The 60,948-nt window shown below is 41.3% G+C and overlaps 4 protein-coding genes across 4 annotated transcripts; 3 read left to right on the top strand and 1 right to left on the bottom strand.

Moving 5' to 3' along the window:
• Positions 1-205: 205 nt before the first annotated feature.
• On the bottom strand, positions 206-32,143 carry rnf13 (ring finger protein 13). Its single transcript, XM_028403240.1, has 10 exons — positions 31,927-32,143; positions 29,586-29,827; positions 29,341-29,421; positions 22,219-22,341; positions 9,518-9,605; positions 8,913-9,003; positions 8,215-8,320; positions 7,830-7,923; positions 1,736-1,816; positions 206-1,397 (listed from the first exon to the last, which is right to left on the bottom strand). Exons 2-10 carry the CDS (start codon positions 29,697-29,699, stop codon positions 1,021-1,023), a joined length of 1,155 nt encoding a protein of 384 aa, XP_028259041.1. The 5' UTR covers positions 29,700-29,827; positions 31,927-32,143; the 3' UTR covers positions 206-1,020.
• Positions 32,144-33,777: 1,634 nt separating this feature from the next.
• LOC114434616 (protein ANKUB1-like) lies at positions 33,778-36,162 on the top strand. The gene is made up of 6 exons (XM_028403934.1): positions 33,778-33,867; positions 34,083-34,226; positions 34,425-34,641; positions 34,950-35,064; positions 35,162-35,992; positions 36,081-36,162. Exons 1-6 carry the CDS (start codon positions 33,778-33,780, stop codon positions 36,160-36,162), a joined length of 1,479 nt encoding a protein of 492 aa, XP_028259735.1.
• A 2,625-nt stretch (positions 36,163-38,787) lies between these two features.
• On the top strand, positions 38,788-41,337 carry LOC114434709 (hydroxylysine kinase-like). The gene is made up of 5 exons (XM_028404057.1): positions 38,788-39,055; positions 39,370-39,678; positions 39,811-39,953; positions 40,078-40,258; positions 40,352-41,337. Exons 2-5 carry the CDS (start codon positions 39,375-39,377, stop codon positions 40,792-40,794), a joined length of 1,071 nt encoding a protein of 356 aa, XP_028259858.1. The 5' UTR covers positions 38,788-39,055; positions 39,370-39,374; the 3' UTR covers positions 40,795-41,337.
• Positions 41,338-42,135: 798 nt separating this feature from the next.
• Positions 42,136-47,292, top strand: LOC114434825 (hydroxylysine kinase-like). The gene is made up of 5 exons (XM_028404240.1): positions 42,136-42,303; positions 45,265-45,570; positions 45,674-45,816; positions 46,014-46,194; positions 46,502-47,292. The coding sequence occupies exons 1-5, from the start codon at positions 42,300-42,302 to the stop codon at positions 46,939-46,941; spliced, it is 1,074 nt and encodes a 357-aa protein (XP_028260041.1). The 5' UTR covers positions 42,136-42,299; the 3' UTR covers positions 46,942-47,292.
• The last annotated feature ends 13,656 nt before the right edge of the window (positions 47,293-60,948 follow it).

Raw genomic sequence — 60,948 nt, 5'->3', positions numbered from 1 at the left:
GCTGATTTGTATCACATAATAAGGTCAATAAAGCATTAGTTAAGTGTCTGTTTATGTGCAGGCAACAGACACAGTAAATTACAGTTTCCTTGGTAAGTGTCATTTTGATTTTATTGAAGTAAATGCTTACTGAGAACAGATACATGAGCAGGAAAACACAGACAAGACAAAAAAAAATACATCAACTGAGAAGGCAACAGGATTTGTTAACAAAAAAAAAAACAAGCAATGATATGAAAAACAGTTCTGCATACTTACTATAAACAGTATTAAAATGAGATCAGGTCAGTTACATGTGTATTACAAGGCTCACATTAAATGAGGTGACGGGTCTAAAGCAGCCAGAGAAAGTTACCACAGTGTGGAGTGGACGCATTTTTCACTCAAGTGTCAGCTTCATGTGATGCCACATGGAGAGCACATTCTTCTCATTCAGTGTGTCACCGTAACCAGTTTGGCGTCTTTCTTCGTGTGAATCACTTTTAACAGGATGAACTGTGGCACAGAAACACAGGAGCTCCTACAGCGGGGCTCCCTCACCCATCATTGGCAAGAACCATTTCACTGTGGCCTTTCTGGACTCGTTGAGTGTTAAAAGTTTACAGAACAGATGCTGCGTAGCCATTCAAGACTGTATGTACAATAATGTATGTACATCTAAGATAGTAGATGTAACTTAATGGGGTCTATAGTTTATTTATATATACAATGTATTTTTTTACACAAGTTTGTGTCAAGCGTGATTGTGTGTCTGGAATTTCAGGACCTTTCCACATGTGAAATGACTACATTAGGTACAGTATGGCAGTCTACTGTACATCAGATATCACTTTCTCCACAATCGTGTTAAAAACAAAACATTTGTGTTTGAACTTGCATGGAGGATAAAAGGACTGTAAAGCTGTGACAGAAGAACTGAGATGATAAATCTGTTTTGTGACCCCCAACAAAAGTCTCTGCAGCTGTGAGGTTGGGGAATGTGGGGCTTTCGGTGACCAATCAGGCCAGCTGACATGTCAGTCAAGCTCGTGGCAGGTCTTGCTCATGGTCGTGGCCTTCAGAGCATGGCTGCTGCATCTGCACCACCACAGTCTCCACGGTGACTTCCTCCTCGCTGTCGCTGCTGTCCAGCTCGTCGTCCTCATACTCAGAGGAGTCCTGGTCATGCTCCGAGCGGGACGCTCCGGACATTGTGCCAAAGGAGTGGGCGCTGGTGGAGGCCAGGGAGCGCAGCAGGGGGGTGCTCTCAGACACCTCTTCATTCTCATCAGGGCCACTGTCCCCCTCCTCTGAATCAGAGTCAGAGTCGCCCTGTGAGGGGACCACCTTTTGCTTGCACACTGGGCATGTCTTCTTAGTTTTGGTCAGCCAGGGGTCCACACACTTGCTGTGATAGGCTGTGGGGAAAAAAAGGGCATTCTGATTATCCTGAACCCCACATACACCATGTCAAGGAACTGCAGATGTAGCAATGGAGGCTGCAAATAAAATGATTAGTTGGGCTTTTAAAGGGGTACAATGAAATCCTAATAATTGACAGTACCTCTGGTCATTGATGTTTGTCTCTAAACAGCTCAGGTTAAAGCACAAAGTGACACCACAGGACGTTAGTTATCACTAAAAAGGCCATAAGAATCAAAACAAAAATAATTCTTTTCGCATCTGATCTTACATATCAGTCCTTGTGTCAAGGTCTGAAGAAGAAGTCTATCTATTACGTGTGGTGGTGACTCACCATGAGAACATGGCAGGACTCTGAGCTTGTCTCCCTCTTCATATTCGTCCAGGCAGATGGCACATACATCATAGTTATCCCCTGAGTCAAAAAGAGAAGATAAGTTCAACTTTTTACGCAGCAAATTTGCAAAAAGGCGATTTACTGGACACTGCTTCCCCTGTTGATATCACAACCCTGATGGATTAAGCGGTTTAGAAGATGTATGGAGGGATGGTGGACGTGCGTTGTTGTCAGATAGCCGTATACTGGCAGAGCTACACACATTCATTCAGCTGATTTTGGTTTAAACCCAGATACTGAAGTACACAAGCGTTATCATGCATCCAGTGACTATAAGATAAGTGGGATAATCCACTTATTTTTCAAAAACTGCACACATTGTTCCAACAGTTTGGAGATATGTTGTCATGTGTACACAGAAAATGAACTGGTTGTGTTGTCCTCAAGGTTACTGAGGTCCATGATGTTTCAGGACCTCCAGGTGCCTCATGAGCCTGCTTTCCTTCAATTTGCTGTCACTTGTCCAAACACATCCCTACTACCCACCCACCCACCCAGCTCTCAGCCTGCAGGCAGAACAACTCCTAACCTGCCAGCACCTGACAATACAGGAGGTACAAAGTTTCTCTGCATACTTGAAGCTGAGGAATTTATCAGCGCACTCCCCTTTGAGATTCCACAGTGTTCTTCTCTTTTTACTTTCCTGCCCGGGCTTGAGGGAGGTGGAGGGAGCGGTGCTGTGGGCCGGTGTGTTTATGTAAGCTCTAAATGAGCATGTTTTCCCCGCCGACTGGGCTCTGTGTCTGTGCCAGGGCTGCATGTGACCTTATAAGGATGGGAAGTCACATCAACTCCCCCTCCTTCCACCCCTTCCCTCCTTCCTTTTCTCTCTGAGCATCAGCAACTTCAGCCGAAGGCTTCAACTTCAATTGGGCTCCTTCCTCTTTAACGCGTTCAGCTGTTTTTAGCTCAAACATTAATGACACATTATCTTCATCTTTTCTCAGCCAACACACATTGCTCTGACATTGTTCCTGAGCAGCCTCCATCTTTTCCTGTCTCTCTCACTAACAGTGGAGGACAGTCAGAGTGAGGGTGAGGGCGCGTTTGTGCAGGCATGGCTCCAGTATGCAGCCAGGAAATGCTCAACTGTGGCAATAACTGCGCTATTCTGAGTGAAGCAAAAAAAAACTTTCAGTGGCTTTCTGAACTTTGTGTGGTGAACTCTGAGGACTGCTGTGGGGAGAAGATGAACTGGGCTGAAGATGGTTTAAGGATAATATTTTTTGTCATGTAATTTAAATGCTGCTGGCACCATGACTCTTTAAGAAATGTTGTCTCAAAGTGTAAAAAACCTGCACATGCAAGTCCAGGCCTCTATGTATAGTAGTGAGAAACAGACAGAAGGTAAGGGCAGAAGATAACTCACTCTGGTTCTGCTGGACCATTTACCATGTGTTGATCAAAGAGCCTGCTGTGGACTCCTCATTGGGAGAATCTCTACCACCACTGTAATGTCATTACTGTGACCTGCACATGTGAGCTGAGATTCACTCTACACGAGTTGAGTTATGAGTTACTGAGCACGTCTGCAGCACTGTTTGCAGCTGCTGTGTTACAGTTAAAGATAAACACTGTGAAGATGATTACTCTTCATCAGGACCCCAGAAACTACTGCTCTGTTTCACAGCAGGTTTTCCACCAATAGATTTTCCCTCACAGGAGCTCTTTCCAAAGAGAAACCTGGCAGAAGCAACACAAAGATGAGCAGAACAAGAAAGAATCAAGCAAAAGCTGGTTGAATTATTAAAGTGGAGAGACATTGATTTAATAAGTCACCTTGTGAGTGTCGATTGCTGCACTGAATATGGAATGCTTCCTGTACACAATCACACCAGCCTTCAGCTCTTGTGGTGAAAAAACACTGAACATACACCAAAATAAGCATGCATCTGTAGTTATTTTTAAAATGCAGCTGACTTGCCAGCTTGCCCTTTCCACAGCAGTTGAATCCATTCTCACACTACCTTTGCTGCTGGCTCAACGGTGCACTAAAATGCCCCGCTGTTCAGCATCTGTACCTTACTGGACAGAACAGTGAGGTGCAATCAAGATCTAACAGCTCCCCCCCTGAACAGGCTTTGTGGTGGGCTTTTGTAACTGTCTTCAAACCATGGAAAAATATGGAGAATTAAATGACTACTGCAAAGTCATTCCACCTGGGGATGAATGCAGATCGTACCTTTTCCCACTAAAGACAAAAACCAGATGTCAGAAGGTGTTTCTTCCTTCCCAGTGTATCTGCCGTGCTTTAGATTCAGTCAAATTTTTAGTTGGGTGGAAATAAAAGATTTTTCTAGGCCCCACAAAAACGTCTAGCTCCCTTTTGGAAATCTCTCAGACGCTGGGAATCCCTTACATTTACGTTTTGGGGCCAGTAGCACATGTTTAAAGACTCTGGGAGCCAGCACAGCTCCTCTCTGCTCTATTTTTCATTAAGCAGCCAGCCAGCATTCCTGGCTCTCAAAGGAATCATGCTGTCCTACTGAACTTCAGCTGAGCAGTGAATGTGTGCAGCAGAGCTACAGCGCAGTTTGACAGAAAAGTGAGTGAAAAGTTAAAAAAAAAAATGCATCTCCACTGCTTGAGCCAACCAGACAAGAGCAACTTAGAGACAGAGAGAGCTCCTCTTTACTGACATCAACATGCTTTGCACACAGACGGCTGAGACACTGCAGCTGCTCTGTTCAGCGTCAGTGAGTGTGCTTTGCTCCCTGGCTTTGAGTTGGAGCTCTAGGGAGGGGTGGAGTGACTCATCATACGCAAGCAGCAGGTCAGGGGTCAGAGGCTCCTCAGACTCGCTCAGTCCAAAAACAAGGGTCAAAAACAATCTCCTGCTCCTCTAGCTAGTTTAATCAGTGTGTGTGTCTGTTTCTGTCTTCTTGACACTGGCTGCTGGTGAGTCTCACCGTCCAAAGGACCAAAACTCACTGACAAACGTCAGGCTTACAGTCTAAGTGGGATGACGCAAGGCTCTGAAATAAAACCAGAGTATAAGTCAAGTTAATGGCAGAGCGGCGCTGTACGCTGACAGCCGTGGCAGCTGGTATTACATAATGCTGTACATTGACACAGATCTTATGTTGAATGCTCAGACTGGCATTGTGCACCAATTACATGGGTACCGTGGTTTTCATTAGGGTATTGTGCTCTAACTATACAGGCCTCTTTGTATTTGTCTACTGCTCATTTCAGCCTGCGTGGACTCATTTTAATTTCCATACATGCGTGTCTGCTGCTATCACCATTTCAAATCCAAATGTTAAACAAACACAGTCGAGTGGCTCACTGCTATTATCATCAAATATAATAAAAATGAAACAACTAATAAGAGCACACTAATGTGAAATATGACAGGCGGATGTCCACATGTAAGCTTCCCTGCCAGAGACGGTGGATAGTGTGCAGATACTCTGTTTGGACGAAAGGCATCCTGTCAGCAGAGCAGGAGCAGCCAAGGATGTGGCGGACTGGCTGGCTGGCAGGCATCTTCCTCCAAAGACTTCACATGAAGAGGCATTTGCAAAACACACATTGTAAAGTCTACTAACTGGTTTGTGTGTCTATCTGGAAGGTGTGACACAAGGATCCGGGTTTATTGACTGCTGATGTACTGGCGATTACTGCAGCCAGGAGAAAAATCTAATTAGACAAGAAGGACAAATCTAAGGTGGAGCTGAGGTGAGACAAGCACCAATCTATACTACATCACAACCAAACACATACTGCAGTAATATGGTTTCAGTGTGAATACATTCAAATAAAATATAATAAGTTATTGACACCATAATGTTACTGAAAAAATGTAGGTTAAAAAAAACTAAAGACTGATTTGACTTCAGCTCAATTTGTGCAATTATAACTGCATTTCAGAAGAAAACAAATAATTAAAAAAATCCACTCTGTGATCTTCACAGCTTTAAAATCAGCACCAACACAGCACCCTAGCTGATCAAGGCTGCCCAGTGCCTTCAGAGTCCTAGCTCAGCATTATGTGCTGCAACTGAGGCCAAGGGCACCATTAGGCATCCTTCCCACACACACACACTCACACTCACTCACTCCCTCACACATACACACACTGACTCACTGATGTACCCCAAATTTAGGCACGGTGCCCAAAATCTCCAGGATGGGAACTGGAGCAGCAGCAAGTTGTGAGCATCACATTTGTGTGACTTGTGGGGCACGAAGCAATGCCACAGCTAAAAATGCCTCAAGTGTGACAACATAGTTCATAAAAAACAAAACAATCTGCTGCTGTAAACAACCACCACTGGCTGTCTGATAAGCTCTGTGATTCTAGCTCGTCATTGTTAGGACCTACAGTGAGCCTGTTTTTGTTTGTTTTGCCACCGAAGGGCCACGCCAGACCATGTTGAATAATACTGAGATTTAGCATTGCCACATGCGTTCTTACTTTGTCAAATCGTGGCACGTACATTTCCACAGTGTTAGGGCTTGAAAACAAACAGCTGTATCAGTAACACAAACTCAAATGTGTTTTGCTTGCAGCGGCTAAGCCTCAAGCTGTTTTATTATAATATTGGTATTTCTACAGTCTTATCATTTTTGGCTGTCTTAACATGGCTTCATCTGGACACATGACAAATTGATGCTCTTCCCCTTTAAGAGGCTGTAGACACAAAGGATATCAAAAATCAAATGTTCTAAGAGGTTAAATCCTTTTGTTAGAGGTCACACTCTTACATGGAACAAACACTGCCTAACCATACACCCCCCTTAGACAAACGACGCACTGTGCCACTGTTACAGCCTGCCCATGCTCAAAGCAGGGCACCTGGTTGATTGCCAAGCTAGCATTGCTCCAAAGTGCAGGGCTTAAAAGGTGATTAGGTAGAGATTTGGTGTCCCCTTCCTGTGTCGCTGAACGCTCTGACTCAGCTGACAGGAGTGCCAGACATCACCCCAGAGGCTGTTTCCTGGACATCTGAACTCCCCTGCAGCAGCCAAGGTTGACTGTAGCGGTGCCTGGTGGAAACCCTGAGTCAGAGTGGGTGCTGCCATAAGTGCGCACAACCACAGAGCCTGATGTGACAGAAACGGCAATCAGAGCAAACAAGCGCTACTTTAGGCCGTTGCACATCACGTGCATCTGTTACAGCCGGCCAGGGAGGAGCAGCTCAGCCCCCCACCTCAATAATACCATCTTTGCAAAGGGGGATACTTATTATTTATGCACCACCCATTCTCTACACAACTCCCTGGTGTTCCCCCTGCACAGCTGACTGCAGTTAGGGACTTTCCAATCTGCAAAATACAGCTGCTGGAGGAAATACAGCCGGCACAAAAAAAAACTCCAAACACAGAGACACACTTATTTGACCGTAGCACAAAGAGGATTTGCATTTCAAAACAATGCTATAGCCAGCCTGACCCTTGGACACGAGGAAAAGCCAAAAAGGGCTCCAGTAATTTGTAGTCAGCTGCTCAAATTCCCACTAAGCAAAGATTTTTTACTGTATTATCCCATTCTTTTCTTTTCTATTATACAAACCAGCAGCACACATTTCACAGGAAGGTAAAAACAAAAAATACACCCAACCAGGCCTCCTCTGGCATTCCAAACTATCAGTCATGTGTCTACTCTCAACAGAGAGAAGCTCTAATCAGCCACAGTGGGCTTTGTAGGAAAAAAAAAAATCAAGTTCATATTAATCCGATTAGCTCCAAGGTGCAGAGCTCTGAGGAAGAATGATGTGTCATGCAGCATTGATGTCACCTTTGTTCAGGGATGAATCACGTGAGAAATGAATAAAGAGAACAAACAGCATCACTACTGACTCTAATTGGTCAATTCTTAGAGATCTCACTCTCACACTTGAATCCCTACTTATTCTTATTCAAGACCATTAATGCTGCCAGAATGGTACAGATGTGCACAGACCTTAAGGCTTTGAACTGCTACAGATCTACAGCTGAATGCAAGATGCTTATTATTTGTGTGAAATGACTACATTTGTATTGTGACAGTTACTGTATATTTAGAAGTTTTAGACTGCTATCCTACCCTTCTTGTACTTGTGGATGGGAAGTTTCTTCAGCTGATCTTTACGCAGACGGCTTCTCCTAGCCCTGTGTCGATCCTGGACAAACTTGGTGATCTAGTGGCAGTGAAAAAAGAGGAAGACGTCAAAATCTTACTGTAATTCTTACTGTAACGTCTGGATGTTTTTTTTTTCTGGGTGATGTCTGTATAAGGGAAGCTTTAGGAAGAGCGCAGCAACAAGTGCTGGACTGAATATTGCTGTTAACGTTATATTTTCATGATACTGGGCTCACAAACCTGTTGTTTATATGAATTTAACAAGTGGCGATTTAGTGTATACAGTCTTTCAAATATGCCAAGTGGAGCCACAGCGAAATACTTTATGAGCTTAAAAGGAGATGCCTACCATAAAAACCACAATGAGGATGAGGCAGATTCCCACAATGATGAGGAAGGGGATTAGGTAGTACTCCAGTGGCAGGCTGAAGTCTGGCATGAGGACCACGTGTCCCCTGGAAACACAAGCGAACACTGTCAGGTGTGGGACACACGGCAGACATTAACCTTTAGGTGAGGCAGATAGCATGTGAGTGACAGCGACTTACACAGAGGATGCATTAGAGTTCAGTGTGGATTTTCTTTTTGTGGTGTAGTTCGGTGGAGCAGTCACATAAAGGCTCCTCTATCAACCTGATGACATTTGAGGTTGTTCATTAAAACCTCCCTCTACAGCAGTGTATCTGTGCTGCAGTGAAATGGGTCTACATTGACCAATCTCCAATCTCTGCCAATGCCATGTTTGGTGTTCATTCCTCTGGCTGTGTGGATTGGGAATAGCCCTAAAGTATTAGGTTGTTATCTAATACACACACACTCATGCTGCTTTAAAACTGGACAAACGAAATGCTATTGTAAATTTTGAGCCCATATAAAGACATTTATTTACCAAACTATCAGCAGCCCTGGTAATGTATCACAGTTTCTCGATTAGATAGTTACAAAGGAACCAGCTGGATACTAGCACCCAGCTTTTTATGTTAGATTGTAGTGTAGTGTGAGAGTAGCTGAGTGGTTTCTTATTTTGTAAAGGCCTCAAAGACTCACCCCTTATCATACATGTAGTCATCTTTCAGAGAGTTGGCAGTCTCCTCGCCCACAAACACAGAGGGAATAATGATCTGCTTCATTACCTCCACTAAACAAAGCAAACACAAAACAGCAGATTAATCAATCACGTGACCAACTATCAATGATGGACTCACTGAGCAATCAAGACCCAAATAATGAATGAAAGACTGAAGGTCTGATGACTGCTTTGATTTTTCAAGTGGTTTTAACCACCATCTAATTTTGACCAACTTATATTACTACTATAGACTTTTTCAGTTCAAGCCGGTCAACAAATAAATGAAAATAACTGAAGCAGAGTGCTAATTATCACGAGGAGCCAAACAAACCTTGAACTGTAGGGCTGTCCAATCTATCATTTTGAAAATGTCAACTTGTATTTGATGGACACTTTGAAAATTAAAAATTCAACAAATTAAAAAGTATTCATGAGATCCACGAATAAAAAAAAGAACGAGAGAAAAAGTGGCAGATTAGTTCTGACATTTGAACCTTGTCTATTCCTTTAAACAAGTTTTCCATTTGCATCTTTTAAAAGGTGACAAGCACTTGAAATATGCAAATAGCTTTGTGTGTGTTACCATCGTTGGATCCCATGCTGATTAAGTCATCGGAGTCCACATTGTGAACAATGGCTGCCTTGTACCCAGCTTTCTGGGCATTGAGAACCTAAGGGTAGAGAAAACATTTGATGGATCAAATTTACAGAAAATTGCAGTTGTTTCAAAAAAATCAGCTCTTGCCAAAGGGCTGCTGAAATAAAATGTGTGATAACGGAGCATTTGTGTCGGATAATGTAAGCTAATCTCATTTTGTCTATCTGAGGTGGAAACATCAACCACGACATAGCAGCAGAAGCCAGTTGTTGTCAGCAGGGAGAACTCTACAGCTCACTGAGCCAAAATCTGGGTTCAAAATACACAAATCATCCATAAGCAAACTGATAGATATATAATCTGTACTTTAGCACCGGCCTTACAAATGCACCTCTTAAGGTTAAGGATGCTGGATTCCCTCTAGGACAATAAATGTCGCTGAATTTCATTGGTGACCACACAGAAGGGGATTCTGCGGAAAAACACAGTAGCATTCAACATGTTTACAGCCTGTGTGTGCAAGAGAGATGAGGTGTTTTTATCGGCAGGCTCCTGCCCCATAAATACTGACTGCTCAACTAAGCTGACCCAGCTGTAACTGAAGATACAAAACAGGAAGTCTTGACTGAAACAAAGGGAAACATGGCACAAAGAAAGCTACAGGGTCAAAGTTTAAAGGCAGAGGGGGATTAATGTCATAAAGGTTCCTCTGTTATAAGAGTTTAATAACCGCCTGTCAAAAGGTGTTTTTCCACTGCAGGAACTCGCAAGCCATTTTTAAGTATTCTGCACCTTTGTGCATTTTTCTAACTGCTTAATGTTCCCTGTTGGACAACCCATTAAAGTGTGAGTGTTTCTGCAATGGAAAGACTCTAAATACTAGCAAAATAATGCAATTTATATGATGCAAAAAAAAACCTGTGTGTATCCCCTTTTTACTGTGTGTGTGTTAGGGTAGCAGTTACCCTTATTTTATTCCTTATACATAAAATATATTCAAATCCTTAAAATGCAATGATGTCACTGCTTTTTTTAACTTGCTGTAAAAAAGTAAAACAGTAAAATCCGGAACCCAGCAGGAAAGGACCACATGTGCTTCGTCATGGATGTGGGGGGGTGGCTGATGATGATCTTCCATCTGTGAAGCTGTTTTTGAGGCTACAGTATCCTGTACAGCCATTGTTGTGGCTGATGTGGTGAAGGGAAATAGGATGTGACAGTATAACCCTGGAATGAATCATTATGTGTTCTTACACAGAGATAGAAGGACAGTAAATGCTTCCACCGAAACAATGGGGAAAAACATTTAGATGATATAAAATATAGTACACATCAAGATGGCAGCACTGGATGCAGGGCTATCAAATTGCATCCAGAGACATTTCGGTCTGTGCCCACTGATAACAGCCTTTTGGATTTGGACATTTGTTTGGTGATAGCAGGCTACCGCTGCTGTTGTCCAGCCAGAATTTAGACAGAGCTGCTGTTTATTTCCACCACCACCAACACAGAAAGCACAGATTAATAAGATTTAAGTCATTATAAAAGGATGTTGTCCAAAATAAAGACTATACTGGACTGTCTCTGTCACCCGCTCCACACTGTGCTGACCAGCTACAGGAGCTCGTTCAGCAACAGACTCCCATGATGCAAACTATGTAAAGGTTTTTATACAATTCTTCTTTAGATACACCTCAGGGATTTAAATGCTATCTAGGTGTTTAGATATTTATTAAATATTTTTATTTATCTTAATCTTGATTTCTATTTTCTGTAACAAAAAAAGGATTTCCACTCGGGAATAAATAAAGTAATTCTGATTCTGATTCTGATAAAAGGTAACTCCTGGTGTATTTTTTTTTAAATCACCATGGCCTGAAGCCACAGAGGAAATACTGATGCTAATTATTAGTCAAAGCATGTGCCACCTTCCTGAGGTAACACCAAACACCAGGCGAGCAAGGGGGGGGGGGGGGGGGGGGGGGGGGTCAGTGTAGTTCGGGTTAGACTGCTAGCTATATCTGCTGTTAAATAAGAAAAAAGGGGCCACTCCCACTAACCTAAGCTTGTGTGTGTGTGTGAGTCCCACAGCTTGACCAACCAGTCCTCTTTATAAGAGCATTGTGTCTGCTGCAACTCAAGGAAATCTATTTAGTATAGTGAGGGTGAACATTGTGTTAGTGTGTGCACACTGTGGCCTGTATGGGCACTAACACTGAACAGCTCTGTTTTTTTGTCTGTTCCTTGTCATTGTAATTTTATGCACAGGCATACGTGAAGCAGCGTGTATGGCAGCCGCAGCATTGTGATCCCATGTGTTCGCTTCTGAGGGTGTATTGTGTGGATGTATCAATGGCTACTGTGTGCGTCTACAGGCAGACAGTCTGGATAAGTAACAACACAAAAAAACCTGTGTCTGAATGTGTGCGTCTTGAGGAAAGAGAGTCAGACAGGTAATCAATGTGTAATGAAAGTTACAGAATAGATGATAGCAGAAACATGATTCAATCATTTACACAAGATCTGAAAAAATGCCTTTAAAAGGAGTGAGCTCTCAGCAGATGGTTTCTTGCCTCTACTTGCAGCTAGTAAGCCCGAGGCTACATTAGCTGTACACACCTAAATTGCTGTTTGTAGTGGAACTGCATTGTGGGTATTGTAGGTTATGGGTTTTGGCAATGTTTTTTGCAGTGTGGCATAAATGCGTGTATGCACATGTGGTAAAACATACAGCCAATGACCAATATTCATTTGGAGGCCATTCTTCTGAAATTAGCACGATAGCTATCTAGCATGAGCGTGTAGCATCACTGCTGTGCATCATGAGGAAGGTAAGTGGGTCACTAAAGTGTTTCCAGAGCTGAATGACAGTGACCTCCTTTAGAGAGGGGATTCTCACCTCACTCACTGAGCTACAGGTTCAGCTCTGCATCTTCAGGCATATAGGTTAAAGATAAAAGATAAAGTAAGCAGTCATTCATGGCTGTAGGCTGTCTGGATTCCATTGTGCGGTGTTGTCCTGCTTGCCTGGGATCTGCAGAGGAATTCAACCTCTGCTGCCGGCTCACCCTTGTGCTTGCATGGGCAAAGATAAGGACATTCAGAGCATTCCAGAAAGACGAAAGAGAGGGAGGAAACAAGAGAGGCTGGAAAGAGACGGAAGAAAAACCCTCTAGGAATATAACAAATCAATAATGCAAAAGGCCTGTGTGACTAGAAAGACATACAAACACTGACACACCTTCACAAATAATACATCACAATGAGAGAATCTTTGTCTCTCTTCTACCATCTGTGGATCATAGTGCTGAGCTATGGGACAATCTTCCAAGTCAATTTAACAGCCTCCATTAAACCTCTGAATTGCTGCTGTCCCAGAGGAACGACAAATAAAGGACCTTCATCATCAGGTCACACCCAACACACATTTTCACATTTTGGTTTAAGCGCTAAACCTCTTTATTTCATCAAGGTGCAGCCTTGCACACCTACACTGAAAAAAAAAACAGGCTTTGTGCAGTGTTATCGCAACATCTTTCGTGTTCCAGCATGAGTTGGCTCTAGAAACATCAGGCTGTTCATTTTTTTCTCTGTTTTCCAAGCTTCACATCATTTTTTTGGAGAGACAGACAAACCATTCACTAATTTAGTGACCCCAGGTAACACGCATGTCATTGGCATGTGGGAGGAAGCTCGAGCACCTGGAGGAAAAAATGCTGCACCACTGTGCTGCCCAAGCTCTTAATCTAAAGGTAAATCACGCTGTGACATATAATCCCACAGTAAAAGCAGACATTTGCATTGAATTTAATAGAGATTATGAGGTATCCAGAGCCTTAAGTCTTTCCGTGCCCTTCATCATGAAGGTTGTAGCTGCCTGGAACAGCCTGGCTGTGCTTTTGTATCGAGCTGCTTCCTGTAAATGTGTGGAACTGCGTGACTGTGAGGGAAGGTGTTACTGAGGAAAAAAAAAGTATATCGATTCAACTGAAAAATGGAAAAAAAACAGGTATTCCAATGTAGTTTTCAAGAACAGGTCACCTTTGATTTCTGTGCACATTTGTTTGTGTAAGGCAATTGGTCTCAGTTGACTGAAGGTGTGTAAACTGTGCTAGTTCCTGTGTGCATGAATATCTGATCAAATCAAATGAAATAAGAATTTGCTCATGTCACCTGTGAAGAGAAAATGATAATATAATGCCAACACACTTTATGTCTACATTCTTTAATCTCCCACATAAGATTGTGGTGTGGACAGGGATTGCTGATTGCATTACTAACTACTGCTGCATCACCACAGTGTGTATGTGTCAATAACTACTGCATCTTCAGTCCAGGGTGTGTGTATCTGCTGCCAGCAGCACATACTGTATCCTCCCCTAATGCAGTGCAGCAGCTCAAACTTCACTTCCTTACCCCTCCTTTTTTGACCTCTCCTTCATCCCTCTCCAGCCCTCTTTCCTTATTAATCCATTTCCTTCCATGCTTGTGTCCTATCTGTGAAGCTCAGGCAGTATAAATGACTGTGGAGCCTGGTGCAGTGCCTCCTCTGTATTTGCATAAAGCAGACTTGACCTCATCTCTGTGTAAATCAGTTTGTGCAGCCCCTTTTTTCATATTAAGTAATTAAAAATGTGAATCCACACAGGGCCTCCTGAACTTAACAGCAGCTTACAATCAGGTCCTTATTTCCTCCTTTCACTACCCTTTGCCATAATATGCCTCTTTCTCCCCCTAGGTCCTCTCTCGTCCCTGCCTCTCCACAAAGCTTCCTCCTCCCACCAGCTGTACTTCTCTTGCCACACTTCCTTCTTTATTTCTCCTCCCAGTTTCCCTCCCGCCCAAACTCTTTCTCTTCCTCTTTCCTCCTCATCTCTAATTTTAATCTCCTCTTTCTCTCATCTCTTAGTAGCCTTGTCATATCACCCCAACTGCCAACGTGTTCAGAAATCCGCCCAACCCTTTTCCTGATATTTCCACCCTCCTACCTCGACCGTCTCTGTTCTCTCTTACTCAGCTTCCCTGTTCTCTCTCACCCAACCTCCCTCTCTCCTCCCTCCTTTGGTGTTTTGAAGGAATGCTGCACCGAGCAGAGCTAGGGTTTAGTTTCAAGGTCCAGACGGTTGATTAGATAAAGAGTTCAATAAAACTGCAAGAAATTGCAGGGGCCAAATTTACTGATAACACAGAACAGCTGCAATTCATGCAACTCATGTCTATGTGTAAATGAGATATTGTTAATCTACAGGTGCAGTAAAGAACAGCAATGACTTCCTTCCTCCAGTATCTTCTTATTTACGAATGTATTTTTTAAACTATTTGACTGAAATGGTCATAAAGAGTTACGCTGTTGTCATAAAAGTGAGAAAATGTAAATTACTGAGAATGAATAATGAATGAAGGAGGAGAAGGAGAAGCAGATGAAGAAGCTGCAGAAGGAAAAGAAGCAGCAGCTCCGCTTGGGGATTGAACCTTGAAGTTTGCGTGTACTGTTTTCACACGAAATAGGCTGCAATTATAAGACCTTGTGACACTAACAGTGTTACAGTTCCTGTACATGAACATATATATCAGTGTGTGTGTATGTATGTGTATCTGCGGGCCAAAGGGAGCAGGCTGAGCTGTTTGTTGCCACAACAAATTGCAAAAAACATAAGGGTATCTCAGGGAAACGTCACAATCACATTTCATTGCTCTCTCTGTATCTCTCTCTGTCTCTCTTACACACACAGGTCATACATCCAGTCAGCCATAGTCATACCCTGTCATAAGACAGAGTGAGCATGTGCAGGAAGCTAGATCATTGTTTGAATAAGGTCTAAAGTCCTGTGTGTGTACAGCTTGAGGGCTTTGACTACAGCACAAACAAGCCGCGTGGTAAAAAGCATTTACTGTGAGACAGAGGTAGGAAATAGGGTTGGAAGGGAAATTACAAGCCACCAGAATTAATTGCTGACCAAGTACAGCTGTGGCTGATAAGCACAAAGTCACAACTTGCTGACCATTTTGTGACCACTCCCAACTCATTCACAGGTTTCCAGACGTGCATTATGTGTTGAAGATAAGCTGATGTAGAAGGAGCCTGGCACAGCCACGCCTCAAAGTAAGGTAAGGGACTTTAACCCGTCTTATCTTCCCCTAATGGATTTCTTCAACAACATTTTTTACCTGAATAATTCAGTTGTCAATCCAAGGCATCCTTTGTGGCATCTTATGAACACAGACTACATCATACATTCACTTGCATTTCTATTCCTGCGATGATTCTGCAACATTGGATTGTATGAACTCCTCTGGTATTTGTTTCTCAATGAGAGAATTGTTTGCTGTGTGATTTCTAATCTCTCTCACCTACAGCATGCAGATTCCTGACTGGACTAGCTTTCAAGACCAGACTGATCTGTGCTTTGCAAGGCAAGTTTTAGACAGAATCATAGCGTGACTTGAAGTCTCAGATTGGAATTTTTCCATCAGACAACAAAGATGTCAGCTGGGTGCTCTTGCACAGTTGTTACACAAACATTGGCCAAAGAAAGATAAGAGAAAAAAGAGAACATGCACTAAAGTTAAGAAAAGATAGGAAGGGGTAAATCAACAAGAAAACCCCAAAACAATGACAGATAGAGGGCAGCAGAGAGAGACTTAATGATAGGAATACAATTCATATGAGTAAAAGAGAGGAGAACAACGTGGTTACACAGAGCTCCCTATATCTGACTACAGGTTACATAACTAGAACATTATGTCTCAGTGTATATAGGCCTGCTGTCTGTATGTGTTATTGGAGGGTAGCAGAGGGATAGATGGACAGTGTGCAAAGAATTTAGCAAAAAAGGAACAGAGCCACAAGAGGGGAGGGGTGTCCATGGGAGAGGAAATGGGTATAGAGTTTCCTGTCTAACCCCTCCTCCTCTCCGAAAGGTCACAAAGGTCACCAATAAGTTGCTCCCCCACCACCTCAAAGAATCCCAGTGTACCGGAAGCGCTAAGGCCCACTCTCTGGAGATTCATTTTCAAAAAAAGATAGCGGAATGCTTTACCCCCTCTCTCTTTCTCTCTCTCACACACACAAAGAGTGAGTACGCCTATTACAATCCTTTTACTTGATCTCCTTTACCCCTCAACATCTCAAACTCTATGTCGACATTCAACCCCCTTCTCTGTCATTTCTTGTTGCAGCACACACACACTCTCTCTTTGACACGTACCCGCACTCCACCAGGCGATGTGCTAACACTTGACGGAGGGTTAAGTGGGTGAGTGTCTGTTTTATCGCCCATTACAGCCATGGATCCATTAACCTTTTGTATACACGCGGCCCGAGGACGGGACGGTTCATGTTTTCACTGCAATATCTCCGTCTGGGCGCAGCCATTTTGTGCTCTTTGTTGACAACCTACACCTCGTTGGAAAGCCACTTCCCTACTCTATTGATTGACAGCTCGTTTGACCATACAAAAGGATCGAGGGCCTGTCCCTAGCCAAAAGAATCCAATGAGCGACTATATCGAGCGAAGCACCTCCCCCCACTCTTACGCTTGTATTTTCAGCCCATTATATTTGACGCTGAATCTGATGCAATGGACGTATAGCCAATAAGATTTCCGTCACGGGGATGTCCCACATGAAGGGGTTGTGGAAGGAGGGTGGGCTACAGGCCTAAGCGTAAACATGAACAATGGATGCCGGCTGTCCATGCGTAAATGCGTAATAGTGAGAGTGAGCGTATATCTCCATTCCAGTGGTATTTCCAGTGACCAGAGAGATGGCGAAACGCATGGAAAAGAAGAATTACACTGTTGAAGAAGTTATTGAAGAGTGTACGAGACGGGAAAGCGACTTTTCTGACGAGGATGTGTCGGATGCGCAAAGTTATGTGTCGTCTGTTGACTCGGTGGAGGAGGACATGTTCATTGAAGGAGAAGATATTGTCCATGACAAGTAAGTGTAACTTTTATACATGTTGCAGTTTTATAAATAGAATGTAGACGTTTCAAAGAATTAGTGAATACAGTGTTGTGTCCTTTGTTTTGTTTACCTGTGTGGGGGAGGTGTGCGCTTTTACTATTCCTCCAAAAGTAGTTGTGGAGGACTGATTTGTGAGGTGAACAATGAATACAGCTACAGTTGTTCTGTGAATGAATATCTGATATATACATACAACCATACATACATCTATAGTTATTTTGTTTTATATATATTTTGTGCATTTTTAGGCAAACACTGTGTTCTATTTCATTTACCTGTGTGGGTCCTTTGTTCTGTTTACCTGTGTGGGGGAGGTGTGTGCTTTTACTATTCCTCCAAAAGTAGTTGTGGAGGACTGATTTGTGAGGTGAACAATGAATACAGCTACAGTTGTTCTGTGAATGAATATCTGATATATACATACAACCATACATACATCTATAGTTATTTTGTTTTATATATATTTTTTGCATTTTAGGCAAACACTGTTCTATTTTGTTTACCTGTGTGGTGTGCACTTTTACTATTGATTTGTGAGGTGAACAATGAATGCAGATACAGTTGTTCTGTGAATGAAAACCTTATTTTTTGCATTTTAGGCAAACTGATTCAGATACAGAGTGGGAGCCAAGCACCAGAGCCAGAGCAGCCTCCTACTCCCAGTGTACAACATCACAAGCCAGTCTACATCTCTGGTGACAGTAAGACACCCATCAAGCTTTCTAGCTGTGCTTTGTAGCAGCCCGTGACTGTAACAGTGGCATACTGAGAACAACATGTGGCTGTGAAACCTGTGGAATTGTAAACATGTAAACAGTTTGCTGTAAGTAGTTTGGGTATTTGTTTAGATAAAGGTGTTGTTTTTGACCATATCTCTTGTTCTGAGTCTTTTCTTGTGATGCACAATTTCAGTTTCAGTAGAATAATGAGCATTCAATGTGTTTTTGCTTCACTAACATTATTTCAATCATACTAATAGTGAATCTGAATATGGAATGAGGTTCCTCTAAGTGGCACCTTTCATTAGAGCTCTCATTGATGTCTGTATGTTGAAGCATTCCAGAGTTATGCACTTTGGTGCCAAAGTGTCCATTTGGAGACTCCAAATGGCACTTTTTGGAGAGCGCCTGGGAATACCTACAGAAAAACCTGTCCCAAATGGTCATTTCTTGTCCAATTACTATCTACTTTTAACTGGGAATAGGTAAGACTTCAGCCTGTGTCACTATATTGTCATCTAATCAACATCACCATGCTCCAGTTGTCAAGCAGCCTTTTTTTACAAAAAAAATTTAGGCGAGCTACAAAATCTTTTTATTTCTCTATGTTTAGACTTCTCTCACTGTTAACCATTTGCAATTGCAGTAAATCACACAGCTAAAATAAAAATTTCAGAGTGTTACCTTCACAATGAGACCAAGCTTTTGCACATACTCCTAAGGGCTCACAAACAGCTTGTAGTTTAATTTGGGTATGCCTTTGACAGGCGTTTCATCAACTATTGAGGGTGGTGTTAAAGGGTTAAAACGCCATGCTGTTGCTCAGTAGATACTAATGGCTAAATGCAATTGCTACAGGAGGACAGAAAGAGATGGAGGGCAATGGAATGAGACAGCAGGCATGTTGTAGGGTGACAAAAGTGCACCCGCACACACACACACAGAAGAGTGCCTCAGTCAAGATGGAATCTATTATTCCTTTGTTTCCCTGCAGCTTCTGGAGAGAGCTGAACCCAGCTACGAAGAAGAGTGGGGGGAGAGAAAGACTGTGTGTGTGTGTGTGTTAAAGAGAGAGAAAGAGAGAGAGAGAGAGAGAGAGAAAAGGAAAGATGCTGGCCAGACAGCTGCATGCCAGTAACAGCGTGTGTGTGTGTGTGTGTATTTGTGTGCAATGGACAGGGACACAAATGCTAGAATAAAAAAAACAACGGGGAAAATGATAAAGAGACAAAGACTGTCAAAGGAAAAGAGAAAAAGAGATAATATAAGGCAGACAGAGCAACATGTATATGCGTGTCCATGTGATGATATCTGTAGATATGAGTAATGAGGCAGAGGCTAAAGTCAGATCTTACAAACAGACGAAACAGAGAAGGAAAAAGAGAGACTGTAAGAGAAACTGACTCTAACACCCACATATCAGCAATGGTTTCCAGATAATGTTGGCCCAATTTATCAGTTTGATCCATTACCATCACTTGATGAGAAGTGATAAGTGGTTCTAGTATGAGAGAGACTTCTGGCATGTGGAGTTAGCTCCTTCGCAAGTTTATCTGATATGCTGTTCAAAAACAATACCAAAGAACAGTCGGAGTTACTTCTTTTGATACGAGCAAAACATTTGGTTACTATGGCAAAAACCAACACTCCACACTTCACACCTAATGCATGTCACGTATGCATGAGCGGCACTATATACTACAGCTGTAGCCGGCAGTGTGACCTCATCGCGCTTTCTTCGTACTCCGGCTTATGGTGACAGATGTTGAACCTCTGTTAGGAACATGCTGCTCCGCATCATTTAACTGAATACCACTGCCTTCTGCCTTTATTGTTATTGTGGGCTCACATGTGCGCGCTTGCGGGTGATGGTGAGAGTACGTCGCACACAAAAATGCGTCATCATGACGAGGCACTAATCGCCATATTCGATAAGTGGCAAATCGGTGACAGTTTTTCTTTTTCTGACGCATCAGACTATCAAAACAGCGTCAGGCAAAATGGTCTCTATCCCACAAGCTAAGAAACAAACCTGAAAAAGCAGAGACAACATCTGTCTTTGCAATCAGTAGTCCTCTTAAAATCAGAAAAAAAAAATCAAGATATATTCACTGGTAGAAGAATAAAGCCAATAAACACAAAGAGGAAGAAGGTTAAGGATGAATATAATCATATTTTTCAGTAACACGAATCAAGGAAATATTAATTTAATTTCAATTACGGAGCTGTGAAGCTGTGAGAAGCAAAGAAATAAAATCAGACACCCAAATGTCTCAGTCTAACTAGCAGCCAGAGGAGTAAATAATCATGTGATGTGATGTGATGAAAAGAAACTTTTGAGAGGGTATTTTTACCACATAGTCAAGTAATTATTAAGTCAGTGTAAAAATCTACTAAGAAACATGTTGGTGAAGTGAGAAATGCTTCATAATGTGCTTTAACACTTTAACGAGGAGAACAAGTGCTGCAACGCTACACAGAGGGCCCAGCAAGAAGAAAAGCAGTCAGAGCTGCTGGTCTGAGGTAAAAATGGCAAATCTGACACAGATCAGAATGTGTGTATTGTGTATATATTGTGTGTGACTGTCTGACGAGCAGCTATGTGGAGTCTGGTTACACTCCAGCATTGGGAACACCTCGCTGCCTTGTCTGTCAACATGTTTCTGTGTGTGTGGTGCAGTAAGCCCTTATAAGGATATATGACTGCTACAGAGAGCAAACAAAAAACTAGTAAGAGGAAGAGGCATATTGAGAGAATGACAAAATAAAAACAGGAAGTGTGAAATTGAATGAATAGGGGAGAAAAATGGAGAGGAAAAGGTACTGCTAAGAAAGAATGAGACAGAGGGACAGACACAGACGCCAGGAGGCTGCATGCTTTCCTCTCCTTCACTCCATTACTCATCCCTGTTCTCACTCAGCTAATCCCATCTCTCTACCCCCCCCCCTTTCTGCCTCACTTCTTTTTTCTGTTCCTTCCAATTCTGAATCCCAGACCAACAGAAGGTTGAAGACGCATAAAAAATGTGATTACTTCTTGCATTTAGACACATTTTGTTGTATGCATTCATACTAAATTTTTTCTACAGGTGAATTTAAACCCTAATAAATGTGATATTTTGTTGGTATTTTAAGTTGGATTAGAAATTAGATCACACTTTCCATAAAAACTCCCAATGAACCAGTTAGATCCAGCTACAGGGTTAATTTATAATCACTGTGACCTTGCACAGGTTACTTAGTTCAGTGATAACTGAAAAACCTTTTGGGGTTTTTCAAAGTTTTACAGAATCAGCAGACCTTCCTTTCCAGTGTTGAACATGGCTACAGTCCCAGCACACACACACACACTGCTGCCACTTCACCACCCATTCCGCTTTTCTGTCTGTGCTGCACACAGCCGGACGCTTCACTTGACTAATGAAGGCCAGGTCTCTCCATCTTCCAGCTGCTTGGCTGACTTATTCAGCAAACTGAACTTTTAAACTCCATATCCAGCTTCACACAAAAAAGTATGGCAGCAGGAGGAAGAGAAAGACAGGCAGCAAAATGGGATACATGCTCATGCAGGAAATTGTGTTTAGGGAAATGGCGGCTTCCTGTTTTCCTTCCCCACCAAGCTGATCTAAAGGCTTAAGTGAAAAACTAAACTCTGAAACACCACCTGCTGACACAAATGTACTGTAAAGACACACACAATGCACAGAACACTGCACATACGTTGTTAGCAGTACAGCAGCCTGCCGTGAACATCTGTAGAAATAAATTGTGTTTTCAATCACTTCCAGTTGTTGCTAACCATTAAATTAGCATTCACTTGCCACAAACTTTAACAAGCACCTGCTACTTGTTAGTGAAATGCAACAGCCATTATTCATTTAGGTCAGTCAGTTTTATTAAGTTTAACCAGAATAAAACTGATGGTGATCATTACCTTTATTATGTATGAGGATAAAAAGTTTACAAAAGATTCAAAGGGCCTTTGTGTTAGGACTGTACCTTGATGTCAAAGTTGCAGTCAAATCGCTTGATGAGGACAACGAAGGCACCTGTCAGGTTATCCCTCGGAGGGGGCTCGATGGGCTCGCATGCATTTTCTGGTCGAGCACCAATCAGGAAGCCCTGTGGGGATGACATCAATGCACATTGGTGAGAGAAATACATGACTTTCATTCAAATTTAAGCAAATGTCCCTTCTTAAGGAGTCAAATGAGTCCTCTTCAAAAAAAAAAAAAAAAAAACTTGGCTATTACGTAGACACTCAGCTGATTAATGAAAACTCTTCCAGATAAAGGGTCATCTGTATTCGTATTTGTATTTATTTCACAGTTTAAAATAAAAAAATCACACTTTTGTTTCCTGTTAAGAGTGTTATTACTGTGTTTGATGCAGTTTGATGGTGATTAGGAGACATAAGGAAAAAACTTTAAATAACAACAGTGTAGACTGCAGACAGTCCTTTACAGATGCATGTGGCTTTGAAAACCATACGCATGCAGATGTTAAAGATGTTAAGATGTAAAATTTTAAAGGCACAAGTTACAACACACCTCTTCTTACTACATCTACTCAAATTCCCAGTGTAGGTAGTGTTTGCACAGACTTGACACAACAATGAGGTGACATACAGAAGTCTGTTTTGAGTCTTGTGTAACCCTCTGATGAAGGACAATACATCAGACAGATCTTTTTGCACATTCCTGCCTACGTGAGGTGGTGGAAAAGAATTATACAGGACTGGTGGAGGATGTATGCTCAAAGGCTCAAAGCTTTGATGGCACTCAATGACTTTTAACACCTGTGGGGCATCAGAGGTAGTAACAGTGCTGTATGACCACTGTTTGAAAGGACACGCCAGGAAGGTAGAATTCATACAATATAAAAATGGACCCGAGGCACACCTCTTATTGGTCTTTATAGCAAAAATCTCTGTCTGAAAGGGGGGTACTGATTGGTTAACTCCACATCATGGTCACCTTCACCTGGAAGACAACCTGACAGTCAGTGATCAGATTAATTAGATACTCAATTGGAGGTATATTGTTGTAAATCGCAAGCTAAAAATGTTTAAAATCAAAGTAAATTTACAGTTTGATCAAAGAGTGAAGACGAAGGTTGTTTTTCTGATTCTTTTCTTATTTTTTTTAAAACAACAAATAGTCGAGCCTTTCTGGGTCTGCTTAGTGAGTCTATATACTGTTAACAAGACAGAATGGGATCCAATCTCAGTTCACTGACCCAAAGCAACACCATCTTTGTTCAACCATCCAGCTCCGAGATTAGCGACATCCATCACAACCACAGATGAAAAACAAAGCACAGGGAAACAGTTCCAGCAGCACCGCATGTAACCATGGTGAAAACAACACGTATTTAACATTGTAATACATACATAATGAAAACTGAACTTTCCACTAGGATGAGAAATATTTTTGTGTGACAATAACTTGCACATGACCAAAAGAGCATCAAATGACTGCTGACGCAAATTAGATGAATTGAAAGTCAATATACTTTAAAACAAAATGTTTGAAAGTAAGAGAGAAATATTACTGACAGACAAAACAGTGTTTTAACATCTATGTGTAGACTGTTGTTGTCAATTTGTCAGGGGCTCAGTTTGCCCTGAAAGGCTATCTTTCTCTCCCACAGCTGCTTCTTTCTGTCTTTGTCCCATTTCCTCCAACAGCTTTAAAGTAACTGATGAGAGGGAGATAGTGAGAGCAAGAGAGAGGCTGACAGAGTGATAGAGGGAAAAAAAAGAACAAAGGCAGACACAGAAAAAGCCACAAAATATGAAGGCAAAGAGAATTAGATAGCCACAGACATAAGAAGAGAATCAGGAAATAAAAATGAATGGAGAATGACAAAAATAGAAAGGCTAAGAGCAGACAGGGAAGAGGGGATGAAAGGAAAATAAACAAGACGTGAGGAGGGTGTGACCTGATGTTACAGACATTTCAAAAGCTCCACTGGTCTTGTGCAAGTGTAACCCACACCGCTGTGTGTGTGTGTGTCAGAGCCAGGGTGGTAGACAGGAAGTGTGGACTGCTGAGGGACTCTGGGACTCATCTCTCTGTCTCTTCCTCTCTCTCACACACAACTACTGCTTTAAAAAATGCAGCCGTTTATGTCAAAGTCAGCACTTTCTTTTACACACAAACATAAGGTTGATGTCTGCTAGCAGCATCAACACATTTACAGACAGACTGTACAGTACAGAAAGGAAAAAAAGATTACTAAATGGACTGTGCATGTAGGTTAATTATTATTATTGGTTGCCAAGTAAACGGTCAACTTCAGGGATCAGAGGAATTTGTGAAATCTCGCATCAGATGGTAGAAAACGTGAGGAATCACCCACTGTCCTCGTCGTCGTCACCTCTGGGTGCCTCCAGTGCAGTCCAGCCTTGCAGCTAAATGACATCACTGTGCCACTGCCTCACATTCCTGCTCCTCCTGACTTTGAAACTAGTGACAAGTGCGCCCTCTAATGGCTGGGAAAAAACATGTACCCAAAAAAACATGCCAGCACTGCAGAATGCAGAGACAAGAGCAGACTGAGAGACAGGAAATAACTGAGGAAGGAGGAGGGATCCTGAAAACACAGGCTGAGAGGAGATGAAAATTCTGTCTGGAAGAACATATCAATAAAAACCCCAGTACTTGTCCTACATAATTACCCTTCCAAGTTGCTAATTGCTTTTAAGACATTTTTGATGGTCCTGTATTAACATACTATGGTTTTGTGAACCTATTGTTTGTGTGTACTAAGATGAATCTGTGCCCCTTCAAGTGCTGTAAGTACAACCTGTTCCCAAAGAACCATAAATGAGGAAATGCCTGTGCAGTCATGCTTATGTGGTACATAAAGAAGACATTAAGAAAGATATTCATCTTTCTATGATAGCTGTAATTGCACATGGATTTCCCATTGTTGCATAAGGGAAACTTTGGTAGAGGTGTCAAAGTGAGAAAAAACACAGTGAGGACATATCATTCAACAAGGCTAATATGTTGGAAAGTATTGACACAAGGTTGCGCAAGTAGCGCTAAATGCCAGAAAGTAGAGTGAAGAAGAGGAAAGGAACTACAGGCTGATGCAAGCTGCCACAGTCATTTATAGCAACAGCTCCTTTGACTTTTGTGTTTCCACTGCAGTGTAGGATGCACCTGGAAAAACATGACCTAATAAAACAGATTCCAACAAAGCATGCACTTCTCACTTCGCCCATTCCTTACTCATCATTTTATTTCTTATTAGCACCGTATAGCATGGTAATAAGTTCCTTCTTTGTCTTGCTTCTGTCTAGTTTTATAAGATGATATTTTCTTTTGTTGACTGTCAGGTTGTCTTCCAGGTGAAGGTGACCATGATGTGGAGTTAACCAATCAGTACCCCCCTTTCAGACAGAGATTTTTGCTATAAAGACCAATAAGAGGTGTGCCTCGGGTCCATTTTTATATTGTATGAATTCTACCTTCCTGGCGTGTCCTTTCAAACAGTGGTCATACAGCACTGTTACTACCTCTGATGCAGGTTCAGAATGTATATAAACCAACATTTCATCATTTCATCTTACTGTCGGTGTTGTATTGCTGCTGGCACCCTAATTTCCCTGAGGGACCTTCCCTGCTATTGTATTATTGGGAAAGTTGGGAAATGCTCTGAAATACATACAATAATGCCCGAGCATAACCTGTTTTTGAATAGTTTCAACAAAAGAAATAATAAAACTGTTCATAATCATTATCAAATAAAATTAAAAAAAAATTGAGCAGAAAGTATGCTGCAATTCTTCCCCAGAGGGGGTGAGGGTAGTCATGAGGGTGTTTTAGTTATAAAAGTAGCAGAAGAAAAGAGAAAGAAGAGGGATGTCCTCTGTTGAACTACTTCAAATTATTTCACAGTGATTTCATTTAATCCTGTCAGTGAAAATCTCACTATACGGCTTGTTTGCAGCTTTGCTCTGGGTTGAAATGGAGAAAAAAAACAAAAGGAATTAATAACTCACTGTAGCCTGACTGAGGCTTCCTGTAAGCTGATTAAAGCCTGTGTGACTCCTCACTCAGATTCACTAAAGCTCAGATTCCCCAGTTGAACCAGCCTTAACCACTTCAAAAAACCCTGAACTCATGTTTGACCAAAACAGGAAGCAGGTGAAGCGACAGAGCCTGGTTTCACACTAACATACACAGCATAACAGCACATTTTACCATTACAGTATAACTGACAATATTTACTGAATTGAGTAGCCGAATTGCTGTGGCACTGACCCTTCACCTTCTTACAGAGGCTTATCACATTATTGCATTCAGTCTGGACACAAATGCCACAAAATGAGATGCTTGAAGTTTAAAATTCATTCTGCTGCAGAAATGTGGGTGGAGAAAGCGGACAGTCAAAATGAAACTTGAGAAAGACAGTTGAGCAGCCAATAAGACTATTTAAACCTCATTTTATTAACAAATTGCTGCATTGTGATGTCCGGGAGGAAGTTTAAAAGACGTATCGTTCAGGTCAGAAAGCTATACATCATATAAATCACATAAAACTAGTAAAGATAGAACAGTAGTAAAGATTACAACACTGCCTGGCTGCTCTCTCATCTGCACATGTTTGTTGAATCACAGGATGAAGTCATTGTAAATGTCTTGTAACAGACATCAGGGAAGTGTGGAAGGAAGTTATTGTGAAAAGCCCTTCTTCCAAAAAGCAGTTTGAATGGCTGCATAAGTCATCAGGACAGTGACAGGAATTAGTATCATCTGCTGCGAAACTGCTAAAATTAGTTAATTGCTTTCCATTTACCAGACACAAGACAGATGAGTCAGGCATTAAATGTATTGGTCCTTCATCTACATGACTACATGAAGTCAGAATTACACTGAGATCATCCCTTATAAAGTTGCTATTGCTGCATTTCCCATCACTCCTGTTGACTGACAGCACAGACCAGGCAAGTAGCCAGTAAACACTGACATACAAGCATTCGCTAACATTAACAGCTCCTACACAACCTCCATGTCTCAGTAGTCTGTAGGATAGAACTAGAAAAACAGGAGAGGAAGCAAAAAACCATGATGTATCAGGTGGATGTGAGAACGTGTTAACTAACCATGATTGATTATTGACTTCCTGTGTTGTTTGTGTCCACCTGTCATACTCCAAACAAGCTGAACCACGTATGCCCACCTCATTCCTCTGACAAACAAAATCCTCAGTTTCTGTATTTAGAACTATGAAGGAAAGAACTGTTTCACTTTCCAAACCGCAGATGTTCCAAAGGAAACTCAGGCATCTCATCTACAGATCAGCCTATAATTGTGGAAATGAAAGTGGGTACAAAAATGAAATAAAAAAAACTAGAACAAAAAAACAAAAGCCTGAGAGGTCAACATCCAAGAACATTACTGCAACTTATTGCACTTATTCCATTTAGTTAAACATTATCATCAGTTAAAACCACTGTGTATTCACAACTAAAACACACAGGCAATACAGGCAAATCCTGAATGCTGCTGTCATGTCACATTGGCTTTTAACATTAAATTAGTAAACTGAGGTTGTTGTGTACAGTGGGTGTACATTGGGTGTAGAGTGGCCTTTCCAAGGCAACAGTAAACAGTCTGGGTAGTGCAACTGGGAACAGCAAAAGCTCTGTTTGAAGCCTGCTGCCCGGCGGGGAATCCTCCAGAGACAAGCAGGCTTGTGCTGCCATGTGATGGCAGAGATTCGTCTAGAGGTTTTACAGCTGCAGTACTGGTAAACTTGTATTACAGACAAACTATTTTTAACTTATGCATGCCAGGTGCGTTCCACCAATAATATGTAAGGACCCGGTACGTTCAGTGATGTGTAACATTGTATTAACTATGACTAACTACATAAATCAGAGCCAAACACATCCTTAGTCCTTAGTTATGAAAAACAAAAGTTACCCTCTACTGCAGCCTCTCTCTGTGATATTGCTGCTGATAACATGGTGATATTTTATATTGAAAAGCAATTAGTGCAGCTGGAAATTGCAAACCCACATCGAGAAGGACAGCATGTCCACATGGCACTCGGTCTCTCTCTGCTCTGGCTGCTCAGCAGCAGGAAAAGCCAAATTAAAACAGGTAACGCCTTTTTTAAAGCCGAGGTAAGTAATAAATAAAAAAAAAAAGACACATATTTTATCAATTATCCTAATCCCTGCTTTTGTCAAAACATGGTTAGGAATGTACATATGAATAAATCAATCAATAAATGAACTATCTATTAACATGAGTTATGCAACAAAGTCGATTTATTTTTGGAAACTTGGTGTGTGTGTGTTGGCCAGCAGCCCTCAAATTAAAAAGTGCAATGAAAATGTGGCCACACTTCAATGTTTGTTTAATACAAATGATAGCGCACACTGCAGAGCTTTCTCATACTGCGTATGGTGACAGCACAGAGCAAAGCTTTAGCTAGGAATGAAAGTTATTACTAAGGCTAGCCAGCAGCAAACATTTACAGTGATCACATGATGATCAATACCATTACAAAATACCTTGCAAAAATATTAAAAACTTGTGTTTAAAGCTCAAAGTGTGAGAAGCTACTAAGCATCTCAATTCCTAAAATACACTCTGGTGCCAGCACTCGTGCAACATTAGCAAAGTTATGTCACAACATCTGAATGGTTGAATTTTGCTAAAAAATAGACACCCTTGAACTCAGACATCAGAAACTACAAATTTGAAACTACACAACACACAAACACATCGCAAGGCATGTCACTATCAGCTTGCTTCTTTGTGTGTACGACAAACACAACAAGTGAGCTCTTCACTGTGGGAAATGCCACAATAACCAGCTTAGATAGCAGACATGAATCATCCCTACTGTTGTGAGCTTTGTGGACCAACCAGTGTGTGGGCTGCTGGGTGTGGGGTGTTGTACAGAAGCCTCATAACAACAACACACATTATTACAGCCTTTGACACAGAACAGCAGTGTTTGAGTGCAGCTTCACTGTATATGATTAAACCTTGATGGAGCTTCACTGCAGTCCAGCTGGTGACTAATTTTAAGGGCTAGTTAATGTTAGCAAAGTTTTAACAGCTCTTTTGTATGGAGTTGTAACATATTTACCTTCAGTCCATCGCTGGGGAGCCGGTAGCCAAACCGAGCCGGAAGATCATCAAAGTTCTCAGTTTTGTTGTCAAATGAGTACTGAAGAATAAAAAAATTCCAATTACTTGTGCACTAATATATCCATGGACAGTAAGGGGTTCAAACTGAATAGACAAACTGGAGGTTTGTCAACATATAAACTGTATTACACAATTATATTGTTTCACTAAGTTCCACATTTATTTGTGTGAACAGTTACTCACAGCAGCGATGTCGGCTTCAACAGGCAGCAGGTTAAGAAAGGCAAAGAGCTGAACGGTAAAGATGGTGTATATCTGTGTGGCCGACAACATCAGCATTCCCAGGGACAGCAGCATCTTGGCATCACGTTACGACCCCCAGCTGCTAAGCCACACACACACTCACTCAACGAAAACCATAAACACACACAGACTCACGCTGGCCTGCGGCGGAACCCCCTGTGCACCAACAGTTGCTGTCACACCTGAAAGGAAATAGATATTTGTATTACAAGTCTTAATACCCACCAATAATATTTATAGAGAGCAGTAACAAAGCACATGACAGCTGTCACTTGAACAAGCTGGGAAACACATCCCAAAACAGGCACGAGGTAACATTCTTTGACTTCCTCAGATCAGAATCAGAACATTACTCTTGATGGTAAATGGTAAAATGGTCTGTAATTATATAGCGCTTTCCTACCTACTCAAAGGCACTCAAAGCACTTCACAGTACTTTACATTGAATCCTTTCAATTAATTCAATCTGTTAAAGTGCTTTGCCCAAGAGCATCAATCTAGATCACAATTATGACGTGTCAGGTGTCAGATACCCTAAAATTTTGAGTGAATTGAATCCATACATCTTGTTTGCATGAATAGAGTCCATAGAAAAGTCATCTCCAACTACTGTGAACATTTCACAACTGATACAGGCCACATTTCTAATAAATGACTTTGAATTGGCCAATACGGTTTGCAGTATAAAGCATGATTGGGGTTCAAGTGCACAAATTGGGCAGCAGCACATGAAACCAACAGCTAAGGGCTTGGCAAATTTTATCATAAAGCTGTGTTGCTGTCAAAGTGGGAAAGCAGTATTTGTGGTCTTTGTGTTGTATTAAAATGTCTAGTAGTAGTAGGGGCTGTATCTAGTCATTAAAAGTTCATTTTTTTCACTTTCACTTTTTATGAATGTTATTGGTTCCCATTATAATTAACCTATAATAATGGTGTAGTGATGCTCAGAACAGGGAAATATATAACAACTATATTTTTTAGGAATACAATACATGTTCAAAATAATCTTTACCCCTTCAGATTCTAAGATTATATTAAACACACTGCTTTACTGCAAAGCTGATATAGTTTACAACATTTACCTAATGGCAAGTAATTTTGTTTATTGAAGAGTCTATTTCACAATTGACACTAAAAGTAAGATGTAGTGCTGAGCTCTAATCACATCTGTGTAAAACAGGAATGTCATTATGCCATTATGTAACTTTCCATCCTCAGTGTCCTGTTAATGCTGTGCCTTTTCCCATAATACAGGGTTTTACTGAGCACCTCCAGTACATCGATGTGCTTTGTATGAGGGCATAACCGCCTCCCATACCATTTTCAGTATAGTAATACAGCAATCACAAAACAAAAACTGCTTAACTGTCATTTAATATGCCCTTTATCTGTCAGCTTAATTATTTTTTACAGGACAATTAGGAATGCAATAAATTAATTTTGGTAACTACACTATAGAATAGCAAAAAAAGAGCCCCAAAAACCAGAAACGACTTGTCCACTCACAGATAGTACATCTGTTCAATCACCCAATTCGATGTATGATTATAGCATTCTCCTAAATCACTTCTTTACTTTGCTTAGTCATTGTAACTCACAGTAATAGCTACATCTGTGGTTTCCATCTGCCATAAAATTGAAAAATCAAATTATACAGCATAGTCTTTCTTTTTCCCCCCAGTGCCAAAGAACTGAGACAAAGCCAGGGATTCAGGTCAACGACACAATACATAAATAAAGATTAATTTGACTGACAGCATTTTTTTTAAATCAGATTTTGTTATGAAATCCTAATTTTGTCTCAGGTCTAAGTTGTAAGCAAAAAAAACATAAAAATATTGTTTTACGATACATAAAAGTACTCCATTAAAACAACTGCCAAACTTCTATTCTTTTTTAGACAATACATTGTCATCATACTACTACAGTGTATTTTTATTAATTGCTACTAGTATCACGAACTGTCTTAAGGAGCATTTTAATCAATACGTTTTTACCGAAATGACAAAGACCTCAAAGGGGAAGTAAAAGCAACATCATTCATAACAAACGATCCCCAAAATCTATGACTATAACAAAGGTTTTTCCGACCAGTCAGTTTATACAATAATAATGACAGGACTGATGTACTTTTACACATATACACGTTTTCAAAACGGAGCTAAACACACAAATAAAACAGTGCAGACTAGGTGTGCAGCTAACGACAAAAACATAGCGTCCTATAGGAGTTAGCATGAGGCTAGCAGAGGGAGATAGCCTGCTTCTCCTGGATGTTTACCTGTTTTCCTGCTCGTAGGTGACCTTTGTCCATGAATTTAGACTCTGGAACCATTGCTCTCCTGCACTGTGAGTTGTATTAGGATACACGAACAACAGCTATAATTTCAGATGTACCTCATTCCGTTAGAGATAGATTATAAACGCTACAATTTAATCCCCTCCCGTTAGCTCCTTCTTTCATGTGAGAGAGCGCAAACTTCCGCCACAAACGCTGCTCCTCTATCAGCTTCTGATTGGTCGAAACACCTGCCAGTCATCCTTGTAGCGGAAGTGACTCCAGACGTAAACATATCCACGTGATGACACCAATTTACTGCTTTTCATAGTCACATGAACTGAGCTTCCCACCCGACATTTACATCTTTATTACATCTGCATTGGAGCATTAGGAGATTAACTGGCAGCAGAAGGGAACATTTACAGAAGCTGTATTTTTGAAAAAATGCTGTTTCTCATCACAACGAATGCATCTAAACAGCCAATGGACACACACTTTTAAATCTCTAGCACCATCTATAGAGAGTGGGGTAAATTCTCTTTGTAGGGGATCACATGTTTGTTATCAGAGTTTGGTTGTAGTCCACAAGTGTCTAACAACTGTGGACACTGCATATAAAAATGCATGTAAAAATACTGGTTATTTATTTATTTATTTTTTTACAGGAACTCCTGTTTGTTTGCATTAACTCAGGTTTAACATCTATATTACATCTATAATAATTATAAAGGGAAAAGTCTCAATAAAAAATAAAGTGACAAAACAAAATGTTGAAAAGATAAATACCTAAAAATGACAAAGTATGATTAAAGTTAAGGAAAATTACTAAGAACTTTTATATGCCTTTCTTTAATTTCTCTTCATGGATTAAACAACATTCTGTAATGTTTTAATATTACTATGCTTGTACTTAAAAATGATCCTGCAGGTTTAGATCTCTGGAAAATTGAGTCTGTGTTCCTTTCAAGCCAACTCTGGGAACAGCCTCAGGCTTTAAAAAGGTCAAATGCAAATTAGCTTTCCCTTGTAAATCTTTACAGAAGAACTATAAAACTCTTGAAAACATTTCAGATCACCAAACAGTGATCCGGTCCTTTTGTTTCTCAATAAAAGGCAGAGTGAGGAGCTGACGTAGACGCAGAGTTGAGTTTGTTTGTCATGTGTTCACTTGGACTCACTCATAAAACTGAACACAGCTGTAAAAACCTTTGACTTGTCTTTCTGTGCGTCAGTGTGGCTCATACAGAACATACAGATATACTGGCAGTGGAACAATATAGAAGATAAAAAAACTGATAAAGGAGAAAAATGATAAAGCTGGACTTACTTTACAACAATATTAGAGCTGAATCAAAAAGCAGAAAGATAAGATACACTGTGCTTATTGTGTCATTCAGATATGCTGCCCTGCTTTAAGGTCTTAAACATTTGATAGAAGTTAATGTCAAACATTTGAATTTACTTAAGTAAACTATTTGACATTTGCTGTGTAAGTAAATACAAATCTACAGGCAATCAACAGAATTCTTTCGAGCATTGATTCCATAAATTCTTAGCTGCTATTATGCTCAAAGACATGCACAATTTATTTAATTTAAATAACCAGCAACTAAAATGATATCAATATTACCTTAGAAGAGCTGAGATAGAAAACACCCGAAAAAGTATACGTATTTTAATTTTGTGTTTACATGAGTAAACATTCTGACATTTGTTGCTGTAAAAACAGAGGCCATGAGACTAGACAAACTCCACTTCGTTCACCCTCCCCTTCCTACAAGGATTCTGCCTCCCACAACCTCATCTTGTGTCTCACCAGAGCGCCACATAGGAGCACAAGGGGGTCTGACGATGAGGATCTTCGTCTGCTATGAAGGCTTCAGTGAACCTTTTGACGTCGATGCAGATCTGACTGTGGAAGCCTTAAAGCGAATGGTGAAGGTAACACAAGTAACATCTGCTTTAATGGACTGATGTTCTAAATTTGAACTGCATTTTGATGTATCAGAGGGAAAATGACTGATGACTGATGGATTTATTTACAGCTTTACATATAGTAACCAAAAACAGAACTTTGTCTGATAAGATAAGATATCAAGTTACAATCATGTTATGTACTAAGATCATATTTTTTCCCTTAATTATTGATTTTACAGGATGCCTTTCTTGTTCAGCTCTCTGATGATAAGCAGATCCAGCAATACCTACATCTGACCTATGGTGGTGCAACACTGCAGGACAGCTGGGCTCTGTGTGACATCGGCGTCAGAAGAGGCAGCATCATCCAATTCCAAATAAAGGTACTGAAACATACATTTAGACATGTAAAAACAATACAACTGAACACACTGTAAAAGTCTATATAATTTTAATCTGAATCTTTTTTTTAATCTTTAAACTGTATTTGAAACTATTTTTTTGGTTTTGTTGGAAGCAGACCCAACAAGCACTGACGCAGTGACTGCTGCTGCACTTGTTTCTCTTTCATTGCTTTTTAGAGTGAACAGCGACCTGTGATGTTTGTGCTCAACACTGTGATGGGAGAAACATTACCGATCACAGGAAACAGGTCTCTTCTCCATACATCTGTGGCCAATCTGAAAACAGTGGTGTCTGCACTGAGTGGCCTTCCAGTGAGTGCGTTTAGACTCAGCACACCTGCTGGTGTGCAGCTCTACGACTGCAACTGGCTGCAAGACTACAGCATTGGAATGGGTACAGCTGGCTTTATTCTTTTCCTACTTGTAAAGGATTTGCAGGTTTAATTAAGCTAATTTAATTGTCTATTTAACTTTAGGAATATAATAATACCTGCGTCAAAAGGTTGGAAGTGCCATCGTGTCTAGTTTCTTCAGCATTATTAACAGGAGAACATGTTGTTATTTTAAGACCCGTCTCCTTTCTCCAAAAGATTGTACTGAATAGAAGAATCTGAACACTTTATCAAAAAGACCAGTATAATTAGAGCTTGCTTTGATCTTGAATGGCATATAAATGTCATGAAGTTGAAAATGTAATCACAGGCACAGTTCTTCATCTGGACACATGGGATGGATGGGTGGAGTTCCTCCAGTGTTGTCTCCACGGCCACCGACATGCAGTCCAGAGCTACCTATCAGATGAGAAGCCAGTGAGGAGGTCGAAAATACTAAAACTCTGAATTCTGTTTTGCAGCATATCACTAATATCAACAAAACAGTTATTCAAGTCAATCTTTCTTCCCCTGTTGTCCCAGGTTTCAGCTGCGGGTGGCGCTGTTCATTGCGGCCTGGGCAGGCCATCTGGACCTGGCAGCATGGCTGCTGGAGTGTGGGGTGCATGCTGGGGAGCCAGTGAGAGTTCATCCATACCGTGAGTGGTGTCAGCAAACCTCCCATCAAGACATCGGAAAGTGTCCCATCCACGTTGCTGCAGAGAGCAATCAGCTCCTCATCCTCAAACTCTTCATCACCAGGAACCCTATGAGCCTGGCTTGTCGGGACCCTGGAGGGCGAGACCCTTTAAAAATTGCCATTCAGCACGGCCACAGAGATTGTGCACGCTACCTAGCTAACAAGATGTGCTCAGTAATATGTCTGCCAAATATGTCTCTGCCCATGCGAGTCTATCTCCAGGTAAAACACTGGGTAAGGTTGGGGAAAAAGAGAGCGGCCTCTAACCGATGTCGATATACCGGTGCTCCCCTCATAGCCCAGCTGGGGAATACACTGCTGGTAGATGGTTTCAACCAGCCAAAGATGTTTTCAAAATCCAGGAAAGTTAAAACCAAATCAAAAGGAGGAATAAAAACTAATGTCCAAAAGAAAGACATGTCCAAAAGTGAGACACTCTGCCTACCCACCCTACAACCTGCAAAGTCTGAGACAAAGAAAAAAGACTGGAAGAAAGTGGGCATTTGCAAGGACAAGTTTGTTTTACCACCAGTCTACAAAGAAAACACTCCCAGGCCTGTGTTTGTTGGTGCATCACCGAAGTCCTTCCATAGTCTGCATGCATCTCAGGGGTCCTCTCACCACTCTGGACAGACAGCAAGAGAAAATGCAGCATACTGCTTGACTATAGCCAGGTCTCTTTATTTTCTTTAACTATTTCAGGCAAGGTAAGTTCATTACATATGGACGTGTGATTTATAATAATTTCTTTCTTGTTGATAGAGCCTTCACAGAAAAAACTTGGCTGAAGCAGCTTAACATAGCTCGGGCTCTAGTCAGGAAGCGTGTCCACTCCCTGACCTGACGCTCCTCTTTCACCCATCAACCTGTCTTCTTGAGGGTCTCCAATCAACTGCCTGAAACACTGTGTACAATGAAGAATCCTTCATAGTGACAACTGAGGAGTGTTTATTGGGCTTAGTTTGTTAACCTGCCTGTCATGATGTGCTGGGCCAGATCTCTGTAACTGTTTTTATGTGATTGTTTTTTGGCAGTGTAATAAAATCACTCAGAGTCTTAGCCAGTGTTTTGTAAATACTCCGATCCAAAAACTGATCTTAGAAAATATAAATATATATCAGTTAAATGATGTCACTCCTTTGTTTGGTGGGTCCACCTTCTTCTGCAGTCACAGAATTAACTTCTAGACATCCTCTTGACACTTGTATGTAAAAAGTTGGAACTATGGCAATGACCGTCATATGTTCATTTGGCCAACAGATGGCAGTATTCACTGATTCATTGAGGCCTGGAGTAGTGAACCTTTTGGTGAAGCAATGGGCTGGAAAGCCTCAGTGATTTATGGGGATTCATTTGGCCATCACTACCTAATTCACTACCTTATATCACACAAACAATTTTAAGCTAATATTGTTGAAGCCTGACCAGATCCAGGTTGGTTTTGATTTTGATTGAACATTGGTGCATTACTTTATTCACTTATCTTCTTACCCTGATGCGTCCTTCACTCTGGAACAGTTAGTGGTGCTAATATCTAAGCTTCATGAAGCAGTGAACCACCTGAAAGAACTGCTTCTTGAATGACACCCTGCTTCGATGAATTTTACACAGTCCAAGAGTGACATCTGCTGGCCGTGTGTAAGAACTGCATCTGAGGGGAAGACCTGAAAAACCCTCAATACTATATATGATATAATAAAACATCACTAGGAACATTAAATATTATGAAGTAATAATAAAAGTATAACAAACCAATGTTTAATGTCGCTTGATCATTTGGCAACAGTATTTCAGGTAATGAACAGTTTATTTTAACCACACCGCGTTTTTTCACAAATGTCCTTCATCATATTTTATTTCTGACAGGACCTGACAGTGAATGCAGGAAACACCTTGTAGTCCTGTCCTGTTTGTTGTTGGTACCCGGAAAATTTGGTGTAGGAACGGCCGCTCATTCATTGGCAGGCTGTGACTCAGAGCTCCAGTGGCAGCTCAGATCTGCAGCAGCCTCTGCACTGTTGTCATGTTTTGTATTGTAGGCTATATGATGATGCTCTCTGCTGTTCTTCTCCAGTTTAATTACTCGAGATTTCTTCCCCTTAAATAAAGTTTAAAAATCTACAGCACTACAAAATTGTATTACTGGTGTTTGTTTTCTGGGCTACTTCTGCACTAATTGTTTTATCGGTTCTGTTGTTGCTTTATAAGTTGGAAACTTTTCAACCGTTCTCCCCAACACAGGCTGTAAACAGCCCAGCATTAAGCTGCTTTTACTGCTGTGACTAACCCTCACCCCAACCATTGTTCTGTGGCAGAAGATGTATTAACTGTCAGGCAGGCCTTAGAAGCAGGACCAAGATACAATTGAAGACAAAACAAGTTTGGTCAGTAACAGGAATAGTACTTAAAGAAGAAGGGTGGAGAAACTCAGAAAAACTCACAAGACAATCTGGCAATGGCTGATGGAAAACACATCTTATATACACAAGAGGGAGGGAAGACAACCAGATACAGGTGGAACACATTAGGGCAGAGCCGGTAATTAGCAGGGGGAGGGAACACATGACAAGGGGACCCAAAAAACTAGAGGAAGGTAAAACTTCAAAATAAAACAGGACATACAAATAAAACACCTAACTAAAATGTGGAGCCCTGACATTAACTTTCCTGAAATGTTTTCCACCTGCCGCTGTCAGGGCAGCTCCAGAATGGGTGCAATGGAGGAAGCATGTGCATGGATGTCCAGGGCCCCCCCGGTCCGCCATGAGGCTGTGGCACACAGAGCTGTGTGTGGGGCACGACACAACACAGACCCCATCCCTCTGCTAGCCATGAAGAAATGTATCGAAGAAGATGAAATGTAAGCTAAAGTCAACAAAGTCACCCCTCATTTAATGTAGATACTTTTCATTTATTTCTGACATCACTGCACTGCACTTTAGGACATCAGTGCTGCAATATGTACGACTAATAGCGGTCACTTTATTTACACTTTTTATTCTATGTTTTTTATATATATTCATTTAGATATATTTTAACTGTGCTTTTTTCATACCTTGTGTGTTACATGTGCCTTAAGCCAAGAGCTGCTGAACAACATTTAATTTTGCCTTGCATAATAACAAGATTCTGGATTCTTAAAAAGTACAAAAAAATGCTTATAAGCAGACTGTTTACTGTACTCTTACAATGTATAATGTAACTGGAGGGACAACAATACTATGTATACAGCTTTTACAGTATTTGCTGCAGCAGTCTGTAATTCTCACGGGTAAAGTTATAACAGCTGACAGTGTGACAGTGTCTGTACACTGCAAAAATGCGATTTTTTTTGTGCAAATATGTTGAAGAAATATGTAGTTTTGTGTGGACTACATCTTTCGTCGCGTATAATTTACGTCACGCACAAACATGGCCATAGAACAAGCGTCCTTCTGGCAGCAGCATATATAGGGCAGCAGGTTCAACAGTAGAGACTTTATGATGACGTAACATATGCGACATTCGACCGGTCTTTCTTCAATATATTTGCAACAAACAGCGACTGTCCTTATTTATTAATATATTTTAGGTTGTCAGATGTATGTGCAGTCCAGGTAATTTAAAATAATTCATAGTTTGTCCGAGTTAAGGTTCCACAGGGTCCCACGGAAGAGGCGTGATTTATCTGCGCATAGCCTGATTTTGGTTATCAGATGCAAGTTGATACAAAGGCTAAGAAGTCACCAACCTCACAGGTAACTGTTTTAGGTGTTCTGTATTCAGTATTGTGTGTATTCAGGCTGTTTGGACGCGGGGGGTTTGTAGTTTTATTAAGATCATTCATGGCGACCTTGATCATTTATTCTCGCATGCACCGAGTTAACGGAGGTAGAGTTGAGACTTTCACCTCTCAAACACCTTCTTTTAGAACATAGTTGACCCATAGTTCACCTGTGTTGATTTGAGTTTTCAGCTTGTTCATGTTTTATATGCATATAAAAACAGATGTGTTTATTTTTTGAACTTGCTTGCATAACTATAATTCTCTGACATGTTGGTTTGCCTTCAGCATCAATGTCTGTGAAACATGCCAAGCCCAACCTCAGCCACTCTCAGGTGTCTGAGATGGTGAAGAGGCTCTTCAGGCTGACCCCATCACAGATCCGCTCACTGCCCAGCTATGATGATCAGAACTTTTATGTGGCTGCCGCTGAGGGTGGAGAGTTCGTCCTGAAGGTTATGAACTCTGAGGACAGTAAGAACCCCACAATATTTGAGGTGCAGACCTTTGCCATGTCCATCCTTCACCGGAACGGACTCCCTGCTCAAACTGCTCTGCCCAACATCTCAGGAGAGCTCATGAGCTTGGAAGAAATAGGTATTATTCTCCTGCGCACTCATACATTTTTTCATCCTCTCGATGAATCATAACAAAATCAACTGATTCTGTTTAACATCAGCATCAGATTATGATCTTTAGATGTGGTTTTTGTGCTGTTACTTATTGCAGACTGTGGTTATGGCTGTCAGAAGTACCTGGTGCGGCTGTTGACTTATTTACCTGGGACCACTATTTCCAATGTTCCTTTAACATCGGAGTTACTGTTTGAAACTGGCCAGACAGCAGCTAGAATGGATCAAATCCTTCAAAAGGTACAATAAAAACAAGTCATGTGAAACTTGAGCATTGATTTATATAAAGGGTAAATGTCCCTTAAAGAAGTTGCTTAAAGACAAAACATAAAGGTTATTTTGTATTTTTTCCTCCTTTTTTCAGATGGAACACCCTCATCTTAGCATTTTGCAGAGGGAGAAGTTCATATGGAGTCTGTCAAATGTCACCCTCCTGGAGACATACGTGCATGTGTTAGATGGAGATCCTCTTCAGGAGGCTGTGAAGTCTGTTATTCATCAGTACAAAACATCTGTGATCCCACAACGCTCTAGCTTCCGCGAATGTAAGTATGATGTTTAATTATGTGAACACCACAGGCTGGATATGTCACTGATGTGATGTGACAACAGTAGCTCCTTTGTTTCCTTTCTATAAGGCATTAACCATGGCGACCTCAATGATCTCAACATACTTGTGAAACCAGATGAGAGTAACCGACATGTGATTTCTGGCATTCTTGACTTCGGGGACATGAACAGAGGTTACTACATCCATGAGCTCGCCATCACCATCATGTACATGATGATTGGCCAACCTAAACCCATTGAAGTGGGGGGACATGTCATGGCAGGGTGGGAAAGCGTCCTTCCTCTTAACGAGGCGGAGAAAGATTGTCTGTACGTTCTGGTGCTGTCCCGCTTCTGCCAGTCCTTGGTTTTAGCTCGTTATACTGTGACCCTGCATCCAGAAAACGCAGAGTATTTGATGATTACATCAAAGAAGGGTGTCCATATTTTCCGGCATCTCTGGGAGCTTGGAAAGCAGGAGGTGGAAAAGGTGTGGTTTGAAGGTGCAGCTCAGTACACTAACAGGAAGTGAGGGTGGCCTGTCTTGAAATGATCAATAGTTTTAAGGTCTAGCCCCCCTCCGTGACCCTGTACTACAGACAAATAACAATGATTAACAAATCTTGTCACTTCTGAGTTACTTGGCACAATAATTTGGAGGGGATTTAAACTCTCTTTGCTAATACGGTGCAATCACAACATTTATTCCACTCACTGAAAACTGTTTAAATGATGTTCTGCACTATAAACTGCGGACAGAAGGAATGAATACATATTTAGTTCTCTAATATAGGTTAAGTTGCGTTCAAACTTAAATTCTCTTTTATGTCTTTATGTTTGTGCCTGTGCAGCAGGTGTTAGAGCTCCCGTCTGCCGCCACTAAGAACTATATTTGTACAAAGGATCCAGTGCCTTAATCAGTAAATACACTTAACTCTAGAAGTGACCTTAGCTGATACTGCTGTTTGCACCAGCTGGGTCAAAATCTTCATATGAACACTTTTCTATGGTCTTAGCTGTATTAAGGACTGTATGCTGGCTGTGGTGCGTGTAATGTGTGCGTCCTGTTTTTTCATTATTGTCTCAATCAGTTAATCTGGTAAATAATTAATTTGAAAAAAAGTTTGATCTTTGGTCTGTTTTGTAAAGCATGCCTTAGGAGTTTCTGCTCTGGCAAAAACAAAACAAACTGTCAAAGCAAAATTTCAATAAAAACCTCATGTTAATTCATTGTTTGCTATTGAGAGCATTTTATCATACTGACAGGCTGTACAACTTAACCCTTTCCACCCCACAGCCCCCTTATAATAGATCTTTCAATACCTGGATAAAATCTAGTGTAATACTGCCATCATGTGGTCATGACTTCAGTGGAACATTTAAACAAAAATGACATTTGGTTGCGACTAAATTGCCAAAAGTGAACAAACACAGTGTAAACAAACAAAACACCTCACTGAGTGGGGTTAACCTCAAAAAAACCTAATAAAATAAATGACGAGCAGTCAGTCATGTGAGAAAGAAGCTTCTGACGGTAAATTGAAGGAAGCCTCTTTACTTGTTGTCCCACTGTCATACACTCCACAGTGTTGTTCTTTGGCTCATAGGAAACATGCACATGTTCTATTAACTTAATTAACTGCAAAAGTCTGAGCTGCTGCTGCTGCTGCTTCCAAAGAACCAAAATCTTGCTTTTATTTTTCCGATTGTGCTGAATTTACTTTGGATGCTTTTCACCATAACTCTCTTTTGTTGCACATGACATATTTATACAAGTTAGCACATGCTTAAGTCAGAGCAGACAAACAAGTGATGACCCCCCCCACCATCCCACCATGAAGACAGTTTCGCTTCATTCATTCTGTCAATTTTTTCTGCTTAAACCGAGCTCAGGGTGAGCTCAGTTTCTTGGAGAGCTTGAATTCAGAAGTTGGATCAGGTTTGACTAGATTCTCCACAAATAAGCACATCAGTGCTGGTGACATTTACATTTAGTCAACAGGCTCTCAGTCGCTCCACAGTATCTTCTGAAGCAGAATGGGTAAGCACTCTTGTTTTCTGTTAAATGACAGGAATGTTCTCAAACACTTTCCTTTCTATTATTAAGCTAATATTAAAGCCTCTTTTAACTTTCTGACCGTTTAGCATATGACATATGGGGGCATAAAGACTGTTATTATCATTTTAAAGTCTTGGTCACAGATGGAAGAATTGTTGTAAGAATTGGTCATTGTTATAACGCTGGTCATGGATGTTTTTCATATACAACAAAATAGAGATTCCAGGAGTGCACTTTGTCTCCTTATGCTGATCAGTCATCCACAGTGAAATATGCGTCTTTATGGATATAAATGATTATCTGGACAAAAGGTTTTAGTTGTGGCACGCTAAGCAGGATATCTGCTATCGGATGTCTTTTTTTCTTAGAAAGATTTTGTTGGCTTTCCAGGAAGTTCCATGCGTTTTAGTCACCCACACTGCCTCCTCCCAACTGGCCAATTACGCAATCTCTGAAGCTAAGCAAGCCCCTGTTATTGGAGGAAACACACTACTCGAAAAACCTGAGCATAGGAGAAGGTTGGAACTTTGATCAACTTTTAAATAAAAAGCTTTCAAAATAAAAAAAGTGCCTTTAAACCCTTTAATAATGTTGGAATCATTATGATGTCAGTTCGGTCATGCAGTGGTGTAGTTTATTGGTCACAGTAATCTCAATTTAACTCACACATCTCATGCAGCCAGTGTAAAAACTGGTGTGATGACATGATCGGTGAAACATGGACTCCTGGACTTTCACTGTAAGAACCATTGACAGTAAAAACTATGGACAGAGCTTCCGTGACGTCACCCGTTTGTTTCTGAAGAGCCGTTTTGAGTCTCAGTGGGAGGTTCCAGGACGTGATGACCGCCGCCATGTTGGCAGCGTCACGTCAACTATGGCTGTGTCCCAATTCAGGGTCTGCATCCTTCGGAGGACGCAGCCTACGCGGTCTCAGGAGGCCGCGTCCTCCTGAGGATCCTCCGGAGGATCCTCAGGAGGACGCGGCCTCCTGAGGATCCTCCGGAGGATCCTCCACCGTTGGTAAATGGGACGGTCTGGCCTTCAAATCACTTCCTGATTGTGGCGCGACGTCATAAATTTTGCCCCGGGAAAAACAAAAGCAGCGACAGCGACACAACACGGACTACACAACAAGCGGGACAACAGTGTGGATTTAGACATTTGGAATATTTTAATATATTTATTTGTTGTTGGAGGAAGAGGAGAGGCGGCTCCAGCGGCAGCAAAACCTGTGACGGCTCATTTTCTTCAGGCTGGGAGAGCGCAGTGGGGAGGTGACGGTAAGCTGCTGTTTAACCATATTATTGATCATAATTAATATACCGGTTACTGAGCAAACGCTAGATATATAACCAGTAGATAGACAAATATGATTAAATGTAATTTATATTTGATTCAATCGTAAGACTTGATACAGGGTCTGTTTGTAATTTTAATACTTTAAATAAATAGCTAAATGTGTAAGAACCCTGCAAATAACCCTGAAACCACTGCTTTAATGTGTCATTAAGCATCAGGTCTGTCACTACACCAGAGAATTACTGCTGGGTGGAGGAGAGTGGGGCTCCCTGCAGGACCAGCTGTCTGTCCTGGAGGAGGTGTACTGACCATCATCACCTTTGGAGGGTGAGGATACATATTTTATAGCTTTTCATATTTTAAGCTGCGTTGGAAGCCGCTCTGTTGAAGTTATTATTTTTATTTTTGCCCTTTTTAAAAACATCTTTAGTAACATGGCAGCCGCCGATCGTCCGCTCTGCAAACCCTGATGGACGATGTGGTGGACAGAGGAGACAGGCACCCCCCTCCCCCAGATGATGTCCCACTCACAGCCAGAGGACTCCAAGGTCTTCATCGTGGCATCATCCAGTCCAGCAGCACCAAGGACTCCTGCTCAGCCAAACATTTATATATATGTTCTTTGTGAATAGTATTTTCTGCTGATCTTTTATAAATAATAAACTGTACATTTTCATAATGCCCACTGGTAAATAGTTAGAAATGTTCTGTGTCTTTGTAAATATTGTACATAACAGAACAATAAATGATTTACTGTGGCCACTGAGAAGTTGTTCAAAAGTTTACTTCAATTATAAATAGGTAATGAAACACATGATGTAACAAGGTGAGAAGAGTTTAAGAACACAAAGACAAGAACGATTTAATATACAATTTAATAAGTAACATTTAAATAACACAGAACATAAAAATCACTGCTGTCCAACATCCTCTCAATGAGCTGAGGTCTGTCCGCTCTTTCTCTGCTCTCCCCCTCTCTCTCCCTCTCTCTCTCTCTCTCTCCCTCCCTCTCCAGTCTCATCTCCTCCGTTATCAATTGTCAGGTTTCTTCTGTTTCTCTCTGCTCCTCCTTCAACAAAATGACAACAGGCAGAATGACCGTTTGATATAATAACGATAATATTGCTCCTCACGTGAACTATACTTTATACTATACTACAGTAAACAACAAGAAACAACATTCAATCAAAGCGTTTAGTTTACAGCGCCTCGTATCAACAGGACGTCATGTTTGTAAATACAAAACTCATTTTTTTAATGCCGCTGTCACTACTAGCATTTTAAAACTCTCGAACTACTGCTCTTTACTTACATTTAAATGTGAATTCGGCACTCCTGCCGGTGCTGCTCGCTTGGTCCGTCATTGTACTATTGGACAAAAAGTAGGCCCGCAAAGCATTGTGGGATATTTAAGGCCACGAAGGATGGTAGCGATGCGTCCTCCAAATTCAGGCAAAAGGAGGACGCATTTGGAGGACGCATTTGAAGGACCCTTCGACTTTTGGCGAATTGGGACAGCCTTCGCGCAGCTTTGTGACGTAAGCGGCCTTAAAATGCGCACTCCGAAGGATGCAGACCCTGAATTGGGACACAGCCGCTGTTTGATATCAAACATTGATATTTGTGTTGTGTTTCGTGCAGACACTTCAGATGTCAAACCAAGGCCCACACTCACCTTACAGCAAGCAGCAGACATGGTGCTGCAACTATATGGAGTGAGAGTCACTAAGATCTTCACCTTACCTAGTTACATTGACCAAAACTTCCTGGTGGTGGACGGTGACGGCACCAAGTATGTCCTGAAGATCATGAACTCAGAGGACAGTAAGAACCCCGCCCAGATGGCGATGCAGACCCTGGCCATGTCCTTACTGCAGCAGCATGGAGTACCCACTCAGATGGTCATGCCCACTACTACAGGAGAGCTCATGAGCCTGGAGGAAATGGGTAAAAAGGATAAAACAACATGTTGACTGAGCCACAGTCAGGGCCCACACCTCCCACGCTATTAAAAAGTTTTTTGCACTTCTTCTTTTCCCTACCTTATCAGACTGCGGACATGGCAGTAAGATTTATTGTGTGCGGCTGATGTCCTATTTGCCTGGAAAACCCGTTGCACAGTCTCCAGTCACACTGCAAGATCTTTATCATGTCGGCAAGTTGGCAGCGTTTCTTGATAAGACTCTCCAACAGGTATGTTCTATTAAAAGAACACTGGAAATGTTTTGTTCAGGAAGACTTCCCCTCTCAGAGCTTTGATTTATTGTTAAGTGACCTCTGGTGGTTAACTGAGGCGGCATGTGTTGTTTGTAGAAACCCAATGACCACTACCCCTTGTTAAAGGGCAATTTGAACTTAATGTGATTCATACAGAAATATTTGTTTTGCAGCTGATGACTCCAGACTCTGACATCTTACAGCGTGATGATGTCATTTGGAGTTTATCCAATATTCCTCTGGTGGAAAATTACCTGTCAGTGATGGATGGTGATCCCCTGCAAGACGTGATCAAAGCTGCCATTGGACAGTATAAATTATACGTGGAACCCAAAATCGTTTTATTCAGAAAAGGTACCTTCGTCTACGCTGTATTCTTCTGGATTATTATTGTATTATCTACTTTTATTGTTATTTTCTGAGTACACAGGTAGGTTAATCTGGTTTAGCTTGTATTGATGGGAAGTTCTGTGCCTCAGCCAACAATGCAGTGACAAAGCAGGAAGTGGCTTTAGCCTATACAAAGCTCTACAGTAAGTGTAGTACAAAGGCATGCAGCGAGTCACAGTAAGTCTCCTGTATAGTGAAATACATATACAGATAAACTGAATCAGGATTGTACGAGCTGGTTTGACGGGGTCTCATTCATTGTCTTTCACAGGAATTATACATGGAGACTTGAATGATCACAACATCATCGTCACACCTCTTGACAATGGTCACCATAAGGTGTCAGGTATCCTGGATTTTGCTATGCTCATGAATGGATACTATGTGCATGAAGTGGCAATATCAATCATGTACTTGATGCTGGAGAACCCCAGTCCTATGGATGTTGGAGGAGCAGTGTTAGCAGGTTTTGAGAGCGTCATTCCGCTCAACGACGATGAAAGAGATTGCCTCTTCCTTCTGGTGGTTGCAAGGCTGTGCCAGTCTCTGGTTTATGGACGACACAACGTCCAAAAATATCCAGACAACAGAAAGTATCTCATGACTACGGCCAAAAATGGGACCAGACTTCTGACTAAACTCTGGGAGCTGGGCAAGAAACAAGTGGAAGAGAAATGGTTCGCAGATGCCAGCACATACTCAGAGAAGTGAATGTGTTTTAATGCCTGAGGTCAAAGAGAGCAAAGATTTGAACAACGCTCCCTCCATAAAGACAGCCACGGTGATAAAACTTTAACACTAGATGGCAGTATCACCCCATCCATTCCCTGTCCTCGTCTTTCATCATGACAAACTCTGTAATTATTTTTCTGACATTCTTGGGAGGTGTGAAGAAACTTCATGTTTTGCCGTATAATTGTATAAATTTCAGCTTTTGTGGAAAACCATGTGAACTTGGACTTTTCAAAAGTGTAAAAACGTGTACATCATTGTGCACAACGGGGAAAAATGTGAGGAAGGAATGAGGAAGCCGTAGTGTATTAAACAAGATATAGTCCTAAATGTATCTTTTGTTTTCTCATCTTCACCTTTTTGTGCTGCTGTGCTGCAAACACCTCCGCCAGAGCCAGAGCCTGGCTTCACACACACACACACACACACACACCTCATCTACCTTCCCACATTTCAGCCTCCCACCTCAAAGGCACCATCTGCCCTCTGCCCCCGCTGCAGTTCGCGATATGTACCTCCAGTCATGCAGAAAAAGTCACAGTGTGCATCTGTGAATGTCTGCCTGTGTTCACGTTTGCTCTCCGTCTGTTTTCACCGTAGTCCACCGGCGAACCTTTGCACTGTATCCTACACACAAGCTGCAGTCCGTCTTTTCTCTCTCTCTCTTTTTGTCTTTATAATACTTTAAATTCACGTTCCACAAATTGTAGCTGGGATAGAAATGGCAACACTCAAAGGACTTAGCTTAATACTCCAACCTCACTTATCAGTGCCATTAATCCTCTTGGCATTTCAAAACAGAGCACTGGGTCTATTCTGCACTTTTTTTAACTCTTTTTTTAAATACAGAAGAGAAATTTAATTTACACTCCAAAGACCACCAATGTGGAGGCTTTAAACATCAGAAAAAATATATCCAGCTCTCTCATCTTGCTAGTTGGATGGATTTTTGCCTGCATTTATTTTATAGATACACAAATGGACTTTTAAATCGAGAGGTGATACAGTGAAATGAAAACTGACAGCAATCGTACAAATGTATGAACTCTTCACTATTACCGGTGTGAAAACATCTCTCCAACAAAGTGAGGAGTGAATTGATAACGAATCACTGTCCATGCAAACTGAAGATATACTGAGCCGTCTCTGTCTCCACCTGATTGTGGCTCCATCAGCCGCCAGATATTAAATATAGGTTTGGTAAAAATCTTTTGAAAATAAGCATAAAAAAAAAACATTGAATAACAAATAAGATGGGTCTAGTGGCACAGGCCATCCTGGAAACAGAAAATATTTTCATTTTTCATGTCAGATTTTTGGGTGGTGATGTTGGATGGATGTTGATTGAGGAGCGGTCAGATCTGGATTCATGTTGGCCCCTCAAATGGCTGGGAATTGCATATTGAGACCTGATCAAAACAACATTTGAACATCAGCATTGCTCTGAAGGTTTATTTTAGTCTGCTAGCTCAGAAATATGGCATACATTTCACTTGTTAGTGTACATATATATGGCAATTAACTTTAAAATGCATAGATCATATCATTTTTGTTGTTGTTGCAGACACGTTGCCTCTAGTGGAGGTGGATTTGTTATTAAATGTGATCACCTGGATTGTTTGAATGCAGCCGAATGCATGATTTGCTCAGTTTTTGTGATATTGGTGCATACATTGAAACATGGGATTAGCTGTGAGAGTCAAAATGTAAAATAACACACATATTTAGTAGGCACATGTGGTCCTTCTTTCTCGGTTGTACGTCTTTTGTTTTATTGAAAACAACTGTTAGTCTCTGTCTTTATATTCATCAGACATACCGCTTGCGGACACCTTGCCAGGCCTCTGCTGCTGCCAAGCAGACCTGTTAGCACTAATCCACTCCGTGGGCCCCTGACAGACTCTTGTGTAATGCATATTAGCCTCATGGCTGCATGATCTATAGTGGCCAGCATGTCAGAGTTGATACAAAGCTAATGGGTCCCTCTGTCTTTCTCTGCTGTCAGTTTGTCAAGGGCCTGAACTCACTTGCTTTTACACAAAAGTGTGTGTCCATTACTTAATTATGTATGCAGTTAACATTTATTGATTAGCTTTGCTTACTTAGATGTTGACATAGAGGGCTGAATTATGCTAATTACTTTCTTTATCTTCTCATAACTGAGAACATTTTCATTTGTATTCAAAAGAAAGAACACTTCAAGGAGAAGTTCACCTCTAAAGTGTGACGACTTTCCAACAGAAACGTAATCACAATAGCTTCCAGACACTAAAATCATGAAAAAAAAACAAAGGAGATGTTCCACACAATTGGGACTAAAGCTGCGGAGGAGGCAGTGGCCTCAATTAGTAAGCTGCTGTGGTAGCTCGGTGGCTTCTCCAGTCTTATCAGTTCATTTCAGAGCATCTGGGCTCCTTAGAAGGACGCGGTTCTCAGTCTGCTACTGTGAACTCTTCCCAATCAGACATTCAAAAAAACAAAAAAAAAAAAAAACTCACCAATGGGAGAGAAAAAAGGAAGCTACTGGCATAAATTCATTACAACTTTCACACATTATCACGTGTCGCTTTTCAGTGGACGTCACATTTGCTGTAACAAGCGTTGTGACGGCCTATCTGCACCGAACAGGTGGGAAGCACAGCGGCCTCTCAGGGATCCAACATTAGGGAGGTGCATGGAGAGGGATGGCTAATCGATTGGACAGACCGGATTATCTGAGCTGACTGAGTCACAGGGTGACTGTGTGTGTGGGTGGAGGAGGAGGAGGAGAAGGAAGTTGTCTGATTCCACAGAGAAACTGACTACCTGAATTATCAAAAGAAAGTAGGACATATATGCTCAGATAAGTTCTGTTGATTTTACCATGAGGGTTTGTGGGGTTCAGCCAGTGTTCGGAGCCAGCCTCAAGTGGCCAATTCAGCCCTAAATGTTGCCACTTGAGAAAAATGCATAAACGTACACAAGTGTATTCCTGGTTGAAAATATTTTTGGATGGTTGCTGTAGTTAGAAATGTTACAGCTGGAGTGCTGTTTCGGTTTTTATTCAGCCATTTTCCATGCTTATGAGATAATGATCCCAAAACTGAGTGTACGCTTTTAATGCTCTTGAACTGTGCTCACAGTGGGGAGTGGATAAAGTGGAACCTCTTGTCTCATAATATCAGCAGCACACACACACAAAAAAGGCTTCATAATGAGCCCTTCCACTGATGGCAGCTGAGTCTGTTAGTTTTTATTTACCCCTGGTGCTTCAGTCCAATCATATTTTAAATCTTCCTGCAGATATATTGCTAACATAATATAAGTGGACAGAGCAGTAAAGATCAAGACAACCCGAATACTGTGAATAAATCATCCTCAACAAACTTTCTAATGATATAAGTGAAATCTTATGTGTTTTTTTTCAAAACTTTTTCCTGTCCTTTCAGACTCTTGACACCGTCTGACTTGGTGTTGTGATCCTGACTCGCCCACACGGAAAAATGTATGTCTGACACTTAAACATAGTTTCAAACACCCCCACATGCCCCACAGCTATATTATACAGTGGACACATAACTCCCCTGTCAATTCAATATATCACAAAAAAAGAAGCACACAATATTTACTTGAGTAACTTTGTTTTTGCACCTACAATGTGAAGCCAGATTACCAGTCTCTGGTTAAGGGCAATTTAAGGGCAGAGGCCCTTCTCAACCAGCCTTCCTGTCTGAACTTGCAGTCTTGTGAAATGTCATCAGTCAGTGTCCAATCCAAAGTTTACTTTAGCTTTTTTTAACTTTACTTTCCTGTTCCTGTTAATTGAATGGAGCATGTTGTGCACCAACCAGTAACTTTCTTCTTAGGATGTCTTTTTTTTCATATCAGTTATGTTCCAATCTCTTGGTGAGGTTTTGCGACATCTTATCATAGAAAGCCCTTTGGTGATTCACCGCTGGCTCTGACGCCTCTGCAGCTTTTTGATATATGATATGATTCCCTCTGGAAAGGAGAGCTGAAGTGATTGTTGTTGTCAGTTTGTCTGAAGGGGAAGCCTTGTGATGTGTGTTTTATTGGACGGTATAACAGCACTGTCCTTGTGGACTTTAAAGCATATGTAAATACTGTATTTTCACATTTCACTAACTTATATAGAAAAAAGATCTAATGGTTACTGCAGTTTCAGTCAAGACAAGGCTAAAAATACTATGTACATCTTTATCAGGGTGTCATGTTTCCATTGGTGCTGTGAGTATTGCAAAGTCATTTGGCCAGGGAGTAAATGCTGATTGGACTCTTTTCCTATGTACACAAAAGCCAGGTGTTAGTGGCTTATTTTTTTGTCCAGTGTGAAAGGTGCAGGAATCCCAGTGCAGACAGGGAGATGGTAAACAACAACTAATAATAATAATAATAATAATAATACTGATAATAGGTTTGTTAAAGATGGTGTTTGTTGATGTAATTTACAGAGATTTGCCTGATGCGCTCTTATAACAGCTGCTAAAGTTTTACTTTTCCTCCACCTCCAGTCATTCTAAACAGTGCACATGGTTTACATCTTTAGGCTCAGAGTGCCTACAGACACCAGCAGATCAGCACAGAATTAAAAGGACAAAAGTAACAAACGTGGCACTAGATACAGTCACAGTTACAATACGTTGTGTTTAGAGCTGATTGAAGAGTCACCTTACTGAGGTTATAACTGTGTCTTCAGACTGAATGTAAAGACTCTTTGTGATTCAGTGGACTTTGGATCGACTGTGACATGAGATGTGGGCGATTCACTGGAACAGATTCCCGAAATCAAGCACAATCCATCAGATTCAGCAGTGTGTCCTGAGATTTAAGGCAGATGTCTGGCCCGACTTTTTCTTGTGTGCAACTTTAAGTGTGTAACTGATTCTAAGGAAGAAAAGGTCTAACTTAAACTATAAAAGATAATATACATACATTGAATATAAATGTACACACTAAGTATATTCAGTAGCTTTCTGCAGGATGTGTGTGTGTCTGTGTGAATAGGTACAGTTGGTGGCTGTGTGGGTGGATCAGCATGTGCATTATAAAAAATATGGCTCACTGTAAGTGAAGATGGGTCAGCACGTAGGTGGAGTGATTTGGGGTGTGGGTGTGTTTGTGTCTGTGTCTTGTGGTCTACAGTTGCACTGACCATCATCCTCATCGCTGCCAGTGTGATGATCACTGAGCTCCCTCTTCATATGATAACCGTGGGGTTTAAGACAGAAATGTAACAGTGAAAGTGGTGGAGTCTAATCACAACCATGGTTACAGATTTCTGAAAAAAAAAACAACAACTGCCAGTTGCCAGTTGCCAGTTCCATTCAGTACAACCCAATCGTACAAGTGATAAATTCCTTTTGTTGTCAATCAAAAATATTTGCAGAAATGCTATTAACAGCTTGTATTGTAAAGGTTTTTATGAAAAAAACGACAACAGTCAGTTGTACCTACGTCACATGCTGTGTTTTCCTTATTGGCTGTATTTCTCTCCAGTTGCATCTAAATGCATTTATTCTAGAAATCCAGCTCAAATCCACAGAGACCAGATGTATTTAATAGAAAAAGAATTCCAAAGGCTGGCCAGGCTTTTAGGATCTGCCTCAACAATGTTATTTGACAATAAGCTGTATCTGTTTCTGATCAGGCCAAAGAAGACCCAGTGAGCTGACACCTTGATCATTCGGGGATTGTTGTGGATTCCTGGGAGAGACCCAGCTCTGTGTTATTCACCCAGCTGCAGGACCATCGGTAAAGTCAGTGAGACTACGTAAAAGTTGATCTTGTGCAGTCTTTAAAACAGTCTTTTCTATTAGATGAATCAGAATTACCAGAAATGTCAAACTTGCACTCTGCACAGTCCCTCAAAGACCTGTAATGTGGCCTGTACTGGTTCTTCTCCTACTTTAGGCCGCAAATTTACCAATCACCCCTCATACTACATGATGATGAGGGAGTAGACAGTGAGTTTGCACAGCCTCCCATTAGCTGCTCCAAGAGAATCTGGCGCAGAGAAACTGAACTTGACGTCATTAAAAATAAAAATAGAGGAGTAACATCAAGTCCAAGAAGTTCTGGCGCTCAAACAGGCGTAATGTTTTGCTGAAAAGTGTGTTTATCTCTCGCCCATTTGACAAATGCCATCCATAAGAAGAGACATTAAGAAATTAAGAGAAAAGCCGAGGGAAGGAAAAGCCATTTATGCTGAAACAATAAAGTAATAATATAAGATTGTGCAGGGTGGCAGGAGCAGAGTTTTCTCCAGCACTCCCTGATATTTTGTGTCTGTCACAGGCCCTGTCTTTAGATAAAATGGGCATTAACTTCAACATTTAATTTCCACTAATTCTGCAAAATCTCCTCACACTTTGAGGGGAGAAATTGAGGTGACGAGGGGTTGATTTTTGTTTCCCGCCTGTTGGCAAGACCGAGGAAGCAGAAATTAGACAGTTTAATTCTAGCTGTTGTTCATTAGTTTTTCAGCACTTATAAAAGGGAGAGCATAATATTTTGATTCCTTTCTGTATTCATTTACAGATCTAAGGATGTTCCACCCAGGACACATGTTTCTGATAAGACTCTTGATGTGATTGTGTGATGTTTGGCCCGTGTGCGTGTAATTACGGACGCATATGTGTGCATGTGTTTACAGATAGATCGTCTAAGAGTCAATGGTGGTGGAGACAGAGACGGAAAGAGCTCACCACCAGTGGAGGGAGAAAAAAATGGCAAGAGATCAGAAAGAGAAGTGAGTGAGTGGGAGGTGTGGACATTAAAACTGTGAATCATTGGGAAAGAGCGAGAGGGGGTCAACGTGACCTCTGCTGACCCTTCACACCCATCTACATGATGCAAAAATCCCGCTGAGGTCTGTTGTTGGCCCTCCCTCACTTTTCTGTTCAGCCAGCACCGGAGAACACTGCGTACCCACGAGGCTCTCCTGCAGCATGGAGCCAGTCAGTCGGCCTTGGCTCCACTACCACCTTTTGAACTGCAAATAATGTGCATCATAGCAAGAGATTTAATATTGCATTGGTGTTTAGAGAGTTTTTACTTAGAATAAATGAAAACACATGGAGACTGATTACTCATGTCAAGACTCAGGTCAAGTTTTTATTTAAATAAGAGCTGAAGAGAACAATGTTTTTTCCTCAAGTTACACTTTAAAGCTGCACAGGTCACATGGTTGTTCCATTTTACCACAAGTACAGAACCTGTGTGAGTGATACTTAAGAGCTGAATATCTATATTTAAATTAGTATTAGACATTAGTATTAGATGGCTTCACTCCTACTATACATCCATCCACAGTTGTCTCAGTTGTGGGATTCTTCTGCTTTGGGGATTTTGATGATCATTTATTAATGATCATTTGTATTTTGACAAAGTTTTGAATATACTGAAGTACAAAGCTGTGGGAACTTGAGCGAGCTCAGTTTATTTAGCATTTCAGGGACAAGGCTGGTCTGTTATCTTGGGTGCATGAATTATTCAAAACACACATGAAAGGATAAAAAAACAAAAACAAACATTATCCCATCCTCACCAGGAAAACGTAACATCAGGTCAGTTTTACTCTTTGAAAATGGAACATGTGAGCATTTTTCCCCATGGAGGGGGCGCCTGAGTGAAAGTCCACCACATTGAACCCCGACTCCACCTCCTCTTCTTAATCTGACATTTAGCAACTTTATTGGTCCCATTATGTTCAGATGACATCAGGCAACAGGATCATATGTTCAGTTAGCAGAAACATAACCGTGTGTGTAACTGACAGGCGTGACTCCACTCCAGTGATACTTTTAAGTGCACACGTCTATAAATTGCATGTAATCCCAGTGCAGTACTTCTGTGCTGCCTTTTGGTTGCACTGTTTCTCCTCCCCTGCTGTTTCCTTGTTTGATATTCCCTTTGTTAGTGCCTCACCTGATTGCTCATTTTGGGATTGTGTTTGCTTGACCCATCCTCCTGCTCGCTGTAACCCTGTTTATTAGACACGCTGAACACAATAAACTCAGTTTTACAAGTCTAGTTGGGTCTTGGAGCATTTAAACTGTACTGATGCCAACAACCTGTAAAGTTGTAATATTTCTCCTTGTCAGGGAGGGCCTGTGTTTGCTCCTCATTCAGACATTGTTTCTTTATTTTAGTCCATGCCTGTTTCTGTTTGGGAGTTTGTGTGTTCAAGTTTGTAAGGATCTGTTGTCTAAGACACTGTATCACAGTACAGGACTGTATCAGGGCTATCAAGACTGTCTTAAACACTTACTGCCTATGTGCTATGCACAGAATCTTGCCCTTCTAGCACCTAAGTATGCTGAAACATCCTCAGGAGTGTTTTTGCAGATGCTGTGCGACACAAGGCTGCTGCTATTGCACCAACTATATAAAAAAAAAAAAGATTCTCTGCTCAGCATCTGCTGATAGACAGTGGAGTAGAGGAGTGTGGGAAAAGAGGTCAGAGGCGTTGTTTTGGCTGTATGCAGCGGCCTCATAAATCAGAGGCTTTGCTGAGAGAAGGACACGGGGGCGTCTGTTGGCCCGCTGGATCAGAAGCAGGCAAACAGAATGATGTTTATGCGTGTGCTGCTTATATGTGTGTGTGTATTTTGCTTTCATGTTTTAAACATACTTGTGCATATACACATGTATACTTAATATCCCCACAGGGGTCATTAAAATCTCAGCACGGCTTATACTGTGTGTGCGTTTAAGTGTGCATGTGTTTATATTAATAATCTTGATAGTGCAACATAAAAGCAGCTAATATATTAATAATACATTTTGCAGTCCATATTCTGTGCTTTTTTAGGTGGGGGGGGTGGGGGGGGGGACTACACTTCCCATAATCCTTTTGGCAAATATAAACAGGAATTTTAATGTTTCCATGAGAGGCGTTCATCATTTCTTGGCTTGCAATTGTTTACATTTTGACAAGCTGACATCATTTTGCCAAAGTACATTAACTGCCTTTTTCCTCATGCAGTAGCTTAACCTCACGTCTCCATCCACAAGTTGTGGCTAGTCTGACTCCAGGGGACATTTTACTGATCAAATGCAGAGTGTTTGCTTGTGTACAAGCCAAGGTATGACTCCATTTTCATCCTGAATGAGACCCACGCTTGTACATTATTTGATGTCTGATTGTTTCCAAGGAGTGATGGTCTGTGATGATTGTGTTCTCAGCCAAACGCAAAATGTGAAAGTAATCAGTCTGTGTATGTGTACAATATTACATTGTTCTAAATTACTCTGGATTGTGCACTATAGACGGTGGATTCAGAGGCACCATTATCTTCCGGTGAGAGAATCCAAGCTTTATTAATGCTTTAATCCTGTCCACTGATGTAACCTTGCTCCACTCTTTTTGTTTCTTTGCTGATTTTCTTTGTTGTGCTAATAACCTTTTCCACTAATAAGACACTGGGAGGATGGCCCTTAATCCTCCAGGTTCGTTCTTATGTGGTTCAAATTAAAGACAAAACACAAGTGTTTCTAAGCTCAAAGGAAGCGATGCCACTCCACTCCTGCCATGTCCTGGAGGAAAAGCTGAGTCTGTACCCTCTTAACAAGTAGTTGTGCTGACCAGCGGTAGCTTGGTGTGTTAGAGCCTTTGCAGTGGTCATATAAGCTGACAGTCTGCACCACTCTAGTGACTACCTCAGAGCCATGAAGCCCCGAGAGACAGAGCTCAATATATATATATATATATATTTCTGACAGGAGACTGACTCACACACACAACTGTTCAGATTTCTCATGATGATTACTTCATTTACTTTTCCTAATTTATTCCACTATATAAAAGTATGTTTGTGAGGAGTACATGATCAGCACAAGGAACCATAGATGTACTACACTTTAAGCATCACTGTTAGCACCCACATTATGTGTTTTTAAATGATGATCCACCTGGTATGTCTTATTAAACACGTCGGCAATAAGCCCACGGGACTGCCCTGGAAAGTGGAAGAAAATGATATCTATTCCATCCATTTCACTGCATGCATTTTTGCACGGTGCTAATTGGATACCTGCTGAGCTATAATATAAAGCCAAGTGGTACTTAACCAAGGATGTATGTGGTGGATTGCAATTGTGTGAGACTGACAGGTAATCCTAACCACCCCCCCCCCCCCACCCCCATCTGCACTACTTATCTCTGCAAGACAAGTCTTAACTGCATCAGAAAAGGAAATCCTTCCATCTCACTTTTACTTCAGCATAATGTGGCTCCTGACAACGTCAGTCATTCTGATAGCTCCATGGTATCATGTGCTCTAAAATATCACCTTACACTCTTTTAAAGATAAGCACCACATTCCACACCGTATACCCCTCCGATATTGTAATATAAAATAACATTTCAGTTTGAGGCTCAAGGACATTCAGTGCATGCTTGTCCATGAGCTGTAACCAGGTTTGTAGTACTGTATATTTCTCTTTATGCGCGTGTCAGGTGCTGTGTTGATGTGTGTGTGTTTCGGCCTTGCCAAACTTTGTTCTCTGCCTTCCAAAGCTCCTAATAAAAAGCATATTACTGTTGTGAAAAACGCTCTCTATCAAAACTCACCATTTCCAAATGACTGTATCTTTACTTTACTGGTTATTGAGGATGGATATTGAATCCATCCTGGGGGTTTGAGGTAAACTGGGTAAACTGAAATAGGAGCCTGTTTTTGATCTAATGTTCTGCATCAGTGAACAACAATTTGGTTGCTTTATTGTTTATGTATTTCTTAGAGTATAAAAATTCTCATTGCTTAACTGAGGAAACTAGTTTGTGCCCAAGCATAATAGCAGAGAAGTAGAATGAATGTGTATTTTTAAACAGGATATTCATGTTTGATTAATGGCCCGACTTCCAGTGTCCCTTTAATTCCCAACCAAAAAAAACATGGCTGTTTCACCTCCTCCGCTTACGAGCAGCTCAGGCGCCTTTTTTTTTATTCACATCTTTGATTGGGACAGTTTACGTTAAGGTTCTGATATTTAAATTCGTGGCCGGGATGAGACACTGATGAGCCTGTTGGATGAGCAACATAAAGGCGCTGCGGCTCATTATGGAAACCAGGCTGGTGCCATTAACAATAAACTCCGGTAGCGGTTGCATGATATTTAACCAAACCACAAGCCCAAAACCCCCCCCACAGCTCACACATTAAACTCATCATGTCCCTGTGTGATCACGTTTTCTTCTTGATGAATGTTAGAAGAAACCGACACGCGATCTTGCTTGCATGTGTGAACCTGAACTGTTATTGGATGTGATGCACTTTGTTCTGGACGTGTTGACCTGTGTGTGTGTTTTCACAGGACATTTTTATGTAAAAGGTTTCCTGCTTTATTTCTGGCACTTAATAAGACGGAGTTGGTTGAATGTGTTGTCTCTTGTCTCTGTTCATTCCACGACTCCATTAAGCCAATCTAAGCAAATAACTGTGTGTGTGTGAAGATGACTTTGCAGGGGGAAAGAATTCTCTCGGTAAGCCACATGGCTTTTTTGGAAGCTCAGAGACATCATTTACTGTAGAGACAGGGTTGGTTGCTCTGCTGTCGTCCTCATGTGGGCGTGAGGGGGGCCAATCGCACTGTCATTACTCTGCTGACAACATGTGTTTGCTGTTTTAAAGGCATTCTCCGTCACTCCTCTCCTCTTCATGTGTTTCAAATAAGCCAGTGAAAGACAATGGTTCTCTTTCTGGGGCAGATTTATTGATTTTTGCACACAGGGAAGGGAATCTTATTTCACATTTTATCAATATTTTGCTGGAATCTTTAAATATATTGCTTAATTCCTATATTTTCACAATAATAATTCTACCATCTGCAAGACTAAAAGCCATCCAGCTGGCATGAATAAATGGTCATTCATCAACAATTTGCTTACGATTAAATAATTTAATACAAAATCCATCTTCTTTGGCAGGTCTAACATTTTGGCCAAAGAGGTCCGACTGCATCAACACCCACAGGAAAAAAGAAACCTCTGAGTAACAAGAGAAAGGACTTTATTTGTCTTATAAAATGTCTTAGGGACACGGGTGATGAAACCATTAAACAGTTATGGGAGACATAACCCGTTGACACTGATGGTTTCAGAGATAAGTAGGCGGGGAGGACACCAGGGACGGATCAAGCGAAACTCAACCCACCCCTTGAAAGTGCTGCTCTCCACCTTGCTGTGCATTATTTTTTGGGAAATGGACTCTCTGAAATTCCACTCTGGCCCTCTCTCTTTTCCCCTCTGTCAATCAGGACCGGGTCCAAGTCTCCCCACAATGGCCGCCACCAGCACTGCTCACTGTTCAAGCTACCAGTTCCAACCCCATTCTCCCGCTGACTAATTAGTGTTATGGTTAGTTAGCATTTTTGGCAGGCTGGGGGGTTCCCTGTGACATTATGACTAAAGCACTTGTCAAAACAGTGGTTGGAGGAGGCGTGCTGGCCTACCGGCTGGGGAGGTTGGGGCAGCGGCAGGGATGGTGGTGGTGGAGGTGGTGGTGGTGGGTGGAAGGGGGATAAGGAGGGAGGGAGCCAGGGAAATTGCGGGTGGGCAAGAGAAGGGGAGAGAGCCTGGCGTCTCAGGCAGGGCCCTGACAGCTCCAGTCTCCAGGCTCCCTGCCCACAAACTGTGCTGGGAATCAGACAGACAGGCAGCATTTGCTGAGCTTGGCTGCAGCGTTCAAACTTGTGCTCGTTGCCCAGAAGCAATCCTCTCGCTTCCTTACAAATCAGGTTATAGATGTTTGTGTATTGCAGGACACAAGCTCAGCCGCTGTCTTCATTTGACCATAATCTCACAGCAAACAAAGGAGGAAAGTAAGCCAGTGAGCGTTTTGCCTCTTCTGTTTGTCTCTCATGTTCTCACTCATTTATTTCTCCCTCTTCTTCTTGTGCTGCTGTTTTTTCAAGTGTCTTCTATTTATATGGAGTCTTACCCCCTGCTTGCTACCCATTTACCTCTGATCTGAACTGATCCCCTGCTGATAAGCTATCACTCATGTCAAGAGGGAAACCTCTAGGTAATATAGCTTGTTATGAGAGTCGGAGTGCATGGTGTGCTCTGGAGTGGAGACAGCAGCTGAACAGTTTACACATTACCTCAACCAGACAGTTCAAATGGAGCATAAGGGTAATACTATAGTCATACTTACACAAATCAAGCTGTGGTGGCACACTGGGGTCAGAAATCAAGAGGGGCTCAGACACCAAAGACCTGAAATGAATACGTTAATGGTTTAAATGGTTATCACACTAATTAGGTAATAGTAGGTGGAAATTCATTTTTTTTGGTGTTCATACAATTTAGGTTAATTTTATTTTATTGGGCTGGGCTATTATGTGGACTTTGTGTTCTAGTACACTGGATACATTTGTTTATTTTATCACATGTTTTTTTTTTTGGTCAACACATGTTGGATGCCCCATTAGCATCACATATGCTACATGGACATAATATGTGGACACCCAGCCCAGTGTTTGCCTGACTTATTGGTGATATTTTGGGCTGTATTATTCTATTGTTTACTGGATTTTTGTCTCCATAAGGAAGACATGACCTCATGATGTGGCCATATAAAGTGAGTTAATCCTGTTCCACACACTCACCAACATGCTTACTTAAAACAATAATAACAATAATAATAATAATAAATCCAAGATTGTGTTGTGTTTTTGTTGGATTTCAAATCCAGCTTTTATCCTAAAATCGTGATTGTGAAAATTTTATTATTAAATTTTATGACTTTTCATGCGTAGTTAAAACCAGACATGTACACACAGTTGTGGCATAATAATCAGGCTAACACCATATAGGTGATTTTTACACTTTACTCATGATGTCACTACTGCCACAACCCATTGCCACCGCTCCTCTGCCCAAAGTTTGACCCCTTGTTCCCCACCCCCACCCTCTTTCTTCTCCTGAGTCTGGTATTTATTTGAAAAGTACAGTCTACTCACGTTGATTTATGGCTTTTAAAA

Source organism: Parambassis ranga, chromosome 4 (genome assembly GCF_900634625.1).
Source record: "Parambassis ranga chromosome 4, fParRan2.1, whole genome shotgun sequence".
Classification (NCBI taxonomy): Eukaryota; Metazoa; Chordata; class Actinopteri; family Ambassidae; genus Parambassis; species Parambassis ranga.
The sequence above is the reverse complement of the archived record's forward strand: the minus strand, read 5'-3'. Positions and strand labels throughout refer to the sequence as shown.

Coding starts and splice junctions, on each gene's coding strand:
- rnf13 (XM_028403240.1), bottom strand. CDS start 29,699: ATGCTGCTGTCCCTGGGAATGCTGATGTTGTCGGCCACACAGATATAC. Junction 22,342..29,340: donor TCCCCAGCGATGGACTGAAG/GTAAATATGTTA, acceptor TCATCCCCACAG/GGCTTCCTGATTGGTGCTCG. Junction 9,004..9,517: donor CAGCATGGGATCCAACGATG/GTAACACACACA, acceptor TGCTTTGTTTAG/TGGAGGTAATGAAGCAGATC.
- LOC114434616 (XM_028403934.1), top strand. CDS start 33,778: ATGAGGATCTTCGTCTGCTATGAAGGCTTCAGTGAACCTTTTGACGTC. Junction 34,642..34,949: donor AGACTACAGCATTGGAATGG/GTACAGCTGGCT, acceptor ATGTAATCACAG/GCACAGTTCTTCATCTGGAC. Junction 35,993..36,080: donor TACTGCTTGACTATAGCCAG/GTCTCTTTATTT, acceptor TCTTGTTGATAG/AGCCTTCACAGAAAAAACTT.
- LOC114434709 (XM_028404057.1), top strand. CDS start 39,375: ATGTCTGTGAAACATGCCAAGCCCAACCTCAGCCACTCTCAGGTGTCT. Junction 39,679..39,810: donor CATGAGCTTGGAAGAAATAG/GTATTATTCTCC, acceptor TACTTATTGCAG/ACTGTGGTTATGGCTGTCAG. Junction 39,954..40,077: donor TGGATCAAATCCTTCAAAAG/GTACAATAAAAA, acceptor TCCTTTTTTCAG/ATGGAACACCCTCATCTTAG.
- LOC114434825 (XM_028404240.1), top strand. Junction 45,571..45,673: donor CATGAGCCTGGAGGAAATGG/GTAAAAAGGATA, acceptor CTACCTTATCAG/ACTGCGGACATGGCAGTAAG. Junction 45,817..46,013: donor TTGATAAGACTCTCCAACAG/GTATGTTCTATT, acceptor TTTGTTTTGCAG/CTGATGACTCCAGACTCTGA.